We start from the raw sequence: 72089 nt of genomic DNA on the forward strand, positions 1-72089 counted from the left end.
CGATGCAGGGGACGTGGGTTCGTGCCCCGGTCTGGGAAGATCCCACATGCCGCGGAGCGGCTGGGCCCATGAGCCATGGCCGCTGAGCCTGTGCTCCGCAACGGGAGAGGCCACAACAGTGAGAGGCCCGCAAACCAACCCCCCCACAAAAAAGGGGCATGTTTTCAAATATTGAAGGAAAATTTATGTATACATTCCTTATTTTTCTTCAAGTAAGAAAAATAAAATGTTATTGTTATAGTATTAACATCAATAATAATCATAGCCTATATATAAACAACACATTCTGATCCAGATATTCTAATATCTGGATAATATCTAATATCTAAGAATTCCTTGTTTATTTTGTCTCATTAGACCTTACAAGAACTATATGAGATACACATTATTCTCATTTACTTAGATTAACTACAGAACTAACTGTGCATTGAATTACTTAAATTAGTTGATATATAAGTAAATTAACCAAATTATGTAATTTTCAATTCAACAGCCAAGTTGAATATATCATGCTGAGCTAAACATTAAAAATAGTAGGGCACAGTTTGGCTGGATGTGTTCTAGAAGCCTGTCTAATTTTTCCCTCACTCTACAGAATGATTGTCACATAACACATAGCAAATACTCAATAACTGTATGTTGAATTAAAACATTGGACTGTCTTCAGATAAAGAACTTGCCACACCACTACATGACAAAAGTTTCACTGAGAGTGGAACCAAGTTGTGTGGGATCCCAGGTTTTCTCAGGCTTTTATTACTGAGAAACACACCATAAGGCTCATTGTCAGACTTGATTTCAACAACTTTGCTAAGTAAAAAATTATTTCCTTTTAATAACTGCTACATGGCACACCTGTTTTCATATATTTTTACTGGGAATTAATTGTAAAATAATATTTTCTTATTGATAAAGCATAATTCACAGCCCATCAGAGCACTCTTCAAGAAAATTAGAAGGTATTTTAAAAAAATAATTATAATTCAGAATAAAATTATGCCATGATATTAGCAAAGTTATATTGGTAATTAGGCACAGGAGTTTTTTTCTCAGTCTTCTTCAATTATCTGTATTATATATTTTTCTATAATAATCATGTAAGAATGTTTAAATAGAAAATCTATAACAAGCTGTGTTGAAAATATAATTCCAAAAAAGTGAAAAGAATCCATTAGCACAGAGAGTCAAGAAAAGTTAAAATCTTACTTAAATTAAGCCAAGGCTTTTAGGAAATAAAAGAGTATGATATAAAACAACTATTTTCTTAAAATATTTCAATTATTGCTTAAAATATGTCAATAGCTAGAATATATGATTTATACATATAATAAAATTCTTAACTATAATGCAGTAAAGGCTAAAACTTTAAAACAGTACAAATGAAAAATATTTTTCTGGATACTATGGACTGGAAACACATTACATTTAGAAAATGTTTTTCCCTTTTCGACAGAATTGGCTGTCATTTCACTGTCTGGAAATAAAAACCAAACATGACTATTTTCCTATAATGTTTGGAAATATGTACCACATATTTAATCCAAGGAATGAGGCAAAGGTATATTTTTTATTTATATTATCATAGAAGAGTTTATTGACCAAGGTATAATATTTTCTGAATCCATTCGGTAAAACTTCAGCTATTTGGCTGTAAATTATTTATCATGCCAAACATTTAATTATATGTAAAAGTACTGTAAACCAAGAACTTAAAATAAGTCAGTTTAATAACAGAATAGACTGTGAAAGCGCAAACTATATTGTCAAACATTCTATTTGGTAGATGTATAAAATCTGGAAAACAGACTGAAATAAAATAGATTTCTTTGTTGAATTTTAAACAAGACTGTATAATGTAAGTTCTTAAAATGAGAACATTATCATTTTCTTCTTTATCCCACTGGTGATAAACACTGGAAGAGATGACATATTATACATTAGAAAAGAATTATGCATTCCCATGTTATTATTGTTTTTAAAGCTATTTAAGTAAACTCAAATGTTAAGTTTTCATAAGGGTTCATAATTTTAAATCCCAGTTAATAAAGATCTTAGAGGTTTTTTTTTTTTTTGATTTTTGATTAAAACAAAAAAAATTTTTTTTTTTTCGGTACGTGGGCCTCTCACTGTCGTGGCCTCTCCCGTTGCGGAGCACAGGCTCCAGACGCGCAGGCCCAGTGGCCATGGCTCACGGGCCCAGCCGCTCCGTGGCATGTGGGATCTTCCTGGACCAGGGCACGAACCCGTGTCCCCTGCATCGGCAGACGGACTCTCAACCACTGCGCCACCAGGGAAGCCCAAAACAAAATTTTAAAGATAACTTTTTTAGAGCAGTTTTAGGCTCATAGCAAATTTCAGAAGATACAGAGATAACCCAAATACACCCTGCCCCCAAACATGTATATAGACTCTGCCCATTATCAACATCCCCTACCAGGGTGGTACATTTGTTACAAGTGCTGAATCTACATTGAAACATCATTATCACCCAAAGTCATAGTTTACATTAGGGTTCACTCTTGGAGTTGTATTATATTCTATGGGTTTGGACAAATGTATCCACCATTATAGTATCAGTACAGAGTATTTCCACAACCCTAAAAATCCTCTATGTTCCACCTATTCATCTTTCCCTTCCCCCTAACCTCTGGCAGCCACTGATCTTTTTACTGTCTCTATAGTTTTGCCTTTTCTAGAATGTCATATAGTTGGAGTCATACAGTATGTAATCTTTTCATACTGGCTTCCTTCACTTAGTAATATGCATGTAAGCTACCTCCATGTATTTTCATGGCTTGATGGCTCATTTCCTAGTGGGGCTCAATAATATTCCATTGTACCATAGTTTATTTACCTTTTCACCTACTGAAGGACATCTTGGTTGCTTCCAAGATTTGGAAATTATGAATAAAGCTTCTATAAAGCTTACAGATTTTTGTATAGACATAAATTTCCAATTCCTTTGTGCAAGTGCTAAGGTGTTGATTGCTGGATCCTATGGTTGGAGTATGTTTAGTTTTGTAAGCATTCACTAAACTGTCTTCAATAGTGGCTGTATCATTTTCCATTCCCACCAGCAGTCAGTGAGAGTTCCTGTTGCTCTACATCCTTGTCAGCATTTGGTGTTCAGCGTTCTGGATTTTGGCCATTTTAGTAGATGTGTGGTGGTATCCCACTGTTTTTTAAATTTCGTTTCCTGTTGATATATGCTGTGGAGTATCTTTTCATAACCGTTTTTGCTATCTGTATATCTTTTTTGTTGCGGTATCTGTTAAGATCTTTAGCCTATTTTTTAACTGAGTTTTATCTTTTCTTACTATTGAGATTAAAGAGTTCTTTTTATATTTTGGAAACAATTCTTTATCAGATATGCCATTTGAATATGTTTTCTTTTAGTCTGTGGCTTGTCTTTTCATTCTCTTAATAATGTGTTTCACAGAACAAAAATTTTTATTTTTAATGAAGTGCAACTTACCAATTTTCTTTTATGGATTGTGTCTTTGGCATTTTATCTAGGGTCAATGCCAAACCCTAGGTCATCCAGATTTTCTCCTATGTTATCTTCCAGGAATTTTATGGTTTTGCATTTCACATTTAAGTCTGTGATTCATTCTGAGTTAATTTTTGTGAAAGGTATAAGGTCTATGTCTAGATTCAGTATTTTGCATGTGGATGCCCACTTGTTCCAGTACCATTTGTTTAAAAACAATTGTCACTCCATTGTATTTCCATTGTCTTTTGTCAAAGATCAGTTTACTATATTTATGGAAGTCTATTTCTGGGCTCTCTATTCCATTGATCTATTTGTCTATTTTTTTTACAGTATCACACTGTCTTCACTACTGTATCTTTATCATAAGTCTTGAGTCAAATAGTGTAAGGAAGAGCCTAACTTCACTAAGCATCAGTTAGTAAGCACAGATGGCCTAATTACATTGACCAGTCTCTCATTCAGCTTCCTCCAATACTTGTCTACTACCTCATCTCGGCACTTAAAAACCCTCCTGCCTTACCTAATGTATTTTTTCCTTACTAAAATCTGGTGTTCCTGTGAAATGGCTCTGACTAAGATCTCCAGGAACTGCTTAATGCTGAATGCAGTGAAGTCTGTTCAGCCTTTATCTTATTTGACTCGTCTGTGGTATTAGATTCTGCTGACAAAGATTTCACTTTTCTTTTCATTGTCATTGTTCATTTGCATGAATTTCTAATTATAAATTTATACTTATTAAAAATAGCAAAATAAATAAATAAACAAAAGAAAATATAAAATCCTTTGATTATCACTCCTCATTAACCTCATGAGTAACCACCATTAATATTTTTTAATGAACCTCCAGTCTGACTTTTATAAACACATAAATGACAATAGCTATACTCAATTTTGAATCATATTACATTACGGTCAGAGAACATGGCCTTATAATTTTTTTTAAAAAAGTATTAACGTTTTCCTTATGAATTTCATTAATGTTTGTTGAATCCAAAGTTCTATAACTCTATGTAATGAGATGTTAAACTAACATCAGATATGAAAATGAGCTTAAGACAGATCTTATGGGAAGAATTTACAAAGGAAATGTTTAAAAACCCAATTAGATGATGCTAATCTGGAAACCTCAGCTAGGTTGAGAAATGCAAATGGGTCAGAGAGTAGAGAAAGTTACCTTCTACATTCATCTTAAACTTAGAAAATGGGAGTTGGCAAGGGGGAACACAGGAGAGCTTGAAATATGTTCCCTGTGGTGGAGAGACAGCCATGTAGTGCATGTCTGAGAATGCTGATGGAGCTGGAGCAGCAGAGTGAGTGTTGCACTGAGTGGCCAAAGCCTGGAGGCATCAGGGCTTCGGATGCATGACTGTTTCCTATTGACCAGACGTAGAAAGCCCTTGAAGGAAATTGTGCTGACCTGAGGCTGTTTTAGGTTCTAAAGGAAGAGCACTTAGAGTTTTCTCAGGGTATATGCCCAGTAGTGGGATTGCAATAGCCAGGACATGGAAGCAACCTAAGTGTCCATCATCAGATGAATGGATAAAGAAGATGTGGCACATATATACAATGGAATATTACTCAGCCATAAAAGGAAATGAAATTGAGTTATTTGTGGTGAGGTGGAGAGTGAAGTAAGTCAGAAAGAGGAAAACAAATACCGTATGCTAACACATATATATGGAATGTAAGAAAAAAAAAGTCTTGAAGAACCTTGGGGTAAGACGGGAATAATAACACAGACCTACTAGAGAATGGACTTGAGGACACGGGGAGGGGAAGGGTAAGCTGGGACAAAGTGAGAGAGTGACATGGACATATATACACTACCAAATGTAAAATAGATAGCTAGTGGGAAGCAGCCGCATAGCACAAGGAGATCAGCTCAGTGGTTTGTGACCACCTAGAGGGGTGGGATAGGGAGGGTGGGAGGGAGGGAGATGCAAGAGGGAAGAGATATGGGAACATATGTATATGTATAACTGATTCACTTTGTTATAAAGCAGAAAATAACACACCATTGTAAAGCAATTATACTCCAATAAAGATGTTAAAAAAAAAGCGCACTTAGATGAATGGAGAGACTCCAACAGCAAGAGGCTAGAAGCAAATGCCATACTCCTAGTGTCACTAAACCAGCTTTGTTTGCCTGATGTGCAGCAAACCAAATGCTGAGATGCTGAGGTATGCATCAGAGAAATGGTTTATTTACAAAAAAGGAGGTGGGTTATAAAAAAAACAAAAAAATTAAATTTAAAATAAAAAGAAAAGGAGATGGGAGAAGAAGTCTCAAATCCAGTTCCTCAAAGGACTGGGGCTTAAGGTATTTATGAGATAAGGAAGTGGGGTGTTCTGAGGTGTGGAGAAAGACAACTGGAGGTGAGAAAAAGGTGAAGTAATTAGTGTTCTGTATGGTGTATCTGAGTTAAGTGTTCCTTCATGGGATGTACGTTCAGAAAATGACAGCATTAACATGATCTGAGGGTAGAGTTTTTGGCCCTCTTACATCAAAAGGTCATCCATCAGACATTTGTGCAGGCCTGTTGAATGGTCAGTGGTCTGACCAGTTTGATCTGGGCAAGACTAACTCCACGTTCCTAAAAAACTATATAAGCAACCTTTACTAGAGCAACCCGTACATCAGAGGTGTTATTTATTGGGGGCGGGTAAAGGAGTCTTGTGGTATATTGTCTAAGCTATGTGAAGTTGGGAAGGTATGCAATTTGCAAGAATGATTAAGGCAAGCTTGATTTATGAAGACAGGTTACAAGATATTGTTTATTAAGCAAGTTATATTTTAAGGGATCTATCTAACTGATGACTCAGTTTCTCTGGTGACTATAGAAGGAGTTACAGGAGAACACTTAGAATAGTGGTGCATCAGGCTGACCAAGTAAACCAGAGAAGAAAGTATCTCAGTTCTTAGCAATAAAATTCTCTTAAAAATACATAAAAATAACTCTCAAGAGTCAGCTTAACCATCTTCAAGATCCAGAGAGCCTGAAGTCACCTGACCAGCTAAGAACTCACCCATCCCCTGACCTCCTTTAGCATTCTAATTATTTATTAGGATTTTATTTTATTAGATGTTTGTTTATGTCTATTTTTATTTGTCTTTGTCTGGATTATACTCTTTTTCTTTTTCTTTATGAATTTATTTTATTTATTTTTATTTTTGACTGCGTTGGGTCTTTGATGCTGCTCACAGGGATCAAAAAACTAGAAAACTCTAGTTGCAGCGAGCGGGGGCTACCCTTCGTTGCAGGGCGTGGGCTTCTCATTGGGTGACTTCTTTTGTCACAGAGCACGGGCTCTAGGTGCGTGGGCTTCAGTAGTTTTGGCACCCGGGCTCAGCAGTTGTGGCTGGCAGGCTCTAGAGCACAGACTCAGTAGTTGTGGCTCATGGGCTTAGTTGCTTTGTCGCATGTGGGATCTTCCCAGAACAGGGCTTGAACCCGTGTCCCCTGCATTAGCAGGCAGATTCTTAACCACTGCGCCACCAGGGAAGCCCCTGGATTATATTCTTTTTCATTTAAACTTGTGTTCTCTTTTTTTTTTAAGAGTTATTTTATTTTTAAATTTTATTTATTTATTTTAAAATTTTTGGCTGCGCCCCACAGCATGCAGGATCTTAGTTCCCCGACCAGGGATCAAACCAATACCCCTTGCAGTGGAAGCGTGGAGTCTTAACCACTGGACCACCAGGGAAGTCCCTAAGCTTGTGTTCTTTTTATATAATTGATACATATATACGATGTTAGTCATTTGTCTGCCATGTCTGCTGCAAATAGTTTTTCCAAAGTGTTATTTGCCTTTTATTTTTTTGCATTTTGTATTTACCTTTTAAAAAACTGCATTGATACCCAGTTTATTTGGTTCCATAAATGCTGATCACATTTAGTAGTGTTTTGCAGTGTTTTGCAAACCTGAGTATACCATCTTCCATCACCTAGTTTGCAAACTACAACACATGGCCACAGGCCAAATCCATCAGTCACGTCCTGCCACTATCTGGTTTTGTACAGTCCACAAACTAAGAAGGTTTTTACATGCTTATATGGCTTAAATGAAAAAAATGATAATTCTTAACACATGAAAACCATATAAAATTCAAATTTTAGTGTCCAAAATAAAATTTTGTTGGAACATATACTTTTTTTTCTGTACCTTATATTTACGTGATTTTGCTTGAAAAGTAATTCTTTAATATGGGATCCCTTGGCATCAGTATTTCTTTAGACATAGGGGTTAGACTGAGTAACATGAAATGCTGTTGAAAAAAATCAAATTCCTTCAAAGATTTGAATATTCATCTTTCTGATTTTCCTGTATGACATTCTTAGAAAAAAACATGATGTCAATGTTATCTGTATTTCTTTTTCCATTTTCTACCAATTTTTATCCCAGTAAAAAAAAAGAATAAACAGTAATTTTTATTCTGTTTTGATCATAATTTCTGAATTATAGCGATTGGCTTTACTCTGTATGCCACAGGTCAGGAAGTCTAAACAGTGATAGTTTTTAGAGTATTAGAGTGTTTAGTTCACATGATGAGTTCATAATTTGTTACAGACATAACAATGAATACCAACTAGTTTCAAATCAACATACTTTCTCTCCATCCCAGATGCAGAAGTGGTACTAGTAGGAGATGATTTGCCTTCAATTCATGTTTAGTAAATGTAACCAAGCGTCTGGAAGTCAGTAGGTAAATTTCTGAATGGGAGAGGAATTAATTCTAACCATAAGAACAAGACAATGGGCTTTGATGTTCTTTCCTAAATCATTAACTTAAGCTTTGGGGGAATAAACAGTAACAGGTAATGTATACTGAATGTCCACCAAAAGCCATGCTCTAAACCAATTTATATGTTACTTCATTTAATTATCACAGTTATTGTTAACATTTTAAAATGAGGAAATAGTGGTTCAGAAAAGTTAAATAACTTTCTCAGAATCACATAATTATTAAAGGGCAAAGAGAGATGAGTCATTGTCCTTGGATACTGTATCATCACAGGAGAAGGGGTTCTGACTCCAGTTTCTCCAAAAATTTCAACTCTATAAACAATGGTCTTAACTGAGCATACACATTGAGAGTCAGTTCACCTATCTCCTACTGGAAGTCGAAGATGAACTGTACAGTGGGATGGAGAGTGTCCCAGAAACCCACGCCTCCCTTCCTTACAAACCTCACAGCCCTAGCACCATTGTCTATTGTGAGTCACTAGGCTACCCTCACTAGCCCCTATCCTTATTTTTAGTATCCATGATAAGCCCTGCCTCTCAAGGATTCCACGCCCTTTGCTATGTCCTTTCCTTTCTCTCCAGCTTGCATGTTTTCTCAGTGTCTGGATTTCTTTGTCCATCTTATGCAAGAATCCTCAGTTTTTTCAGCTTCTCTAAATTCACCATTCATCTTCTTGCACTCATGAAAACCTGGTTTCTCCAAAGGAAACTGCCACTGCTATAGCTTAAATTAAATTGTGGGGTTTTTTTTGTTTGTTTGTTTTGTTTTTTCCCCTGATAACTCTTGTACTACCAGACTGAAATGTTGGATGGGTGTTTTTGTCATCCTTTCTCTATCCTTCCCAACAACTTACCCAAATCTTCCTATATTTGAATCCGATGTCATCAGACTAATACCCTGCTACTGCCATTTACTTTCAGGGAGTTGCCTCTCCTTTGATTATGGCCTTAATTTCTTACTCACTCTTTACTTCTGAGACTGCTCTTGTTCTTATTATGTAAGTGGATAATTCTTTCTAGCAGACTTCCTCCCCTCAAATACTCCTGTTCTCCACACTTCCTTAGTTATTCAATCCCATGGCCATTCCCCAAACCCTGACATTACTGTTAACTGAACTTCTGCATAATTTTAGCCATGTATCCCAATTACTAACCAATATCTTTTAAGCTCATTTCCGTTAGAACCCCAATGCCAACAACCTAGCAGGCCTACTGGGAATTTCAATCCATTGATTCTCTCAGTGTTCATCATTCTTTACCTCACTTATGTCTTTTTACCCTCACTGCCTAGAATAAACCTTATGGTAAGTTCTTATACAGATACTACCTAGCTGTAGTCTATGAACCTTTTCTGCTTTCTTTTGTTTTAATTAATTAGTTTATTTATTTTTCTTCTTATTAGTTATCCATTTTATACACATCAGTGTAGACATGTCAATCCCAATCTCCTAGTTCGTTCCCCCACCATCACCGCATTCCCCCCTTGGTGTCCATACATTTGTTCTCTACTTCTGTGTCTCAATTTCTGCTCTGCAAACTGGTTCATCTGTAACGTTTTCTAGGTTCCACATATATGCGTTAATATACAATATTTGTTTTCCTCTTTCTGACTTACTTCACTCTGTGTGACAGTCTCTATATCCATCCATGTCTCTACAAAAGACCCAATTTCATTCCTTTTTATGGCTGAGTAATATTCCATTGTATATATGTAACACATCTTCTTTATCCATTCATCTGTCAATGGGCATTTAGGTTGCTTCCATGACCTGGCTATTGTAAATAGTGCTGCAATGAACATTAGGGTGCATGCATCTTTTTGAATTATGGCTTTCTCAGTGTATATGCCCAGTAGTGGGATTGCTGGGTCATATGGTAATTCTATTTTTAGTTCTTTAAGGAAACTCCATAGTGTTCTCCAAAGTGGCTGTATCAATTTACATTCCCACCAATAGTGCAAGAGGGTTCTCTTTTCTCCACACCCTCTCCAGCATTGGTTGTTTGTAGATATTCTGATGATGCCCATTCTAACTGGTGTGAGGTGATACTTCACTGTAGTTTTGATTTGCCTTCCTCTAATAATTAGTAATGTTGAGCAGCTTTTCATGTGCTTCTTGGCCATCTGTATGTCTTCTTTGGAGAAATGTCTATTTAGGTCTTCTGCCCACTTTTGGATTGGGTTTTTTTTTTTTTTAATATTGAGGTGCATGAGCTGTTTATATATTATGGAGATTAATCCTTTGATGATTCATTTGCAAATATTTTCTCCCATTCTGAGGTTTGTCTTTTAATCTTGTTTATGGTTTCCTTTGCTGTGCAAAAGCTTTTCAGTTTCATTAGGTCCCATTTGTTTATTTTTGTTTTTATTTCCTTTACTCTAGGACGTGGATCATAAAATATCTTGCTGTGATTTATGTCAAAAAGTGTTCTTCCTATGTTATCCTCTAAGAGTTTTATAGTGTCTGCTCTTATATTTAGGTCTCTAATCCATTTTGGGTTTATTTTTGTGTATGGTGTTAGGGAGTGTTCTAATTTCTTTCTTTTACATGTAGCTGTCCAGTTTTCCCGGAACCACTAACTGAAGAGACTGCCTTTTCTCCATTGTATATCCTTGCCTCCTTTGTCATAGATGAGTTGACCATAGGTGCGACTTATCACATTAAAAAAAAAGTAAGCAAAAATATTTCAGTGGATAGAAGTAACTATATGGGCATGGAAAACAGGTTAGCCTGCTATAAAAAAGAGAGGTAAAACTACTGTGACTTAAGGTAGACCGAAATGTATTTATTCTTAATTAAGATCTGTTTAGTTAGGCCAAAGCTTTGTTAGTGACTTAATGGTGCCAAAAACTATTTCTTTCATCTTGTTACTGTCTCATTCAAAATTAGGTTTCCATCTTGTAGTACAGGATGGCTCCTCTTCTACAATCATGCTCTCTTTCTAGGAGAAAAGTAAAATAAAGCACAAATCCCATCTGTCTAAAGAAACATCCTGGAAATTTCACACATTTCTTCTACACCCATGTCCAAATATTAGCCAGATGGCTACATTGATGTATAAGGGAGGATAGGAAATGGAATCTTCTGGTAGACCATGTGCCCACCTAAAATTCTGGAGGTTCCATTATTAAAGAAAAGAAAGAAGGTTATGGGAGGAAAGAAGCTGTTGTTGCTAAGAATGGGAGTGGATTTTCCCAAATTATCTCTTCCATTGTATAAATTTTCATAAAATAGAGTTTTCAGTGCTCTGTATCAAGTGAAAGACACATTTTGGACAAAACTGTAGGGAAAATATACTGATATTTTAATCTCTGCTCCAAGTTATTGATTGAAATTCAGAGTTGGCAAATGAACTACTATGACTGAGAGATGTACTTATGAGTGATTCCGTTACAGTTAGTTGTAATTAACACACACTCCCTGTCTTCCTGCTTTTCTTTGGAACTCCTTCTCAGACTCCTTTGATAGTTCTACCCTCTCTGTACCTCCTCTAAATGTTGAATTATTGTGGTTCAATCTTGGGTTCTTTGCAGCCAACATTCTCTAAAGAGACCAAGCACATTTTAATACTGCTTGTGTACTGAGAATTTCCAAACCTAGAGCTCCAGTTTAGACCTGGAATTTTAAGTTCAGATGTGTAGATCCAAGTGCTTACTTGACACCTCCACTGAATGTCTCTCAAAATTTATAAGCACCAAGTCTGGATTCTTGATTTCTCCCTAACTCAATCTGTTACACAGATTACATTATTCCACTGCTAAACGTGTTTAGTTCCCATTCCCTTTAGAATAAAATCCAAAATTCTTATCTTGCTTACAAGGTTCTTTATGCTCAAAATTCACCTCCCTCTCTAACCTCATGTTTCACATTCATAGAGGGAAACCCACTCATTTTGCTCCAACACTTAGCTTCCATGTGCCATGATCTTTCCTACTCCCAAATATCTGCATGTATCTTTTTCTATCTATTTCTGTGTAAGCTCTTCTTACTTTCAGCCTTCTTTCTATTATTTACAATGTTCCTCCTTGTTTCTTCTAAAAAGTATCTGTGTATTTTTTCAATTCAGTCTGATTATTGTTACCTTTTACATGATGAATTTTATCCATTCAGATTTATTATGAACATTAATATATTAGGATTTATTTCCATTATACTATGTCTACTTTTTTTTTTCTATATCCTTCTTGGGTTGCTTTTTCCCCTTTTGCATCCCTTCTATTCTATTACAATATTTTTCTCTCTTATGCTACCAATTTCCCTTTTTTTGTTCAAAATTTATAAATTCTATTTCATTTTTTATTTTAGTGGTTACTTTGAAATTTTAGCTTGCTTGCTAAAGTCTAAATTTGATCTCTTTATTCTTCTACTGGATAATACAAGACCTTATATCATCAACTCCTGACAACACCCAACTTTCCTATGCTAGCTGGCATGAAAATTCTTGAAGAGTATTTTAATTCTATATTTAACTCTCTTATTAGAAGTTATTATTACTGTTTTATACAGTCAATGTTTATTTAGAATTATCTATGTTTGTCTTTTTCTTTCCTCATTTATTTCTTCTTCATTTTTGACCTTCAATTTGAATCATTTTTCTTCTTCTTAAAGGACATATTTAAAATTTTCTTTTAGTGGAAATCTTTTGGTGATAAACTCTCCTTTTTGGTTATCTGAATGTGTCATTTTTCATTCTCATTTGCTAGGTATACAATTATGTGCCAGCATATTTTTTTCTAAAACTTTATGTTATTTCATTCTCTTCTAGCAGTCATTTTTTTTTTATTTTGAGAAGTTGGATGTCTACTGTTACCTTGTAGCTAATCTGTTTTTCTTTTTTAGATGCTTTTAACATTTGTCTTTGGTTCTACAATTTTACCATAAAATGACTAGCTATCTATTTCATTTTGTTTATATTGCAAGAAATGCAAGTCTGTATGTTTGTTCTAAATCTTTTTATCAGTTGATTATCATATCAATTATCATTTTCCTATGAAGGTATTAATTAAAACAATTTGTAGTTCTAGAGATAATAATAGTGGTAATAATAATACAAATTCATATGGAAGTTGAAGAATAGCTGCTGTGCAATTATTTTGGAATTCTCTAATTTTTCTTTTCACTCAGTAACCACTCTTCCCCACCAAGAAAAACCATGGTCATTAGTTCCTTTTCAAACTATTGAATAATATGGCCACAATGTGGTTGAGATCACCATTGTTACCCTCTGATCCTTGGTTGCTTCACAGCATTTTGATCATATTAAGCTTTGGTATTAACTAAACACCACAAGGGCATGAAAGAAAATCATCATGACACCACATTATGCTTTGCAAATGGACATTTAGAGAGCCGGAGGAAAATGTTCAATCTGTATGACTTTTAAGGGGATACTAATGTGTCATATATGTCTTTGGTTTTGAGATTATTACATGACAAAATGCTTTAACTTGTTAATTGTAGGTCATGCTTTATTAGGCATCTGTCATCACTTTTTATCACATAAAAGACCTTCCTAATTGAAATAAACACCTTCTAGCAGCATAGGATTTAATTGTTTAAGATCATTTATATCCTATAATAAGTATCTCATGGTTTTAGGAAATTGGCATTGAATATAAAATAATAGATTTTTTAAGCACTGACATAACCATAGGAATATGCTTCTATGTGTTTATATGGTAACAGAACAATAAACACTTAAAACATTTTCTGGAGAGAAAGCTGGGTGTGTTTGTGTATACGTGCACGTATATGCAGAACCATGTGTACGTACGTGACTCTGCATATTTGAATCAACTTTCCACATTGTATTCTGGCCTCTTAGCATATCATGACGCCGTGTTTTGGAATCTGTTATAAAGTGACATTTTCTAAGAAAACGTTCCATTAAAGAATGTTCAATCCAGGTCCCTCACAATTATATATAAACTTTTGGTCTAGATTGGTTATTATCTATCTGACATTCAGTTGTGGGTTTTCTAGGGTAAAAATTGCCATGAATGGATACAAGTTTAATAAATGTGATTTGGGTAAGGATGGTTCCTGTTCTGTTTAAGGAAAAGTCTTTTTTCTTCAAAACACACAAAATTTAGGGGAAATGACAAGATGTACTTCATTTTAAGTAGCATCATAATATTTATTTTTCACAGAGAAGTTAAAAGCCACTAAACAGAAGAAGATACTTGAGAGAAATGCTGTTCTCCATTGCTTGACATTGTCTTGAGAAGTCTTATCAAGTGACATGAACTCAAGACAACTCTTTGTTTCTCTACCTTTTCCACCTTGTTTATCCTTCTTCTTCCTTTGCATGTCCAAATCCTTTGTTTCTCTCCTCTTCTTCTTCTATTGGCATATTTCAGGTCTGCCCGAATGATGGTCCTCCCAACTCCACCACTTCCCATGGGTGTAACCTCTTTCAGCCTTGGCTTCTTCATCCACAAAGTGAGAGGGCAGGGAGCAGGGAGAGAGGATTAAAGCAGGTCATGCTGAGGCAGTGCTTAGTACAGTGCCTGGAGCACACTCAGTGTTTAAAATAAGCATTATAAGTAAGTAATAAAGGCATAAATACCCCTAATAAATAAAAGTATAGAAATAATAAAACGAGAGGTTATATGAATCACAAATCTTTGACTGGACATGTTCAAAGTCAGATCATGAGAAAATATAGTCCAAGCTTCTATATAATTTGAAACAAAGAAACAAAAAAACTTAAAAAAATTACAAATAGATTGCGGTTTTTACTTTTAATTATTCTTCTTTCTACTTTTCACATTGCTCCTAGCATCTGGTAAATGATAAATCAATTTGACACTAAAATCTACAGATGCAAAATGTTTTTAAGCTTGTGTTGAAGGGTTGCTACATTGAAAGTGAGAATAATCACAGCTGTGCTTTCCATTTCACTAAATACTACTGCACAAATAGACTGGAATAGAATTTAAGGGCCCTTCAAAGAAAGCCCTATTAAAGCTTTCTCCTTCTCAGTGACCCAATTCCATGTCAGGTTTCTACTAAACAAAGAGTTCGTAGCCAGCACTGGTGTCCACTGCAAAGTCTGAAAATAGGTGTAGAACAAACCATTGGATATTTCATTTAAATTTAAGCTTGGCTTTTTAAAATCACTTCTTTAATGGAATAGCATAGACAAACTCCACTCTTTGGCATCTAAGAAAAGTAGATAAAGTGCCGTTCCTCATTAAATGTGGAGAAAAGGTAAATTAATATGATAAATTCTACAAAAATTAAACTATTATTTAACATTTTCCAAAAAAAACCCAAACCTTATTGCTTAGTGAAATTTTATTGTGATTATTTTCTTTCCTAGGTAACTCACTAAACTTATTCACTTCACTTCAATCCCCTAGTTCTCAAATTTATCAACGGCTAAGTGTCAAGAAAATCTCCTTGAAGAAAATGCAGATTCTTGGGCCACCTCTAGAGACTGATTCAGGGATCTAGAGTAAGAATCTGTGATATAGTAAGGCACCTTGATCAGGTTGGGATACCATGCCTCTGACTCATGGGCAAAATCCAAACAGTGGGCAAAATTGTCCTATGGCCTGTCCTTGTAAAGTCTGCCTAAGAGTGGTTTTTACATTTTTAAAGGGTTGCAGAAAGAAAGGAAAGCAAAGACAAGGAAGAGAAGGGAAGGATATACCCCCCACAAAGCCTGAAATATTTATCATCAGACCCTTTCCAGAAAAAGTTTGCCAACCCCTGCCCTAGATGATCCTGGTTCATTCACTTTACAAATATGTAATGACCACTCACTCTGTGTTGGGAGTGCTCCCTGGCTCTGGTGATAAGAGACACAGGGACCAAAAGAGGCAGAAACCAGTGTCTAAGTCTCATGTAGGTTGCATTGCATGTGGGACAGATCACAATTAACTTGTAATTATGGTTTGTGATGTACAAACCATACATTAATGAGGTAACTTTAAATAGTAATTTGTTATGAAGAAAATATAACAATGATATATCTTCACCAAGGTGACATTTGAACTAAGCTCTGAACACCTGGCTTAGCTACAGTGTGTAGATTTGGAGAGAACTCGCCCACTACACGGAAGGAAGGGTGAGGCAAGAGCCTAAAGTCAGAAATGAGTTTGGACTCTTCAAAGAGGCCAGTGTGGGTAGAATAGAAGTTAGAGGAGGAGCTTGAGGAAATGTGGTCAACACAGCAAGTCCTGAAGGCTGGATGGGTTATCAGGAGGACGTTTACATTTTAATCTAAGTGCAATGGTACCATAGCCTGTAAACTCCATTTTCAAACAAATGCCTTAGAAATAAATGAAGAGCGTGTCACTACTCTGAGATATATTAAAACTCAAATTAAAATGATTAAGTTAAGAAAAGACAGACAACTAAAAAACAATATTCTTGCAGATCAAATTTGGTATTTTTCCTCACTTTGTGTTCATGAATAATCTTAGGGGATATAAAATCAGAATTAATTATAGACTAATGTACTAAAGTAAATATATTTAATTCAAACTCAGTTTTGAAGGAAGATAAATGCTTTAAAAGTGCTTTATTTCTTAGGAAACTATATGTACACAAATCTGAGTTCATTAAAGATAAAGATTATGTTTTATTTAAAGTTATAATATCAAAATTTATTCTTTAAGTAAAGTCCTTTGTCCCTGATAATGGGTCTCATAACACATATACTTATGTGAAATATAAAAAAAACTTTAAAGAGAGTAATAATTTTTGGTTTTAGAGACTTAACATTCTCCATGGTAACTATGATATATTATGATGACTTAACCATAAAGGCAAGTGTGAGAACCCAGTGAATAATTCATGCTGTCTGGCCCTCATTTCATGCATTAATTGCATTAGACATCAGCTTCAATGGAAAATCCATTTAAAAATGAACTGGATGGCACTGAACATAATAGTAACAAGGACTCTAAAAGATCATAGGGTAAACTGCAACATTTATTATTTTTAAACATTAACTTTGTTTTGCCAAATAAGAATATAAATAATGCATAATGTAAAACTTATTCACATGCTCCCAACAAATGTCTAAACGGAAACATTCAAATACATTTAAAAAATCATGTCATATCCAGCTGGCACTGAATTTAATGAATTTGAAGAGACAACCTCTGGGACTGGGAGAATATGGTAGCACAAGTTGAGAATATGCAGTGATTTCTCAGTTGCCTCGAAAATCATTAATGATCTTTATATGTTTGTCTCCCTGATGAGACCAAAGCTTTTGATGATAGCATTCATTATTTAGTACTTCATATTTGTAAGCACTCGATAGATGTTTGGTTAAAGAAAGGATTTTCTCTTGCCAAATTCCAAATAAAATATTAATAATGTTATACTATATGCAAAGACATGTCATCAGATACACATGGTAAATAACACAGAGCTGGTATTGGTGCCTTTACACCGCAATGCCCTGGGTGCCAGAGAGAAATTCTGAACCTTGTTTATTTTCCCAGGAATGGAAGAGAGTGGCTCTTCTCTGAGGTTTTGAGGGTGAAGCAGCATTAAAGGCATTTTACTGGATGGCTTTGTACTCTGATGAATGAAGCAAATGAAATGATTAACCTGAAATGACACCTTCAGACCTGGGGACATCCAGTCTCACACTGTCACTGACTTCCCTTGATTATTTCTCTTCCTTTGTTCCTTTATAAGTTTTTCTTAGGATAATGATATTATTATTTTTATAAATATGATGCATGTTTATTACAATGTCAACCAATACAGAAAAAAAAGATGAAGAAAATTTAAAATTATATACTTGGAAAAAAAATAAGTAAAATCACACTACTTGTAAAGAGACATTATTAACATTGGATGAACATAATTCCAACATCTCTGTGCTTATATTTATATCTATAAAAGATATATTTATATATATACAGAAATATAAATACATTTATAAAAATGTATCACACCATGCATACTATTCTTAAAGTATGAACCATTACATTTAAATTTGTATTTAGTAGGAGGGAATTAAAGTAATTGTGGAACTTCAGAGAAGTATTTCTGCACAAAAGATATTTAATCTGCAAAAGACCCTCCAAGTTTAAAGAAATAATAAAAATTACAAATTACAGTTCTATTTTTTAACTACATGTTTTGCTTTTTGAGAATAACAATTGGTTGCCAGCTATTAATATTAGTGTATTCTCTCCTTGACCCATCCCTTGTGCCCTAAATCTAAATTTTGTTATTTAGATATTTTTTAAGTTGATAAAGGGCATAATAATATTTACATTCTTTTTATGCATTGATTATTTTCCATCGTATTTAGTCTTTCTATGGCCTTTCCATTTCTGACCTCAATTTGAATGACCTTTGAGTGACTGAATTTCACCATCAATTGTTGAAAAGAAATTCAGAGCTTCTACATTCCCCGAGTCCTTGCAGGTTTGAGAATATCTGCCTATTGCCTTGATAACAGAATAACATGGCTGTGTACGGAATTTGACAATACTGCTTTTTCTCGGAATTTTAGAGACACTGCTCTGTGGTACGTCCACACTGAATGCCTTTCACTGAGGTTTCTCCATCGATGACTTTATTGGCTTGATTTAATTGCATGGTACTTTCTTCCCCAAGAAGGGCTCAAAAGTGCTTTAGTCCTCGAGGTTTTTCATATTTGAAAGTATCTGTCTCTTGCCGCTATATTTGAACGACAGTGTGACAACAGCGTGCATTCTCCTGGGGGTGCTGCTACACAACTTGCAGACATGGCTTCTCTGTGTCATGGCGTTGAATGTGGCTGGGACCATGTCCGAGGATGGCCTATTTTGCTCACATCTTTCCTTGTGAGTGGCTTGTTTTCCTCCTTGTATGCCTGAAGAATTATTATCTTGAAAGTAACAGTAACTCACCCAGGAGATTCCTGAGAGTTGACTGCTCCATACTCATTTTTCTTGGAAGAGAGTGTGGTCTTTCACTCTGCAGATGCAATCCTTCCTTCGTTTCAGGGATCTTTTCTTCATATATATTATTTTTTCGTCTGCTTTCACTATGGTTATCTTGGTCCTTTCCTCTATTAAAGTAACTCCACTTCAGCTCACTCTATTACGTTCCTTATTATTTCTAATTCATTTAGAAGTTTGTCATCAGGCTTAAGTGATGTCTCAGTTTCGGAGTTTTTCCACTGCAATCCCAGCTCATTTCATTCTGTGGTTTCATTATGTCTTTTTGTGTTATTGTACTCACGTGATTATTATATTTTCTTTTAGTAAAACTACTTGGAGAATTTTCTTCTATTTTTCAGACTGTGTTCCTAGGTTAGGTTATGGGTTGTTTCTAGGTTAGGTTATGGGTGATTTCTATACTGGTGTGGTCCCTTTTTTTACCCATTTAGACATAAAAGTTCTGGCCAAATTAAAAAAATGTCATCAGCTGTTATCATTTTATTATTTTGTCTATTTCAAATGATGATATCATTCATTAATATTATATAAATATATAAACATTTATAATCAATGGCAAGTCTGCTATGTAGTAATTTCCTCATAAATTTCCTAAGACTTTTAAAACAGTTTTCTTAAGAGTTGTAAAGATGTTACTTATGTCTGAGGTTAAATGAGAAAAGAATAGTGACCACATGGAATATTACGAATTCTTCTAGTTTATAACTAGTTTTTCTCAATGGTAATTTTTTTGTGTCTCTCCTGCAAATATCTCTACTACAATTAGGGAAAGTGTGAGAACCCTCGAGTCTTTTGACATAGGAATGAAGGATTTTGCCCAATGTTTCTGTTTCTTTTTTTAGCGGTCACCACATGTGAATTATTCAAATGCTATCTTGGAAGGATCATGCATAAACTATATCAAATACATTAGCTTAAGCTTTCAGTTAATGTCTTACAGAGATGAGAGGACATCTACCAGAGCAAATAATTGGACACAGGCCAGATATTTCATCATAGGGTTTGCCTGCAGTCTGGGGAAGTGTTAAGAAGGAGGTATTTTTCAATAGTTGGCCTGTGACTGGTTTTTACCCACTGTAACAAACCTCCTCTTACCACTGTGGAGGTTTAAAGAGAGATGAGTGATTTGAGATCATCAGAAGACATGTTTTGTATTTATAAAATGTAGTATTTAAAATATCAGCAGTAATAATGTAATCAACTATTCTCCTATAGACAAGGAGAAAACAGGAATTAGAAGGACAATTTCTTCCAGGAGATTTTTTTTCTGACAATTACCCAATCAGAAAACTCTAAGAAATTGCTTTTCTGAATTTACTGGCACAAATATTTGCTCTAGTAAACCTTACTTTTCTTATGACTATCAATACATTCTAATTCTTCCTATGAGACTAACTGCCTTAATAGTTACAGATACCTTTTACTGAGAGTTTACTTTGTGCCAGACACGATTTTATGCATTTTACACTTTGTTTCATGCTTAAAACTTACAAGAGCTATGTACAATGCATCACATTTCTATCTTATAAATGAAGAAATGTACAAAGTGGTTTAAGAAATTTGACAAGATCACAGATATGATAAATCTTGGAGCCAGGATCTAAATCTGGGGCCATCTGAGTCTAAAACACTAAGTTCTACTTCCTCTGTGAGTCAGTCAACAGACACGCACATTGCTTGAGTGTCTTCCACATCCCAGATTCTAGTCTTGATGCTAGGGAGCTGCTGAATAAGAAGAATAAAAACCCTGCACTTATGGAGCTTAAATTCTAGTGAGATCCTTGAAAAAACAAACAGTGAGTGATGTAGTTTCAGTAAGATTTTTGTAAGTGCTTCTTAAGTGAATACATGTCAGCATGCGTGACTGAGACCTCCACAGTTCTATCCAATACACTCTGAAAAGTCATTTCAGGAGCTTACAGACTAACTAGTGGAAAAGAAAAATGTTTTCCTAAGCTTCACACAGAGAAAGAAGCTTCTCCAAATCAGTAAGCATAAATAATATTTTACTAAAAATGTTTTTTAATTGGAATAGGAAGCTAGAGGTAGTTCTTTAAACTATGGGGACAATAGGAAAGTATTTGCAAAAATTAAGTAGAGGAATGGAAGGCATTCTTATATGTCATATATGTATATATATCATGATGGAATGATTTACACTCTTCTCTGGCCTGTAATGATTGCAACTCGCTAGAGATAAGCACTTAAAGAATAATAAGAAAAAGCATTTAGACTGATTTACAACCCTAATAGTGATAAAAGTGCAAAGCTAAAGTTGTCTGTGGTTATGGAATGAATATAGGCTAATATGCCTCATGTTTACTATTTTTATCTAATCACGACATGCAGATAGTTTTAAAAGGTATGTAGAAAACATATATATATATATATAACTATAAAACTTCATATAAAAAGAACAAAACAATTCTCCACTTTCCAATTATTTGAGTTGTTTTAAAATTTTACCATATTTCCAAATTAATATTCATTCATACAGTGTTATTTCTTCAATTACTAATTTTAGATTTGCCATTGATTTTCTCTTTCCATAGAAGAGATTTTTTTTGGTTCTCCTTCACCCTATCCTCTCTTCCTCCCAATTACTCAATATAGTTATATCACATTTTAAAATCTATTACTGTGAATAAATAAATATTATGCATTGATTATTATTGTTGTGTCAGGTAGTATACAATGTATATACTTCCTGGCACATTTACTTCATATTTATGGACATATGGTCCTGGGAAATTTACTTTTATTATTTTTTGAAAATTTATTCTCCTCTATCTTCCATTTACTCTTTTTTCTTTTAACATCTTTATTGGAGTATAATTGCTTTACAATGTTGTATTAGTTTCTGCTGTATAACAAAGTGAATCAGCTATATGTATACATATATCCCCATATACCCTCCCTCTTGCATCTCCCTCCCACCCTCCCTATCCCACCCCTCTAGGTGGTCAAAAGGCACTGAACTGATCTCCCTGTGCTATGCAGTTGCTTCTGACTAGTTATGTCTTTTACATTTGGTAGTGTATAAATGTCAATGCTACTCTCTCACTTCATCACAGCTTATGCTTCCTCCTCCCTGTGTCCTCCCCTTGTCCGTGTCTTTATTCCTGTCGTGTCCCTAGGATCATTAGAACCATTTTTTTTTTAGATTCCATATATATGTGTTAGCATACAGTATTTGTTTTTCTTTTTCTGACTTACTTCACTCTGTATGACAGACACTAGGTCCATCCGCCACACTACAAACAACTCAATTTCATTTCTTTTTATGGCTGAGTAATATTCCATTGTATATATGTGCCACATCTTTATCCATACATCTGTTGATGGACACTTAGGTTAGTTCCATGTCCTGGCTATTGTAAGTAGTGTTGCAATGAACATTGTGGTACATGTCTCTTTTTGAATTATGGTTTTCTCAGGGTATATGCCCAGTAGTGGGATTGCTGAGTCATATGGTAGTTCTATTTTTAATTTTTTAAGGAAGTTCCATACTGTTCTCCATAGTGGCTGTATCAGTTTACATTCCCACCAACAGTGCAAGAGGGTTCCCTTTTCTCCAAACCCTCTCCAGCATTTATTGTTTGTAGATTTTTTGATGATGGCCGTTCTGACTGGTGTGAGGTGATACCTCATTGTAGTTTTGATTTGCATTTCTCTAATGATTACTGATGTTGAGCATCCTTTCATGTGTTTATTGGCAATCTGTATATCTTCTTCGGAGAAATGTCTATTTAGATATTCTGCCCATTTTTGAATTGGGTTGTTCCTTTTTTTTAGATTGAGCTGCATGAGTTGCATGTATATTTTAGAGATTAATCCTTTGTCAGTTGCTTCATTGGCAAATATTTTCTCCCTTTCTAAGGGTTTTCTTTTCATCTTGTTTATGGTTTCCTTTGCTGTGAAAAAGCTTTGAAGTTTCAATAGGTCCCATTTGTTTATTTTTTTTATTTCTATTTCTCTAGGAGGTGGGTCAAAAAGGATCTTGCTGTAATTTATGTCATAGAGTGTTCATCCTCTGTTTTCCTCTAAGAGTTTTATAGTGTCTGGCTTTACATTTAGGTCTTTAATCCATTTTCACTTTCTTTTTGTATATGGTGTTAAGAAGTGTTCTAATTTCATTCTCTTACATGTAGCTGTGCAGTTTTCCCAGCGCCACTTATCAAAGAGGTTGGCTTTTCTCCATTGTATATTCTTGCCTTCTTTATCGAAAATAAGGTGACCATATGTGCGTGGGTGTATCTCTGGGCTTTCTATCTTGTTCCATTTATCTATATGTCTGTTTTTGTGCCAGGAATATACTGTCTTGATTACTGTAGCTTTGTTGTATAGTCTGAAGCCAGGGAGCCTGATTCCTCCAGCTCTGTTTTTGTTTCTCAAGATTGCTTTGGCTATTCAGGGTCTTTTGTGTTTCCATACAAATTGTGAAATTTTTTGTTCTAGTTCTGTGAAAAATGCCATTGGTAGTTTGATAGGGATTGCACTGAATCTGTAGATTGCTTTGTGTATTATAGTCATTTTCACAATGTTGATTCTTCCGATCGAAGAACATGGTATATCTTTCCATCTGTTTGTATCATCTTTAATTCTTTCATCAGTGTCTTATAATTTTCTGCATACAGCTCTTTTGTCTCCTTAGCCAGGTTTATTCCTAGGTATTTTATTCTTTTTGTTGCAGTGGTAAATGGAAGTGTTTCCTTAATTTCTCTTTCAGATTTTTCATCATTAGTGTTTAGGAATGCTAGAAGTTTCTGTGCATTAATTTTGTATCCTGCTACTTTACCAAATTCATTTGTTTAGCTCTTGTAGTTTTCCAGTAGCATATTTAGGATTCTGTGTATAGTATGTCATCTGAAAACAGTGACAGTTTTACTTCTTCTTTTCCAATTTGTATTTCTTTTTCTGCTCTGATTGCCATGGCTAGGACTTCCAAAACTATGTTGAGTAATAGGGGTGAGAGTGGACATTCTTGTCTTGTTCCTGAACATAGAGGAAATGCTTTCAGTTTTTCACCATTGAGAATGATGGTTGCTGTGGGTATGTCATATATGGCCTTTATTATGTTGAGGTAGGTTCCCTCTATGCCCACGTTCTGGCAAGTTTTTTTCATAAATGGGTGTTGAATTTTTTCAAAAGCTTTTTCTGCATGTCTTGAGATGATCATATGGTTTTTATTCTTCAATTTGTTAATATGGCCTATCACATTGATTGATTTACGTATATTGAAGAATCCTTGCACCCCTGGTATAAATCCCACTTCATCATGGTGTATGATCCTTTAAATGTGCTACATAAAATGAAAAACTTGCACAGTGAAGGAATCTATCAATAAAACAAAAACTCTGCCTACTGAAAGGGTGAAGATATTTGCAAACATCTTTGCAAAGAGGTTAATATCCAAAATATGCAAAGAACTCATATAACTCAACATCAAAAAAAACCCAAACAACCAAAACATGGGCAGACTACATGAGTAAACATTTTTCCACAGAAGACATAGAGATGTCCAGCAGGAACATAAAAAGATGCTCAACATCACTAATCATCAGGGAAATGCAAATCAAAACCATAATGATACCTCTTCATACCTGTCAGAATGGCTGTTGTCAAAAAGACCACAAAGAACTAGTGTTGACAAGGATATGGAGAAAAGGGCACATTTGTTCAGTTTTGGTGGGATTGCAAATTGGTGCAGTCACTATGGAAAAAGTACAGAGGTTCCTCAAAAAATTTAACATAGATCAACCAAACAATCCACCAATTCCACTTCTGAGTATTTTTCTAAAGAAACTAAAACACTAATTTGGAAAGATTTATTCACCTCTGTGTTCATTGCAGCATTATTCATAATAGCCAAGATATGGAATATGGAAACAATATAAGTGCCCATAGATAGATAAATGGATAAAGACTATGTGAGATATATATATATATATATATATCATAGTAATATATATGATACTTATTTACTCAAAGACTGAAATCTTTCCATTTGTGACAACATGGATGGTCATAATAATACCATAGAGGGTATTGTGCTATGCAAAATAAGGCAGATGAAGACAAATGCTGTATGATTTCTCTTGTATGTGGAATCTAAAAAAAAACAAAAAACAAAAATGAACAAACATAACAAAGCAGAGTCATAGATATAGAGAACAAATGGGTGGTTTGCCAGAAGGGCGGGGTTGGAGTGAAATATGTAAGTAAGAATAAAAGGTATAAACTTCTGGTTACAAAATAAACGAGTTACAGGAATGAAATGTACTGCTGGGGGAACATAATCATTAATATCTTTGTATGGTGACAAATGGTAGCTAGACTTATAGTGCTGATAATTTTGTAATGTATAGAAATATTGAATCACTACACCATGCATCAGGAACTAAAGATACAGGTCAATTTTTCTTTAAAAAATGAACAAACAAACTCATAGTAAAAGAGGTGAGACTTGTGGTTACCAGAGGTGGTGAGTCAGGGGAGGGGATATTGGATGGTGATCAAAAGGCACAAACTTCCAGTTATAAGATAAATAAGTACTAGGGATGTAATGTAAGGCATAATTAATATAATTAACACCACTCGATTTTATATATGAAAGATTTTAAGAGAGAAAATCCTAAATGCTCTTATCACAAGGGAAACATTTTAAATTTTTCTTTTATTTTGTATCTATATGAGATGAGATGTTTATCAAAATTATTGTGGTCATTTCATAATGTATGTAAGTCAAATCATTGTGCTGTACACCTTAAATTTATAGTGTTGTATGTCAATTATATCTCAATAAAACTGGAAGAAAATAACTAAAAATTATTTTTCTTTAGAAAAGTAACTTAAAGAAAAGAAGGAAGGAAAGCAGAGAGAGAGAAGGAAAGGGAGAGAGAAAGAAAAGTCTTTAAGGTAGTAGCATAAGAATAGATTGATAGACCAATAGAACAGAATAGAACTCAGAGAAGGAATTCATGATTATATGGGAACGTTACCATAAGGGGGCACCACAAATTAGAACATTTTAAAGAGAAAAAAATATAGTTGACAGTAACACAATCATACTAGGGGACTTTAACACCCCACTTTCACCAATGGACAGATCATCTAAAATGAAAATAAATAAGGAAACACAAGCTTTAAATGACACATTAAACAAGATGGACTTAACTGATATTTATTGGATGTTCCATCCAAAAACAAGAAAATACACTTTCTTCTCATGTGCTCATGGAACATTCTCCAGGATAGATCATATTTGGGTCACAAATCAAGCCTTGATAAATTTAAGAAAATTGAAATCATATCAAGTATCTTTTCCGACCACAATGCTATGAGGCTAGATATCAATTACAGGAAACAATCTGTAAAAAATACAAATACATGGAGGCTAAACAATACCCTACTTAATAACCAAGATATCACTGAAGAAATCAAGAGGAAATCAAAAAATACCTACAAACAAATGACAATGAAAACATGAAGAACAAAAACCTATGGGAGGAGACTTCCGGGTAAGATGGCGGAAGAGTAAGACGCGGAGATCAACTTCCTCCCCACGGATACACCAGAAATACAGCTACACGTGGAACAACTCCTACAGAACACCTACTGAACGCTGGCAGAAGGCCCCAGACCTCCCAAAAGGCAAGAAACTCCCCACATACCTGGGTAGGGCAAAGTGGAGAGATCCCCACACAGAGGATCGGTGCCGAGCGGCGCTCGCCGGCCCAAGAGGCTTGTCTGCTCGCCCGCCGGGGTGCGCAGCGCTGGAAGCTGAGGCTCGGGCTTCGGTCAGAGCGCGGGGAGAGGACTGGGGCTGGCGGCGAGAACTCAGCCTGAAGGGGGCTAATGTGCCACAGCTAGCCGGGAGGGAGTCCGGGAGAACTCTGGAGCTGCCGAAGAGGCAAGAGACTTTTTCTTCCCTCTTGGTTTCCTGGTGCGCGAGGAGAGGGGATTAAGAGCGCTGCTTGAAGGGGCTCCACAGACGGGCGCGAGTCGCGACTGAAAGCGCGGAGCCCAGTGACGGGCGTGGGACGCTGGGGCTACTGCTGCCGCCGCCAAGAAGCCTGTGTGCGAGCGCAGGTCACTGCCCACACCGCCCTTCCGGGAGCCTGTGCAGCCCGCCACTGCCGGGGTCCCGGGATCCAGGGGCGGCTTCCCTGGGAGAACGCACGGCACGCCTCGGGCTGGTGCAACGTCACGCCGACTTCTGCCACTGCAGGCTCGCCCCGCACTCCGTGCCCCTCCCTCCCGCCCGGCCTGAGTGAGCCAGAGTCCCCGAAGAGGCTGCTCCTTCAACCCTGTCCTGTCTGAGCGAAGAACAGATGCCCTCCGGCGACCTACACGCAGAGGCGGGGCCAGATCCAAAGCTGAGACCCAGGAGCTGTGAGAACAAAGAAGAGAAAGGGAAACCTCTCCCAGCAGCCTCAGAAGCAGCGGATTAAAGCTCCACAATCAACTTGATGTACCCTGCATCTGTGGAATACATGAATAGACAACACATCATCCCAAATTGAGGATCCCGGAGTCAGTGCTGTGCCTCTGAGGTGGGAGAGCCAACTTCAGGACACTGGTCCACAAGAGACCTCCCAGCTCCACATAATATCAAACGGCAAAAATCTTCCAGAGATCTCCATCTCAACATCAGCACCCAGCTTCACTCAACGACCAGCAAGCTACAGTGCTGGACACCCTAAGCCAAACAACTAGCAAGACAGGAACACAACGCCACCCATTAGCAGAGAGGTGGCCAAAAATCATAAAAAGTCCGCAGACACCCCAAAACACACCACCAGACGTGGACCTGCCCACCAGAAAGACAAGATCCAGCCTCATCCACCAGAACACAGGCACTAGTCCCCTCCACCAGGAAGCCTACACAACCCACTAAACCAACCTTAGCCACTGGGGACAGACACCAAAAACAACGGGAACTACGAACCGGCAGCCTGCAAAAAGGAGACCCCAAACACAGTAACATAAGCAAAATGAGAAGACAGAAAAACACACAGCAGGAGAAGGAGCAAGATAAAAACCCACCAGACCTAACAAATGAAGAGGTAATAGGCAGTCTACCTGAAAAAGAATTCAGAATAATGATGGTAAAGATGATCCAAGATTCTATTTCCCAGATCCAAAATCTTGGAAATAGAATAGACAAAATGCAAGAAACAGTTAACAAGGACCTAGAAGAACTAAAGATGAATCAAGCATCGATTAAAAACACAATACATGAAATAAAAAATACTCTAGATGGGATCAATAGCAGAATAACTGAGGCAGAAGAACGGATAAGTGAGGTGGAAGATAAAATAGTGGAAATAACTGCTGCAGAGCAAAATAAAGAAAAAAGAATGAAAAGAACAGAGGAGAGTCTCAGAGACCTCTGGGACAACATTAAACGCACCAACATTCGAATTATAGGGGTTCCAGAAGAAGAAGAGAAAAAGAAAGGGACTGAGAAAATATTTGAAGAGATTATAGTTGAAAACTTCCCTAATATGGGAAAGGAAATAGTTAATCAAGTCCAGGAGGCACAGAGAGTCCCATACAGAATAAATCCAAGGAGAAATACGCCAAGACACATACTAATCAAACTGTCAAAAATTAAACACAAAGAAATCATATTAAAAGCAGCAAGGCAAAAACAACAAGTAACACACAAGGGAATCCCCATCAGGATAACAGCTGATCTCTCAGCAGAAACTCTACAAGCCAGAAGGGAGTGGCAGGACATACTTAAAGTGATGAAGGAGAAAAACCTGCAACCAAGATTACTCTACCCAGCAAGGATCTCATTCAGATTTGATGGAGAAATTAAAACGTTTACAGACAAGCAAAAGCTGAGAGAGTTCAGCACCACCAAACCAGCTTTACAACAAATGCTAAAGGAACTTCTCTAGGCAAGAAACACAACAGAAGGAAAAGACCTACAATAACGAACCCAAAACAATTAAGAAAATGGGAATAGGAACATACATATCGATAATTACCTTAAATGTAAATGGACTAAATGCTCCCACCAAAAGACACAGATTGGCTGAATGGATACAAAAACAAGACCCATATATATGCTGTCTACAAGAGACCCACTTCAGACCTAGAGACACATACAGACTGAAAGTAAGGGGATGGAAAAAGATATTCCATGCAAATGGAAACCAAAAGAAAGCTGGAGTAGCAATTCTCATATCAGACAAAATAGACTTTAAAATAAAGACTACTAGAAGAGACAAAGAAGGACACTACATAATGATCAAGGGATCGATCCAAGAAGAAGATATAACAATTGTAAATATTTATGCACCCAACATAGGAGCACCTCAATACATAAGGCAAATACTAACAGCCATAAAAGGAGAAATCGACAGTAACACAATCATAGTAGGGGACTTTAACACCCCACTTTCACCAATGGACAGATCATCCAAAATGAAAATAAATAAGGAAACACAAGCTTTAAATGATACATTAAACAAGATGGACTTAATTGATATTTATAGGACATTCCATCCAAAAACAACAGAATACACATTTTTCTCAAGTGCTCATGGAACATTCTCCAGGATAGATCATATCTTGGGTCACAAATCAAGCCTTGGTAAATTTAAGAAAATTGAAATTGTATCAAGTATCTTTTCCGTCCACAATGCTATGAGACTAGATATCAATTACAGGAAAAGAGCTGTAAAAAATACAAACACATGGAGGCTAAACAATACACTACTTAATAACGAAGTGATCACTGAAGAAATCAAAGAGGAAATTAAAAAATACCTAGAAACAAATGACAATGGAGACACGACGACCCAAAACCTATGGGATGCAGCAAAAGCAGTTCTAAGAGGGAAGTTTATAGCAATACAATCCCACCTTAAGAAACAGGAAACATCTCGAATAAACAACCTAACCTTGCATCTAAAGCAATTAGAGAAAGAAGAACAAAAACATCCCAAAGTTAGCAGAAGGAAAGAAATCATAAAAATCAGATCAGAAATAAATGAAAAAGAAATGAAGGAAACGATAGCAAAGATCAATAAAACTAAAAGCTGGTTCTTTGAGAAGATAAACAAAATTGATAAACCATTAGCCAGACTCATCAAGAAAAAAAGGGAGAAGACTCAAATCAATAGAATTAGAAATGAAAAAGGAGAAGTAACAACTGACACTGCAGAAATACAAAAGATCATGAGAGATTACTATAAGCAACTCTATGCCAATAAACTGGACAACCTGGAAGAAATGGACAAATTCTTAGAAATGCACAACCTGCCAAGACTGAATCAGGAAGAAATAGAAAATATGAACAGACCAATCACAAGCACTGAAATTGAAACTGTGATAAAAAATCTTCCAACAAACAAAAGCCCAGGACCAGATGGCTTCACAGGCGAATTCTATCAAGCATTTAGAGAAGAGCTAACACCTATCCTTCTCAAACTCTTCCAAAATATAGCAGAGGGAGGAACACTCCCAAACTCATTCTACGAGGCCACCATCACCTTGATACCAAAACCAGACAAGGATGTCACAAAGAAAGAAAACTACTGGTCAATATCCCTGATGAACATAGATGCAAAAATCCTCAACAAAATACTAGCAAACAGAATCCAACAGCACATTAAAAGGATCATACACCATGATCAAGTGGGGTTTATCCCAGGAATGCAAGGATTCTTCAATATACGCAAATCTATCAACGTGATACACCATATTAACAAATTGAAGGAGAAAAACCATATGATCATCTCAATAGATGCAGAGAAAGCTTTCGACAAAATTCAACACCCATTTATGATAAAAACCCTGCAGAAAGTAGGCATAGAGGGAACTTTCCTCAACATAATAAAGGCCATATATGACAAACCCACAGCCAGCATCGTCCTCAATGGTGAAAAACTGAAACCATTTCCACTAAGATCAGGAACAAGACAAGGTTGCCCACTCTCACCACTCTTATTCAACCTAGTTTTGGAAGTTTTAGCCACAGCAATCAGAGAAGAAAAGGAAATAAAAGGAATCCAAATTGGAAAAGAAGAAGTAAAGCTGTCACTGTTTGCAGATGACATGATACTATACATAGAGAATCCTAAAGATGCTACCAGAAAACTACTAGAGTTAATCAATGAATTTGGTAAAGTTGCAGGATACAAAATTAATGCACAGAAATCTCTGGCATTCCTATATACTAATGATGAAAAATCTGAAAGTGAAATCAAGGAAACACTCCCATTTACCATTGCAACAAAAAGAATAAAATATCTAGGAATAAGCCTACCTAAGGAGACAAAAGACCTGTATGCAGAAAATTATAAGACACTGATGAAAGAAATTAAAGATGATACAAATAGATGGAGAGATGTACCATGTCCTTGGATTGGAAGAATCAACATTGTGAAAATGACTCTACTACCCAAAGCAATCTACAGATTCAATGCAATCCCTATCAAACTACCACTGGCTTTTTTCACAGAACTAGAACAAAAAATTTCACAATTTGTATGGAAACACAAAAGACCCCGAATAGCCAAAGCAATCTTGAGAACGAAAAACGGAGCTGGAGGAATCAGGCTCCCTGACTTCAGACTATACTACAAAGCTACAGTAATCAAGACAGTGTGGTACTGGCACAAAAACAGAAAGATAGATCAATGGAACAGGATAGAAAGCCCAGAGTTAAACCCACGGACATATGGTCACCTTATCTTTGATAAAGGAGGCAGGAATGTACAGTGGAGAAAGGACAGTCTCTTCAATAAGTGGTGCTGGGAAAACTGGATAGGGACATGTAAAAGTATGAGATTAGATCACTCCCTAACACCATACACAAAAATAAGCTCAAAATGGATTAAAGACCTAAATGTAAGGCCAGACACTATCAAACTCTTAGAGGAAAACATAGGCAGAACACTCTATGACATAAATCACAGCAAGATCCTTTTGGACCCACCTCCTAGAGAAATGGAAATAAAGACAAAAATAAACACATGGGACCTAATGAAACTTCAAAGCTTTTGCACAGCAAAGGAAACCATAAACAAGACCAAAAGACAACCCTCAGAATGGGAGAAAATATTTGCAAATGAAGCAACTGACAAAGGATTAATCTCCAAAATTTATAAGCAGCTCATGCAGCTCAATAACAAAAAAACAAACAACCCAATCCAAAAATGGGCAGAAGACCTAAATAGACATTTCTCCACAGAAGATATACAGACTGCCAACAAACACATGAAAGGATGCTCAACATCTTTACTCATTAGAGAAATGCAAATCAAAACTACAATGAGATATCATCTCACACCAGTCAGAATGGCCATCATCAAAAAATCTAGAAACAATAAATGCTGGAGAGGGTGTCGAAAAAAGGGAACACTCTTGCACTGCTGGTGGGAATGTGAATTGGTACAGCCGCTATGGAGAACGGTATGGAGGTTCCTTAAAAAACTACAAATAGAACTACCATATGACCCAGCAATCCCACTACTGGGCATATACCCTGAGAAAACCATAATTCAAAAAGAGACATGTACCAAAATGTTCATAGCAGCCCTATTTACAGTAGCCCGGAGATGGAAACAACCTAAGTGTCCATCATCTGATGAATGGATAAAGAAGATGTGGCACATATATACAATGGAATATTACTCAGCCATAAAAAGAAATGAAATTGAGCTATTTGTAATGAGGTGGATAGACCTAGAGTCTGTCATACAGAGTGAAGTAAGTCAGAAAGAGAAAGACAAATACTGTATGCTAACACATATATATGGAATTTAAGAAAAAAATGTCATGAAGAACATAGGGGTAAGACAGGAATAAAGACACAGACCTACTAGAGAATGGACTTGAGGATATGGGGAGGGGGAAGGGTAAGCTGTGACAAAGTGAAAGAGCGGCATGGACATATATACACTACCAAACGTAAGGTAGATAGCTAGTGGGAAGCAGCCACATAGCACAGGGAGATCAGCTCTGTGCTTTGTGACAGCCTGGAGGGGTGGGATAGGGAGGGTGGGAGGGAGACGCAAAAGGGAGGGGATATGGAAACATATGTATATGTATAACTGATTAAATTTGTTATAAAAAAAAAAAACAACAAACAAACAAAAAAAAAAAACCTATGGGACACAGTAAAAGCAGTTCTAAGAGGGAAGCTTAGAGCAATACAATCCTATCTCAAGAAAGAAGAAACATCTCAAATAAACAGCCTAACCTTACACCTAAAGCAATTAGAGAAAGAAGAACAAAAAAACCCCAAAGTTAGCAGAAGGAAAGAAATCATAAAGATCAGAGCAGAAATAAATGAAAAAGAAATGAAGGAAACGATAGCAAATATCAGTAAAACTAAAAGCTGGTTCTTTGAGAAGATAAACAAAATTGATAAACCATTCACCAGACTCATCAAGAAAAAAAAGGGAGGAGACTCAAATCAGTAGAATTATAAATGAAAAAAGAGACATAACAACTGACACTGCAGAAATACAAAGGATCATGAGAGATTACTACAAGCAGTTATATGCCAATAAAATGGACATATGGGAAGAAATGGACAAATTCTTAGAATAGCACAACCTTCTGAGACTGAACCAGAACGAAATAGAAAATATAAACAGACCAATCACAAACACTGAAAATGAAACTGTGATTAAAAAATCTTCCAACAAACAAAAGCCCAGGACAGGTGAATTCTGTCAAACATTTAGAGAAGAGCTAACAACTATCCTTCTCAAACTCTTCCAAAATATAGCTGAGGGAGGAACACTCCCAAACTCCTTCTACAAGGCCACCATCACCCTGATACCATAAGCAGACAAAGATGTCACAAAGAAAGAAAACTACAGGCCAATATCACTGATGAACATAGATGCAAAATCCTCAACAAAATACTAACAAAAAGAATCCAACAGCACATTAAAAGTATCATACACCATGATCAAGTGGGCTTTATCCCAGGAATGCAAGGATTCTTCAATATACAAAAATCAATCAACGTGATACACCATGTTAACAAATTGAAGAATAAAAACCATATGATAATCTCAATAGATGCAGAAAAAGCTTCTGACAAAATGCAACACCCATTTATGATAAAAACCCTGCAGAAAGTAGGCATACAGGGAACTTACCTCAACATAATAAAGGCCAAATATGACAAACCCACAGCCAACATCGTCCTCAATGATGAAAAACTGAAACCATTCCACTAAGATCAGGAATAAGAAAAGGTTGCTCACTCTCACCACTATTATTCAACATTGGTTTGGAAGTTTAAGCTACATCAATCAGAGAAGAAAAAGAAATAAAAGGAATCTGAATTGGAAAAGAAGAAGTAAAGCTGTCACTGTTTGCAGATGACATGATACTATACATAGAGAATCCTAAAGATGCTACCAGAAAACTACTAGAGCTAATCAATGAATCTGGTAAACTAGCAGGATACAAAATTAATGCACAGAACACTACTGCATACCTATACATTAATGATGAATAACCTGAAAGTGAAATTAAGGAAATACTCCCATTTACCATTGCAACAAAAAGAATAAAATACCTAAGAATGAACCTACCTAAGGAGAAAAAAGACCTGTATGCAGAAAACTATAAGACACTGAAGAAAGAAATTAAAGATGATACAAACAGATAGACGGATATACTATGTTCTTGGAGTGGAAGAATCAGCATTGTGAAAATGACTATAATACCCAAAGCCATCTACACGTTCAATGCAATCCCTATCAAACTACCAATGGCATTTTTCACAGAACTAGAACAGAAAATTTTACAATTTGTATTGAAACACAAAACACCCTGAATAGACAAAGCAATCTTAAGAAAGAAAAACGGTGTTGGAGGAATCAGGCTCCTTGACTTCAGACTATGCTACAAAGCTACAGTAATCAAGATAGTATGGTACTGGCACAAAAACAGACATATAGATCAATGGAACATGATAGAAAGCCCAGAGATAAACCTATGCACATATGGTCACCTTATATTTGATAAAGGACATAAGAATATACAATGGAGAATAGACAGCCTCTTTGATAAGTGGTGCTGGGAAAACTGGACAGCTACATGTAAAACAATAAAATTAGAACACTTCCTAACACCATACACAAAAAGAAACTCAAAATGGATTAAAGACCTAAATGTAAGGACAGACACTATAAAACTTTTAGAGGAAAACATAGGCAGAACACTCTATGACATAGAACACTGCAAGATCCTTTTTGACCCACCTCCTAGAGAAATGGAAATAGAAACAAAAATAAACAAATGGGAACTAATGAAACTTAAAAGCTTTTGCACAGCAAAGGAACAATAAACAAGACAAAAAGACAACCCTCAGAATGGGGAAAATATTTGCAAATGAAGGAAGTGACAAAGGATTAATCTCCAAAATATACAAGCAGCTCATGCAGCTCAATATCAAATATCAAAAATATCAATATCAAGAAAACAAATAACCCAATGTATTTAGGGCAGAAGACTTTAATAGACATTTCGCCAAAGAAGATATACAGATTTCCAACAAACACATGAAAGAATGCTCAACATCATTAATCATTAGAGAAATGCAAATCAAAACTACAGTGAGGTATCACCTCACACCAGTCAGAATGGCCATCATCAAAAAATCTACAAACAATAAATTCTGGGGAGGTGTGGAGAAAAGGGAGCCCTCTTGCACTGTTGGTGGAAATGTTAATTAATACAGCCACTATGGAGAACAGTATGGAGGTTCCTTAAAAAACTACAAATAGAACTACCATATGACCCAGTAATCCCACTACTGGGCATATACCCTGAGAAAACCATAATTCAAAAAGAGTCATGTACCACAATGTTCACTGTGGCTCTATTTACAATAACCAGGACATGGAAGCAACCTATGTGTCCATCAACAGATGAATGGATAAAGAACATGTGGCACTTATATACAATGGAATATTACTCAGCCATAAAAAGAAACGGAATTGAGTTATTTGTAGTGAGGTGGATGGACCTAGAATCAGTCATACAGAGTGAAGTAAGTCAGAAAGAGAAAAACAAATACCGTATGCTAAAACCTATATATGGAATCTAAAAAAAAAAAAAAAGAAAAAAAAGAGGTTGTGAAGAACCTAGGGGCAGGATGGGAATAAAGACGCAGACCTACTAGAGAATGGACTTGAGGACACCCGAAGTTTGAAGGGTAAGGTGGGACAAAGTGAGAGAGTGGCATGGACATATATACACTACCAAATGTAAAATAGATAGCTAGTGGGAAACAACCGCATAGCACAGGGAGATCAGCTCAGTGCTTTGTGACCACGTAGAGGGGTGGGATAGGGAGGGTGGGAGGGAGGCAGATGCAAGAGGGAGGAGATATGGGGATATATGTATATGTATAGCTAATTCACTTTGTTATAAAGCAGAAAGTAACACACCGTTGTAAAGCAATTATAGTCCAATAAAGATATTGAAAGAAAAAAAAAAGCACAGGTACACATAAAGCAGCCTATAGAATTTACTGGGATGCATACATATCTAAGAACATATATTAAACGCATTAAAGTGAATCTCTGTGATGGAGACGGACAGTAAGAATGGGAACTGGGAAGAAGGGAGAAACCAAAAATAGTCCAGAAGAGAGCCTTGCACTGAAGTGGGCCATAATCAGAGACGTATAAGGATCTCAACCCTGGGCACCAAACTTTCTACCAAAAAAAAAAAAAAAAAAGTAAATTCTTGGACAGCACCCAAATCTACCAAAGCAGAATCTTTGGCCATGCAGCACAAGAATTTGCATTTTTAACAAGTTCCCAAGGCCATTCTTATGCTGCTGAAATTTGAGCTTAGAATTTGGGATTTGAGCTGAGAATTTGGGACGCAAGATTTCAGATTCACTGCTTGTTCTGCCAGCAATATACTCTGACCCACACAGTTTCCTAGGTTTCCTTTTTTCTCTAGGTTTCCTTTACTTCCTCATTCATTACCTAAACCTTATCTGACCTGACTCTTCAGGGAGAATATGTTTTCTTATATGTGCAAGCATTTTGAAAACTTAGTGAAATGATCATTAGATTTAAGTAAAATTTATGGATAAACTAAGGAGTCCACAACTCAGTTATACTCTGTCCAATTTCTAAAATAAAACAAAACAGAGGCATATCTTGCAGAATTTGTTAAATGGGAATAGTTAATTAAAAAATTGTGAGATGTGTGCTAAAAATAAGCCAAGCATAGAAGAGAAAAGAAAGCAGTGTTAGGCAATTCCAACAGATGTGAGAATGTTTATCTTATAGAAGGAAACTACACGGAGAGCCCATGCTTTGGAACACTAGGATTTTGGACATCAGAGGCTTATTTTCACTTTATAGCTTGGAAATACGCAATTTACCAGAATAAATGACATTGCTTGAAACAATTTTTTTCGGGAAGAAAAAGATTGCTTCTTATCTTTCCTAATCTAGGTAGGGAAATGGCATTACTATTCCCTTTATTTCCCAACCCAGTTATGTATTCACTTTCTAAAATATCATACAAATGCATCATACCATCCTGAAATCACACACTATATAGCAGCATTTCTCCACTGAAGGTGATTTTCCCCTCCCTCTCTCAGGGACAGCTGGCACTGTCTGGGGGCGTTTTTGGTTGTCAGAGCTGGGGAGGTGGGTGTTGCTATTGGCATCTACTTGGTAGGGACCAGGGATGCTGCTAAACATCTTGCAATTCATCGGACAGCACCTGCAACAAAACATTAACTTGCCTAAATGTCTGCATTGCCACTGTTGTGAAGCCCTGTTGTACAGTATTACATCATCATTCTATTTAGATCATGCCTAATCCTAAAGAGCTCTCTAGGAAAAATCGAGTAAATTCTCCTACATTTGTTTTACAGACAAGATTATAGTATCAAATATATGTGTCTGACTGTCCATATATCCAATCATCTATCTGACTGTTTTTCATTTACTCAACCACTGTACATTTCACTGTCTAGTCTCTACCAAGGATCGTGCAAAGTACTTCAAAATCAAGGAAGGCTAAGACCCAGTCTTTGCTTTGGAGATAATATCAGTTTACTCAGAAAGGCATGTCGAAGAGTGTTATAATATAATATGATAAATGCTATAAAAAAGCGTGGTACAAGTAACTGACATAGAGAAGAGAATAATTATATGTTGCTATAGCATATAAATAAAATATGACAAAGCATCATAGCATTTTATGTTAGATAAATTTAACATATATAGATATAAATATAAATGACAAAAATTTCATCATCTTAATTAATTTTGCATTTTCTTAAGAACTGATTACTCTCTTCTGGAAGTTCTCCAAATAGTTTCTGAACATGTGTGGTGTCCTGTCTGTTAACATGCTACAGGGGATGATCAGCACAATGATACATGTCACATATAAGGTAAGATTAAAGAGACTTCCTCTGGAAAAGCAGCAGGAGGAGAACAAGTTTTTGTGTCCATGAGCATCCAAAGAATGAACCATCAGTATGTTAAAGGATTCAAAGACTCAAAGGAAGGAAAAGTATCATCTTACATTTCAAAAGAGGGGAAAAGACTGAGAATATGGCCCATAATATATTCAATATGTGACTCTGTGGATTTGGAAAGTCTCTGTAAAAAGGATAGACTCTTTCCTACTTACTTCAAAAGCCACTCATCAAAGTTTTATTACTGCAAATCTCCATTCCATTTTTTTCCCAAATTTGTAAAAATTGAGTTGAAAGTTGCCACTCAAATCTATGAGTAATGTTCTCCATTAGTTTGTGTTTTTTTGTAAATAACTTGGAGATAAAGTTGCCATATGGGAAGAAGGACTCCAACGTCTTGTGGTATAATAAGTTTCAAGTAAGGAATCTCTGAGGAGGAAGTGGTACAGGAAGCCGAGAGGGTCGGAGCTGACCAGGAGCACAGGGAGAGACTCTGTGCTTTCAGGATTTCCAGAGAAGAGATGATGGAAACCCCTTTACCCAGAAATCCCACAGTGGCTCTGCCACAAGTCATAAAAGTGCGAACTTCAAAAGAGTTTTCTGAGTCTGAAAAATATGCTCCTTTTTTTCTAAGCCCGTGTGATGAGATGGTTCCCGTGTTTACTGATAGTATACTCATTGTCTTTAATGCCAGGCTTATTGAAACTTTAATATTCTTGCCTCACAAAGAAAAGTGAGTTCAAAGCAGTATAAGAAAATGGATTCAAGGATTGAACGTGTGTGTCATAAGCTGATGTGTTTCCTGAGATATCTGATCAGAGTCAATAAAATGTTAAAGACTTTGACATAAAGCAGGCATATGGAACAACTGATGTATGTAATTTCCTTTTTTCTCACTGGGAAAAGTCATAACTGTACTGTCACAGTTTCTTCAAAGGGATAGACGTGAATTTAGATACTTTTCAAGGAAGAAAAATGTGTCCTGTACCAGAGAAATTGCTACTCTAAGTTGATTTCTAAAGATATATTTATAAATTTTACTTTTGTATGTTACTTTCAGAAAGTGCTTTTAGTATTAGCTCTTATTCATTGTGTAAATTGATGTGCCATTCTACTGAAACATACTCCCACGTGAACATGAGAAGTTGATCTGGCATACTGAAGGTAAAAAGCTAAAGCATGTAACATTCTAGAACGTCATATGCTGAGAAGGAAAAGTCAATGTGTGAGGAAACCTCTGAGGCCAAAAGGCGGATAAAGATAGCAAATAATTTTCACACGTGCAATCTAATTTATAAGCTGTACAAACCCCAGGAAGGAAAAAAAATATATGTTTTGTGTCAATGTACTTCATAGACTTTTTTATCTCCCAGGAAACAGAAATGTCATGATGAAAGTCAAGAACAATAAAATAGATAACCAAGTTATCCAAGTCATACACCCCAAATCCTTAGGAATTGTGGTAGAAGAAGTAGAAAGGGAACAAATGATTCCTGGCCTGAATCTGCACTCTCTAAATCATGCTATCAATTTCTTTCTTTATTTTTCTTAAACACTTTTTTTCTGATTGAAAGAAAGAAAAAGAAAAAAACAAAAGAAAATGAAGAAAATAAAAACGTATTGCTACCACCTAGAGCTTAAAGTCTATTCCTCCAAAAATATTTTCATCTTAATGTTAACTAAAGAATAATTGCAGATGGTAACGCCAACTTTTCAGACATGCTCAGTGAATCTTGACCCTGGACAGCTGGTGCCAGCTTCCTACCATTTATAGCAACGTTGAGAAGCCCGCTAAGGCATCCCAGATAGGGGATGAGAAAAGGTGAGGGAGAGGGAAAAGAAGAGGAAGAGAGAAAGAAGGGGAGGATTTGTTCAAACTTAAATTTAAACATACTATGAAATGAAATTAAATAAGATGAAGCTGATAGTTTTTGGAGCATCAGCCCTCAGCATGTGAGGAGGGGTCTTCCAGGAACATTGAAACCACATTCTATAGATGGTCCCTTACTTCATCTGGTTAGTATTATGTTAATTTCATCTAAGAAGAAGAATGTTACAGGCCCTTATGCTAAAGAAGTACATGGAGACTCTAGTACTGATGGCCGGACAAAGGACAATGTGTGTGTGTACCTGCTGATTTGCTTATTTTTAAGATAATAATAATTGGTAACTTTTGTTAACTGTTTCCTATATCCCATGCTGAGAGCTGAAAGTATTATTTCATTAATTTTTTTCCCACCCATTTAATAGACAAGGAAACTGTGGAGTAGAAATGGAAAGGTATAGCCAATAGTTGCAAAATGGCAGAGCTTGGGTCCAAACACAGGTTCATCTGCAGTGACCCCAAACCCAGGGCCACTACACTCAAGCACACTTCCCCAGCCCCTACCACTCTCCCCCCAAAACTGTGTGGACCCAATGATTTGAAGAATATCTTTCAAAGCATAAAATTTCCAAAACAATATATACTTAATATTAATGAATTGTTAACAAATTCTGGGATATTATTGAAAATACGTACTCTTTGGAAAGGGAAGTGAAGACTCTGATAGAGCCAGGTGGCATTGATTAATAGTCTCCTCATAAAGTAAAACAGCTTCAACCCTTTGGTGGGGATGGGTAATGGCATATCTGCTTTACAAGTTTATTATATTTTATTGCATCCTCTCTATATCATATTTTGAATAGACATAATGTCACGGAATCTAAATTATGGTAATTCCTGGTCCAATAGTCTTTCAAATATAGCAATGTGGTTCTAAAGACATTGATAATACATAAACAGAAAATGCAGTGCTTGGACTTACAAGTTATAAGTATCTTAACCTCTTCAAATAATTTGAAGCCCTTGTTAGTAGCAAAAGGCCTTTTACTGCGCCTATACAGATCTTACTGGGTTAAAAAATAAATTGCTCTGTTCTGTACTCACTGACAATAATTTCTGAGATATAACATTGATTTGAAAAAAGAATAGCAAGTCGTTGCTGTCTCATGGGTATAGAATTTCAGTTTTTCAAGATGAAAAGAGTTTTGGAGATCGGTTGCGAACAGTGTGAATGTATTTAATACTACTGACCTGTACACTTAAAAATAGTTAAGGTGGTAAATTTTATGTTATGTGTCTTTTACCACAGTTAAAAATAAAATAAAATAAAATTTTAAAATGAAAAAAAGGAAAACATCGGCCTCAGGTCAGATTGTTCTCTCACGGCCTCGTCACCTGCCCCACTCTCGGCCCTCCCTTAACATCATAAACTCAGCATGGGGGAGGAACAAGTTTCCAACATAATTATTAGTACTTTTAACAAGTGTCAGTGATCCAGCTGCTTATTATCAAGTTGCTGGGATTTCCATAGTTACTATAAATACTGCAGAATTATTTGTTTTCAGAGCTGGTGGATAAAAAAAAGGATCTCCTCTCACTCTAGTTTTACTTTTCTTACTAGAATTTTATCTGCATTTCTCTAGGACTTCTCCTAGTAGATGTCAGTCTTGATCATCACTCCCAAGAATTTTCTCCAATATTTTTTTAACATAGTTGCCAAAGAGGGGAAGACATCAAATTGAATGCCTATTGCTTGGCACATTCCAAGAAAGAGATGTGAACAGATTCTTTTTGTTTCATGAGGAGCTGAGAGGCAGATTAGTTGTTTCTTTGTAGACACTTGGGCTGTTTCTCGCTAAGCAGCAGTTCTCTGGCTAAGCACACCGTGCACCTTCTGGTCAGAAGCCAGTTTTGGCAGATCAAAGGAGGAGTCCCTTGACAAACCAATCTTTAGTCAGTTGACCACAGAGGACATGGGGTAGTCTAGTCTCCAGAGCCCAGGCTACCCCTTTCCAGTGGAGATTAAGACTAATATAAAATTCCAAGTGCAACAGTGCTGCTCAGAAAATGTATACTTTCTAACTTAATCAAAACCCAGCTTTATTATGGTTCCTCCTACTGGGAAATATTTCTTTTGGCTTTACTCTAAGAAACAATTGCCTAGAATGGGATTCCCATTCTGCTAGAGTCAAACTCAACTGTACTGTTGATCCTAGAGTTTGACCTGTTTAGAGAGCCAGAGCTGGAAATAGACGATCAGGGAAAAGCAGCAGTTTTCTCGAGCTACACACTGGAACACACATGCTTCATCAGCAGCTTCACTGACCTAACTTCTCCTTCGAGAATCTTGCCTGACTTTGAGGGGTCTGTTTTCAGGAGGTGACTGAAGACTTGGCAGGCTGGTTCTCACTTACTGTAATCGAGTCAGACAATTAAATTGCCTCCCAGTTACTGAAAATGTAAACCACATACACTGTATGTAGGTCACAGCATTCCAGTGGTGCGTGTCCGGTATAGTGACTTAATGCCTGGATATGGACCGCTCTTTGAGTCAAAGCAGCATAGCCTGCTGGCTCAGCTGTGCAAATGCATGCAGCAAGGGCAACACCAAAGGTCTGTAGCTTTGGAAGATGTCCTAGAATCGGCGCTCCAACACATGGATTTATTTAGACAAAACAATGTGTCAGCTTATCATCATGCTGCAATTTTTGGATAGCTTTCCTTAAAATCCTAAAGTGAAATGTGTTTATTAATGAGCCCCTTCCTTTACACACAACCCTTATAAACCCCCATGTTTTCCCCAAACCAAAGTTGTACTCAGAGATGTAAAATAAAACACTTTTACACCAGTAGAGAATCTAAAGTAAAACTAACAAAGATGTCAGCCTCAGTGTGTGATGTTAGTTAGACTTTGGAGAAAGTGGACTTCGTTACATTATTGCAACTGGGGAAAAGGATTGTGTATATGTTCAACCTGACAATATGAACGCCAGTACAGTCAGCTGATTACTGTTAATACAGTGGTGATGAAAAAATAGGTTTTATAATCAATCTTACTCTCAGAAGAATGACTGTTTTCACTGTATTAGGATATCTTATCTCCGAAACAGACTACAAACAATAGGCTGTTAAAAGTTTTCCTTAAAAAAATTCCTTGATCCGTTTTTGGATTTTCCATGGCAAACCTTCAATCTTCAGATTCTATCCTTCTCCAACTCCTCATGCTTTTTGACATCTGGCTCCATCATCAAGTGTTGCATGTTTAAAGAATGCAATTTTCCTAGTCTAACAAAAGCAGAATTACCAAGATATGTGTGTGTGCGTGTGCACACATGTGTGTGTGTGCATGTGCTCCAGGAATGTTCCCTGCAAAAGCATCCTAATGGATCCTTATTTAAATCCTTTTCCCCATGCTTAGCAAACCATGCTTTTAGAATTATATTAACTGTTTAATGAGGAAATCCAGTGTTTTCCTGGTGAGCTTGCTCTTAGGTAGCCCTACTTCTATTTGGGGTATTCTGGTTATGAGATTATCTTGGGCAGCACCAGTCTTTCTCCAATAGAGGAAGGTTAAGAGAAAAGGTATGTGGACACCCATATGTAAAACACTGAGATGAGGGCATTCCTTCACACCAGATAAAAAAAAAATAAACTCAAATGGTTTAAAGATCTAAATGTGAGGGCGGAAACCATAAAATTAGAAGAGAACATAGGAGGAGCACTCTGACATAAATCGTGGCAATATTTTTTTGGATCAGTCTCCTAAGGAAAAGGAAATAAAAGCAAAAATAAACAAAAGGGACCTAATTAAAATTAAAGGCTTTTGCACAGCAAAGGAAACTATTGACAAAATGAGAAGACAACCTACTAAATGGGAGAAAATATTTGCAAATGATATGACCATGACTGACAAGGGGTTAATGTCCAAAATATACAAACAGCTCATACAACTCAGTATCAAAAAGACCAAACAACCCAATCAAAAAATTGGCAGAAGACCTGAATAGACATTTTCCAAAGAAGGAATACAGATGGCCAATAGGCACATGAAAAGATGCTCAGTATTGGTAATTATTAGAGAAATGCAAATCAAAACAACAATGAGATATCGCCTCACATGGGTCAGAAGAGCAGTCATCAAAAAACCTGCAAATAACAAATGCTGGAGGGGATGTGGAGAAAAGGGAACGCTCTTGCACTGTTGGTGGGAATGTAAATTGGTGCAGCCACTATGGAGAACAGTATGGAGGTTCCTCACAAAAGTAAAATTAGAACTACCATGTGATCCAGCAATTTTGCTCCTGGATACATATATGCAAAAAATGAAAACACTAATCTGAAAAGACATATTTACTCCAATGTTCATAGCACCCAATATTTACAGTAGTCAACATGGAAGCAGCCCATCAACAGATGACTGGTTAAGATGTGGTATATACAATGAAATATTACTCAGCCATAAAAAAGAATAAAATTCTGCCATTTGCAGGAACATGGATGGACCTAGAGGGTACTGTGCTTAGTGAAATAAGTCAGACAAAGACAAACACTGCATGATATCACTTATATGTGGAATCTAAAAAGTAATACAAATGAATGTGTATGCAAAACAGAAACAAAGTCACAGACATCCAAAACAAACTTGTGGTTACCAAAGGGGAGAGGGAAGGGGGAGGGACAAATTAGGGGTATGGTATTAACAGATACAAACTACTATTTATAAAATAGATAAGCAATAAGGATTTACTATAGAGCACAGGGAATTATAGCCATTATCTTGTAAAAACCTATAATGGAATATAATCTTCAAAACTACTGAGTCACTATGCTGTATACCTGAGACTAATATAATATTGTAAATAAATTATACTTCAGTTTAAATAAAGAGAGTGAGAGACGGTATAAACATGTGAGACTGGCTATTTTTCTGCCACCAACTTTTATTGCTTCCATTTTGAGTGTCTCAAAAGGGTATAAAATTTCTTAACTCTGAAGCAGTAGATGCACGCCAGTTCCACCTCTTTAGAGCTAGCTCAAAGCCTCTTGAGGCTTCCTTCACTCAGACTGTGCAGCCAAGCGCTCCATGAAAAAGTTGCACATTGGATTATTTCCAAGTATATTTCTTGACACAATGATAGGAGAAAGTGCAACACTGATGTAAAAATCTAGTTATTATTCCAGGTCCATTTCCACTGAATCATTTAAATTTTTAAATTTCTATTTTAAAATATTCATTGTTTATAGAGGCAGTATGTGGTGTTTGAGGCAGTGATGGAGTAACATGGGTAATATGTGAATGTCCTACAATTTAGATCAACTGACAAATATACACAAAGAGCTCATAAAATCTTAGAATACATATCATTAAAATCAAGGTTCTTCTTTCTATGAAACCTCAACAAGATTCTATGTTATTCTTGTTATACAGAATTTTTTGTTATTCAGTTCTTTGTTATAAAGAAGCTCTTATATATCAAACTTGAATAAAGGCATAAATAGTCAAAGTTATTACATACATTATAATACTGAAAATTAGTTTAAAATGCTTTTATGATGAAGAATTTTAAAAGATGCCAGGATGTCAAATATTTTACTCCCTCCTCCAAAATCCCCCAAACACAGAGCATACTGTCTCATATATTACCCATAAACTCAATGAAAAAAGTTCTTATTCACAATAGGAATGAATATGTAAATACCCAATCTTACCCTTAATGAGACACATTACCAATTTTTAAAAAACTATACGTTAGTCAACTATTTACAGGAAAATTTGAATAAGAAATAAAATGTTCTTATTTGAAAAGATGTTAACAACTCTTCCCAACTTATAAAGTGCTCTAATATTAACAAAATCCCAGTGAAACACTTTAAGCAAAAATGACAAAACTATACAATTCATCTGGAAGAACCAGATTTGCACCCATTCCTGAAAAGCATGTCCAGAGGCTGGCGCCATTGCTCTTTGTTGGGGGCATGGCTCTGTTCATGCAGAGGAAGGTCTCACCTGAGCGGATGGCAGACTCCAAAGACAGATGATCAAACAGAATTGGAAACTGTGTGATAAAATAAACTTCAATTCCAGGAAGGCAAGCAGAATTGGTGGTAAAGGAAAGAGAAGGAGACATCAAGTCCATCCCAAGAGGCATGGCAGAAACCTCCAAATCCTAGAAGTGGAGAGAAAATGTAAGTGGGAAATAGTAAATAGAAAATGATCTGTGGAAACTGTCTAAACTAGATCCTGCTTCTTGTCACTCAGCTAATCAGGATGGAGCATGTGAGTGGCTTGGCAGAGATATCTAACTAAGAACGAGCAGGGGAAAAGGAGAAATTTAGGACTGAGAAGAGAGGGTGACTATGATTTGTTAAAACACTTTAACAAAGCCATGTTAATTCCAGCAGCATGAAACAAGTGCAAGGACAGACAGATTCCAGTAATGATAAATATAAAACAGAATAAGCATCACAATTTAGCCTCACCCACAAGTGTTGAAAGAACTGGTTAGTGATTTCTATCTCACAATTCATCATAAGATAAAATACATTTCAAAGGGCAAGAAGAATTAACTATGTTTAAAAACAAATGAAACAAACAAGAAAAGGAAATAGAAGTTTACTAATTCTAACACCTATTAATGGAGTGCTTACTGTGCAGCATTGCTATTCTGGGTGTCTGGGATACGACAGCAAACAAAACTGATGAAAGTGCTTGCCTTGGTGGAGCTTATATTGTGATGGAGAGAGACATGCTATGAATGAATAGACAAGTAGAATCAACGCTATGTCCAGAGGGGCGAGGGTGAAAGAGCTTTACAGGCAGAGGGCATAGCAGTACAAAGGCCCTGTGATGAGAGCATTCCTGGTGGGCAGGGGACAGAAAGGTGCTCAGTGTGGCTGGAGTGAATGAGTAAGGGGCAGGATGGTGGGAGATGAGATCACAGGCACAGAATGACAGGGTATCAGGACAGACTGTAGGACACAGGAGGTCACTGTGAGGACACGTGCCTTTATTCTGACTGAAACAGGAAATCACTGAAGGGTTTAAAGCAGAAGAGTGGGATCATCTGACCTACATTTTAAAAATATCTCTCTGTCTACTGAAGTGAGAATAGACCAGAAGGAAGCAAGAATGGGCATTATTTAGAGAAATTTATGTGAGAGATGATGGTGAGAAGTATTCAGATTATGAGTGCATTTTAAAGGAAGAGCCAACAGGATTTGAGGACAAACTCAATGTGACAAAAAGAGAGAACCCAAGATTATTCCACGTTTTTGGCCAGAGCAACTGGAAAGATGAGATGTCATTTACTGAGATGGGAACTCTGTGGGAGGACCACTTGGGACATGATTAGCAGTTCAATTTGGACACTTTAGTTTGAGATTCTGATTAGATGTCCGGTAGAGATATCAAGTGGACCCTTGGCTATAATCTGCAGTTTGGGAAAGAGGTCTGGATTGGAGATATAAGTATTAGAGTTTTCAGAATACAGATACAGATATAGAAAATGGTTTAAAAATCTTGAAATGTGAGTAACTAAACATGAGAAAAGAACCAACGACTGAGCCTTGGAGCAGAGGTTGAGGAAATGAGAATAAATCAACAAAGGAGACTGAAAAAAAGCCACTACTGAAGTAGGAGGATAATCAGGAAAGTGTAATGCTTTTGAAGCCAAGAAGAGAAAAAAATAAGTGTTTCAAGGAGGAGGGGTCAGTTGAGCCCAAGTTTCCAGAGAGGTCAAGTGAGATGAGAACAGAGAATTGTACGTTGCATTCTGAAGACTGGAAGATATGGTTATAGAGGGAAGGGCTGTTTTGGTGGAACAAAACCTGATTGGAGTGGTTCAAGAGAGATTGAAAACAATGGGGAGTTTTGCTATATAGGGTAACAGAAAAGAATAATATCTGCAGGGAGATATGGATTCAGAAGAGAAATTTTGGTTTCCTTGGTTGTTTTTTAGGAGGAGAGAAATTACATGTGTTTGCCAACAGGAATTACATAGTGGAGAAGAAAAAAAGTTGACGCTGCAGGGGAAAGAAGAAAAGTTACTGAAACAGTGACCGTGAGTAGGTGAAAGTGGATTCTGTTGTAAAAGTGGAGGGTATTGGCCTTCGTTAAGTTTGGGAGCATTCATCAGCAGTCACGTGAGGGAGTGTGGATGCGTGGACACAGATATGGGTAAGGTGCTGGATGTGGTGTAGGGCATGGTAACTAATATTTGATTAGTCGTAGTAGATAGTTTTTAAATGATGTCTACCCACTGTTCCTCCCAACCCTGTATTCACATGCAGATTCTCACATCAAAAAGTTGAATCTCTTTTCCTTCTCTTGAATCCTCCTGACCTCGTGCCTTGCTTTGACTAATAGAATAATGTGGGAGTGACATTCTGGGCTTTCCAAGCCTGAGCCTTAAGAAGTCATCCTCTTCTGCTGCCTCCTTCTTCGAACCCACTGCCACACTCTAAGAAATGCCCGGCACCGGATGCTCAGTGTTCAAACGCAGAACCATGGAAGTTGAGAGGCCACTGTGGCTTTCAACTGAATCCCCCTAAGCTGCTGCCCGTGGAGGAGAAGAATTGCCCAGCCGACTCCTGCCCAAGTTCCTGACCACCAATTGTGAGAAATAACAAATCATTTTTTTTTTAAATAAATTTATTTATTTATTTTTGGCTGTGTTGGATCTTCGTTTCTGTGCTAGGGCTTTCTCTAGTTTCAGCGAGCGGGGGCCACTCTTCATCGCGGTGCGTGGGCCTCTCACTATCTCGGCCTCTCTTGTTGCGGAGCACAGGCTCCAGACGCGCAAGCTCAGTAGTTGTGGCTCACGGGCTCAGTCGCTCCGAGTCATGTGGGATCTTCCCAGACCAGGGCCCGAACCCGTGTCCCCTGCATTGGCAGGCAGATTCTCAACCACTGCGCCACCAGGGAAGCCCAACAAATCATTTTTAAGCCATTAATTTTGGGGACTTTGTAAGGCAGAAATAATTCATCGAAATACCTGTGAAATTTTTTAAAAATTTCACTTGAAAGTGAGGATGGAAAAGGTGTAGGAGTTTGAGGGGGAGAGAAAAAGATTTGAAAAAGTCGGAGAGGAGGAGATTTCGGAGAGAAACAGTGTGACCGTTGGGAAGCACGAAGGTGAATTTAAAGGGAAAAGAATCAGTGTGTGAGTTGTTCTCCAGCCACCTTCAGCTGCTCCGGTGCAGGCTGGGACCTGGGGAGGGTTGGATTTCAGCTGGGCTGGATTTGTGACAGGTGAGTTTGGAAGGATGTTGAAGGGATGTAAGAGACCTGTTGTAACGAATGGTCACGGGATTCCATTTCATGGGCTAATAAATCATTTTCAAACTACCTTTCTGCTGATTTAAAAGAAACAACACACTTTATCAATCTGCATAGAGCTCCTGGGAAAGAACTTGTACTTGTATTGCTTTGACTCCTCTCACAACAGTCCTTCTCTTTCTTATAAGGAAGCCAGGAAGCTGAAAGTAAAGCATTTATTTTCTGCTGTCATTTGTACCAGTTATGGATTGTAAACTGTTAGAAGCCCTGTACAGAACTTTAAATAATCCTTAATAGAACATGGCATAGTGTTAAACAAGATTGTCAAGAAAAAAATATTTAAATAAATGAGTGAATAAATATGTCACTTCTATTCAAGTTTTGTAAATAATTGTTTAGTGGGCAGGAAAGATGTAATTAAATGTGAATAACTCCAGTTGTGTGTGCAGGCTACTCAGGGTGCCTGACCCATCACCGGCACAGTATGAATGAAAGTTCACATTCTCATGAGTTGAAGAAAAAGTAACTCCTGCTAAAGACTTTTTTCCAGTCATTTTTCATGTACATTTATAAAACTCCAAATTGAGCAGTGTTTTTCTGATACAGAAAAACTGTCTGGCATTCGAGCTTCTCCCCAAATTCCATTATCTTGACATCAAGAAACTGGGTAAAAGCCTCACCTTTAGATTCACACCTTTGTATTTGCTGCAATTTATTTGCACCTTTAGATTTACACCTTTATATTTGCTAGAATTTATTTGCTTACCTTTACATTCACCCCCCTAAAAATATGGGTGCTTGGGAGAATCATGGCAAGGCATGAGCTACTGCAGGTCATTAAACTTCTTTGGAAGTGTTTTCTGTTGTGCAGTAGAAACGTCTCCCTATTTTGAAGTGTTAAGACGTGTTGACTTAAAGAGAACATTTTTTTTCTGGTGTGAATGGATACAGACTTTTCCATTTCATTCCAGAAAGTGAGTAAAAGTCTACTAATGTACCTTTACTTCGGGAAGATTCCAATTCCAGGACCCAGCCAAAAGGGCAATTAAGATTCCACAGATAAAATGTCTTTAATCTGCAGAAGATAGGCAATTGATGCCCCAGTCAGAACTGCGCTTCATGGTCCCTTAATGCTTGCTTTCTACAGAGAATTGCTGTTATCAAGCTTTTCAGTTATTTTCTCAGAAAAGAGTATTACATACAATATCATGGTGAGGGGAGAGTTCATTGTACAGCTACTAACACATGAAATATGACTTAGTTCACTGGTTCCAAAACCTGGTCAAATGAATTACCACCAAAGCTGTTTTAAAATAAAGATTCCTGGACGTCCCCCACCCACCCTGCCCCCAGATTCTAATCCAGGAGGACTGGAAAGAGACTCAGGTGGGTTGATTTATAACACGCTCCTTGCGTGCTTCTTCGCTCGTTAGTCTGGCACCAGTTCACTGACAGCTCTTTAAAAATCACTGATTTATTTAACTGGAATATATGTCAGATGCCTGTTTGTGTGACTCTATAAAGGGTGACATAGTAGTAAAATATGTTCCTTTCTCCTCAAGCAGGTGGATGCATTTATGACCCTGGCTGTCACCTATAAAACAACTGACACTTTCAGTCCAGTATTCACTTTACAAATATGTATGACCACCCTGTGCAGTCAGTGGATTTGTGTTCATCTCATCTGAGATGAACTCTTCAATAACTCAAGGATTTTACTCAGAAATAATTCTAAATCATATGTAGCTCTGCTTCATTTCCTTTTCCGGTTGTCATGCTGCTTCTTCAACACCCAACCCATCCATGATTCTAAATTGGAGGACCAAATCCTCCAAAGAAGTATATTTCTCATAGTTATAGGAAGACCACATGTATATGTTGAAAGCCAGATTCAGTGTTTTACTGTAATTTTTAATTTGGGAAAAATATTGTTTTTATAATATAACCTACAGAAAATAAGGCTCAACAAAACTTGTATAGTGAAGATCTACAGAAGTTAATGGATTCCTCTGGGCATCACCCCCCATAATGTATCTTAATTGGCAGGGGTTGCAAAAGCATTCCCATCCTGTAGGTACCAAAAGGGACATATCACAAAACACTGATCAGCACTGTTTACGCGATAAGATCGCTCAAACTGATAAATCTCAAGGCAACAAGGGCTTTCTCTTCTTTCAGCTGCTCTCTGTGATTCACTGCTTGGCTTCCTACTATCGCTTTCCAATTCCAAGAGCCCCTTTTTTACTTTTTTGCCACTTCCACCCAGATTCTAATGTTACGCTGCTTTGCCCATATTCCAAAATCCTCGGGATGATTAAGATTAAGACAATGTTGCCCAGAAGGAGTTGGCACTTGAGTTCTGTATATTGACTTTCAAATTAATGAGATAATTGTACCAATCCCCATTTCCCAGTCCCAGAACAGTCACAGACTGTATTTTGAAGCCATTTACCCTGAAGCTCAATCCATAAATTTGTAGTAAAAATGAAATAAGGATCCAGTGAATTATGTGCAATGGCAAACACCTATTACATTTGGCATTTGGAAAATGTTAGACCACTGTAAAATAACCGAATTTTACTTGCCAAGCGTTTTCATGACCATGATCATTTGGTAGATAAACTTCTTAAAGCTGTTCAAGGAAATTTAATATTAGGAAGGCAACATACACACTCACACACACATTTCATGTGTATTTAGGTCTCAACCACCAAAATGTCCCTTCCCGTTTTCTTTTCTATTTCAGCAGCAAAGATAGAAGATTCTGAATTTAGGTGAGAAAAAACGTATGGCATATTTGCAAGTCTAAATGTTCTTCTTTATGGATTGGCTAATTCAACTTCTATTTTTCTAGCAGGAAATTGGGATATAGATGGAGTGACATGTTCAAGGTCCCAAGGCAAATAAGAAGCACATCCAACACTAGAAGCCAGAGTTCATTTCATTCAGCAAATATATGTCGGGTGTAACATGTGCCAGGCACACAGGTGAGGGGTACACATGCTCTGTCCTCCAAGTCCTCATTATCTACTTGAGGGAGTTGAATGACTAACAAGGTTACTGCAAGGGAGAACATAGGAACAAACAAAGATTCCCCTAAGGTTGAGTAAAACGGGCTTCCTAGAGGAAGCCTAATGTGACCTCTGAGCTGCATGTAGGAGAAGAGGTGCAGAAGGATGTTTCAGGCATGAGGAGTATTTCCTCGGACTCAGAGGCAAGAAAGCACATGCTGTTCGGGGAGCTGTAGGTACCTCCACACACTGGAGCACAGGTGGGGCTGGCAGGGAGCATGGAGACTGGGCAGGTGAGGGGCCCAGCATCTTGTCAAGTTTAGACATTTGGACATTACTCTGAAGGCAATGGAAGAGTCATTGTAGGGATTTTGGCAGAGTGATAGTACTAAAATTTGCATTTTAGCAGCAATTATCAGATCGTAGTGTGAATGTTGGATTGGAGAAAGGGAAAGAAAGGAAGCCAAGACCATGCTTCCTCTATCACTGTATAAAGGGTCGTTGTGAGAGTTTTAAAAAGGCACCTCTTCCTGTTGGAACATTGTCGTGACACACAGAGTTTATCAGAACAAGACTTTCTTTAGTCCCATTTGCCAGAAAATTATTGACAGAGATATAGAAATCGACATGATATGTTCTGACACCCTTGTGCAATGTACAGCCTGACCAACTGGCCCTGACCACACATTGCTTCTAGGAAACCCAAACAGGAAGTATCATTAACTTTGTCTAGCAGTTGAAAATGGGCAAGCCACTTTCATAAAAGTTATTTTGTTTACTCTTCCTGATAAGCCTGTGAGGTAGTTAGAAAAGGTGATATTTTCACCCTCATATTTAGCTGATATGTTAAAAATTGGGCTGAGGAAGCTTGGGTGATTGTTTTCAATTCTCTTTCTCTCTCACATCTTCATCAGGGAAAAAAAAAAAACATTCTACAATGTTATGTTCCCTTTCTGTGGTCAAGTGCTGTTACCTTCCTTTTCTAACTATTCCCAAGGGAAAGAGCACAGAATAGTGGAATTGAAATCCTTGTGGTTGCTCCAAAACCATAACAAGTAAGACTACGTAAGTTATACTTGCATGGGAGGGAAATTCTGGGTTAGGCAGGCATCAGTGTATTTACTCATGTCTGAAACTCTGATTATGTCTAATACGGAATTTCCAAGCTGATTCTGAATGATGCCCAGGTACTGTACAAAGAAATTCCTCAGAATACTCAATCAGTGTCATCATTGCTTCCAGATGAAAGACATTGCAATGTACAATGCTTAAAACATAAAGATTAAGGCAAAGTATGCACTGATTTCAGTGCATTTAGTGGTTTATGTGTTTACCTTCTCCACTGAAATGGGAGATTTTCCAAAATAATTTTTTTTAATTTATTTAATTTTTAAAAATATTTTATCTAAAGATAAAAAGTAAACTTTAGTCATTTTTCAGTAAAATAGTTACTCAGTAACATTCTTGCTACCTCAAAAGAGGTATAAATGTAGGTTTGTAATGGCCTAAATACCAGACTTCTCTGAGCTCTGGTAATTGAAGAACATACAGCTGCGAACTTTATACCATAATTCAAAACAGACTGGAAGATACTATAACTTTCCTTAGATCGTCATTTAATTATTTCTACGGAAATACCATCCTTCTTAGATTTCAAATGTTTTAAATTTTGTAATACACCATAGTTTTGCAATAAAATGTTCAGAGACAAGTAATTTTAAAACTTTTTGCCATCTGGGGAAAAGAAGGACAGGACATTTTTTTAGAGCTGAGTTGTAATGGTTAGACTTTCTTTTTTGATTACAAGTGAATGAAAATCCAAACCAAACTGGTTTGAACTAAAATAGAATTTATTGCCTCACCTAACCCAAAAGTTCAAGAATAAATCTAGCTTCGGTCAGAACTTGACCAGATTCAAATGACATCATCAGGACATGGTTTTCCTCTGCAACTCTTGGCTCTGCTTTCTTCTTACTGTAGACAAGGTTGACTCCATGGTTGGTGGCCACGGCTCTGGTTCTTCATACTTCCAGGAACCCACCATGTAAGGGAGACAGTCTGCTTCTCTGAGATCGGAAACAAAAGGCTCAGAATGAAATTTCTGCAGCTACGTTCGGCCCCCGTGGATCCTACCTATCCATGGACATTCACTGTGGCCAGAGGGAGGAAGGCACACTCCCTTCCTCCCATGGGTCTGGGCTTAGTGCAAATACACCATTTCAGGTCTGGGGGAGGGTTCGGTTTACCTAAGGCACACAGGCTAACAAAGGCAGAGGGGTGGTTCTCCCAGAGCAAAAAGGAGGTGCCATTTTTGCTTTCGATTCGATGCTCTCTCTGGTAGATTTTAAGTTACGTGATAGGAAGGACCTTACCGATTTTGTTCACCATTTTATCAACAGCACATAGCACAGTGTCTGGGCACAGTGGGAATTCAATAAGCAGGTACTGATTGGACAAAGGTAATAATGACATGTTCTCATTTCCACTAGGATGAATAAAGATGGTCTAGTGTAAGGATTCTGTTAGTCTGTAGCATTTTACATTCTTGATGTCCCCTCCTTCTTGGGCCTAATCCTTCCTTGGCTTGGATGGTTCTAACCGTTCAGGATTATCTCCTGACAATTGTTCATCTCCCTAGCATCCCCACTGGTAGTTGTCAGCATGCCACTTCCCTTACCACTGTGGTTGTCTTGACCTTGATTATCTATCACCTGTGAGAGATAATAGCCTCCTAATTAGTTGCTCCACCTCTAGTCCTTCTTCTCTCATCTACATGGATTTTAGAAGAATTTGCTTAAAGAGCAATTTGAATATTGCTAATTACCTGCAGTCAATTTCTTGCCCCAAGTGAAGTCCAAACTCCTTAGTACTCAAGTAAGGTCCCAAACCTATTATTTATTTTCCTCTCCTGTTTCTTCTCAGAAACACTCTAAATGCCTTAAGAGGAAAAATTATGGCTAATTCGTTGTCTTATTTTATTTGGTTACTTGCCTTTCTAGATCCTATATTGATGGTTTTGTACATAATAAACCATCAATAACTAAAAGTTAATGAATAAATAAAATAAAAGACACATACCACAATGAATGTACAATGCTATCTCTGGAATTTCATCTTTTGAGGATAACAGCAAAGATATATCCAGTGAGTAGAAGGTGCCATTTTCTGTAGTTCATTGCAGCTGCTTCAGGAGAAAAATCCACATTTTATTTCTTGGTAGCTTTCAGAGAGTGTTCTCTAAAATTGGCTTGAACTGCATAATACTTGTACAATGGGAAGAAAAGAGTATTTCCATCTTGGCATTGGAAATGTCTTTCTTCTCAGTTACGATATCTGATCACACATACAGCACAGGTTGTCATCTGATATCTTAAAAAAAATCATTTCTGGTCAATTCAAAAGGAAAGAAACAAAGTTGGTCAATAAATATAAAATGCTCAACCTGAATAATTATGATAGAAATTCAAATTAAGATAACAATGAATTAATATTTGTTTTTACTTCTCAGATTAGCTAAGATTAAAAGTTTGTTACCGCAGTTTGACAAAGATGCAGAAAAACGAGTGCTCTCATAGACTGTGGTGGAATGGCAATTTAGCAGTAACTATCCAAATTAAAAATGCATATTCCTTTGATACACCTATTTCAGTTCTAGTAAATTATTCTACATATATTCTGACATAGTTGCATAAAAATATATGTGCATGTATATTCAGTTCATCATTATTTGTAGCTATTAATTTAAAAAAAGAATTGGAAGCAACACTATTGCCTATCTTCTAGGAACTGGAAATTAATTATTGTTTAGCCATGTAGTAGACTAGAATATTTAGAGTCAAATTTTTAAAGAATTAAATAAGTATATGTGTGTAAAGGTGGTAATCTGGGTAAATGTGGAAAAATCTCCAAAAAATAGTAGATGGAATAAAACTATGTGCAAAATAGTACATAAAACATGATCCAGTTTGTTAAAAATGAACACAATTTTAGTAGCAATGCTAGAGAAAGAAAGATGGGAATGGGGCCATTAGGTAGGGGGAAAGACTTTTGTATACTTCTGCTTGAATTTTCGTCATATACAGTCACTGTTTTTATAATACATACCTAGAGTGAGGGGGAAAAAATGAAAAACACACACATTCAAATGCAAAAAAAATGAATGATTTAGTATTGTACACAATTCATGTTTTCATGTTCATTTATACATTAACATGTTCAAAAGCTATTTCTTGAGGTTTATTGTGGTACAGACACCATACACGCAAGATGAACTTGCAAGGTTCTTGTTTCTTTTTTCAGAAGATGCACACATTCTTGGAACTCAAAAGTGCTTTTGCACATAGGTCTCTGCCCACAAATACAGGTATTTTGCTTTTCATAATCATGTTAAAATACTATGTTAAATGGCCAGCCTGCTCATGTAGTTACCTGTACATTTCTACTCACATGTACAGAAAGCATGTTAATTCAATTGACCATTTTCAGCTTTGAGCCCCGGGCTTGTAACTTCCTTTTGGTTTGCATGAATGGCACTTTGTTTTTCTTGAAACATAATAATTAAAAACAGATTCTGAGCATAGGTTAGCTCTGTAAAAAATACCAGCAGCCTGAGAAAGCAGAGCTGTGCTGCCCTCTAACTGATCACACTGCCGTGGACTGTGCTCTGCCTGAAGGGGACAGGGGGCAATTTCCCGCCATGCTCAGGTAAGCGGAAAACAAGAGTGGCTCATATGCATCGGACTTAGCTTTGAGAGCCAAACTCCACTCTTTCTGCAATGTAAAGTCAACCATGACATTGTGGGGCCTCCTCACACATTCCAGTATTCATCAAAAGAACATTAGAGATTGTCAACATTCGTGGTCCAAAAGAAATTTTATTAGGGTAGACCTGGCCAGGACTTTTAAGAAATAATTAATTCTTTTCTTTAATAAATATGTCTTCAAGATGATGCTTATATTGTCCTGACTGAAAGAAGGATATATGCTTTATTCCTTCAAAGAACAAAACACTTAAAGTATGAATCAGATGTTAATTTACTCAAACCAGAATTGGAACTTCTCCTTACACAGTGTTCATTCAATGTATTTTTGCCAGAATGAAGGAGCCAGGGACACTTAGTCCAGGCCGTAGGCTAATGATAGCTCTTGTACAATGTTGTAAGCACTGGGGCCTTTAACAAAACCATATTAAGAAAAAGGAGGTTTAGATCATAATGAACGTTTAATGTTTATACTTTATGTATCAATATCACTATGTAACCAGAAAGCATCAGAGAATTGCCTTATGCCAAAGGCTCACCCAAAATGTTCCCTATTTCCTGGCTTTAAGTGTGTCTGTGGCTCATGGTATCTTCCTCACACTGGCAGGGGTAGACCAGTGTGGATGGCTAATACAAGCTCTCTTGCCTGCGAGCAATGCATGATCTAATGAAAAACAACAATCCAATTTGTGCAAACTCAGGTACTGTGTTGTAGAATTTTGAGTAGTTTGTCTTCTTCAGATGCTTGGGTCACAGATATTAAAGACCATTACCTATTTCTAATACCTTGTACCATTTTGTAGTTAGGAATGCAATTTTTTTTTAATCTAAAGTGGATATGTCCTGATCCTGCAGAGTGGTTTATATTAAAGTTTCCTATGTGGGCACCATTTCAAATACTCTCTTCTTTTCCCCATAAACATATTTCTATTTCTGTTAGGGAATGTGTACTAATTTGTGCTCAGAAAATATAGCTTAACCAAAAAGAAGAGGAATTATTGAAAATCTTAGCTTATTTTATTTTGTAGAAAAATCTGTTGATCATATAGCCTCTTCAGATTGACAGAAATGTGCAAAAATACTGTGTACTCTAAGGCATACCTCAACTCTATGTCTTTGAGCAGCTAAGATGTTTTTCTGTCCACTTATTTTTGAATAAAAATTCCCTGATATCTCTGCTTGTAACGGCTGATACCCACCCCCTCCTCAAATCTTAAAGTTCTAAGTTACTAAGTTCAAACTTACAGTGAATCAATATTTTGTATATGAAGAATGTTCTTCGTTTGAATTGGATCTTCATCAGTCAGTGAAAGATTAAACAGTTCTAAAAATATCATGTTCCCCTTGAACTACTAGAATCTCCGCTTGAGGAAAATAGGACATTTGAATGAAATATATTTAAGTGCAACTTCCACAGTGATGTGAAGAAAAATAATTGGAAATAAAGTTGTATTCATTCCTTTATAGGTAGTTTGCTTCTCTGGTTGTGAAGCATGTTATTCTAAATAAAAGTATCCCAAAATACGAAGGAATAATATTACTGACGCCAACTATTACAGGATATATAAATACTTGAGTAAATCCTTATGAGAAGGAAAAACCTTTCAAATCCTGAGCTTTTCGGAACAGAAGGAATGTTGATTCTGGCGTTGAGTGTAAACCACCTACGTATCACTTTTCACGAGCTACTAAAAGATGAAGCCAAAGGGCAAAAATGTACACTGAAATTCCCTGTTGAGAAGATGGAAAAAAAAAAAAGAGAAGAAAACCCAAAATAATGGAAACATTGTCTATATATTTAATAATTTTGGGTTATGCCAACTAAGAAGTGAGAATTATAAATACCTGGTCATATTCACTTCTTATATTTCATTTATTGTCTATTTTGAAAAACACTTGGCAGCCTGGCCTACATTTTATCCATGTGATTGACAGTGTGGATTTGCCTAAGGCCAGCTTTGGTGAAATGAAAATTTTTTTCATCTGCAGATTTCGTACCTCTGCACCATATTACTAGAGAGAAGAGGAAAAAGATTAATGACAAATCTCACTCTGTTTGTGCTTGACTATATATCCCTTTCACTGCAAGGCCATATTTTAACCAGAATACAAGGTTGTTACTATGTTAGTATAAGTGACCAATTTTGATCTTTTAAATAAAATAATTAGAAGAATGTTCATATTTTTATCTTAAGATATTGTATTTGATTGACTCCTATGAACTCACTACTTGTTTCTAAAAAATATTGTCTCATTTCCTGTAGAACATTTTATAAGTACTTCACTCTAACCAAATCTTTAGGTTGCATCCATTTAGTTGTCATATGTGGTTTACAGATAAAAGTGTTTTATTTCATAGGTGTTTAATACTAAGAAATACTATGCAGTTATTGAAAAGTATGTTCAAAAAGAATTTTTAATATTATGAAATAATACTTCTTTTTCCAAGAAATGATTCTTTTGTCAAATAGAAAGCAGAATAAATTATTTTAAATGTAGTATGAACTTAATTATGTACAAAATATATGAAGAATAAAGACTGAAGGAAATATTTCAAAATATGAATATTGGTTGCTATGCATGTAGAACTATGAAAAATTTCTTTCATCTTTTTATCCATGCATCCTCAAACCCTCTCCTCTCCCTCTATTATTATTTTTTGCCTATGACCCAACTATCCAACTTGTTCTCCTGTCAGAAGCATGCCCTAGACTTCCTGTCTTAGGTGATCATGTCAAATCCAATCACTCTACCCCAGGAACTTTATTTCCTACATATTTCTCCCATCTTCTTCTTTCTATCTCCATCCTTGCTGTCACTTTCCCAGATCAGGCTCCCACTATCTCTGGTCTGTGCTGCGAAACAGCCTCCTACCTTGTCTCCTTACCTCTAGTCTTGGGTCCTTTAGAACGACTCTCTACAGTATAATTTAAGAAATTTATTTCGAGTGAAGATATGACTATATAACTGTCCTTAAGTGGTGTTCCATTGCCTATGGAATCAAGCCCCTTAGTGTGGCATAAAATAACCCTTATGTGACCCACCCCTGACCTCCCTCCTCAGCCTCATCTTTCTCTCCCCATATTTTACTGTGTACTATAGAATGTGTACATTATGTAATTTCACTCTTTAAGGGTTTGCTCAGGCTATTTCTCCTGCATAATATGCCCTGAATAAAGCTCACTCCTACTATGACACAAACTAAGGTAGCTTCCCCTTCCTGGAGCCACCTTCTTGTTGGGATGAAATTGACTAAATATCTCTCCCATAACCCCTGGTGTTTCTCAGTTAACTTGTACATTTAATACTGAATTAATTTACTTAGAAATTTGTTTCTTCCACTAGATTATAAGCTTTTAGACAGCAGAGGCTGTGAATAATTCATAATTCATTTATCCCGGTGTTTAGTATGGATCTGAAATACAGCAGGCACTCAATAAACATGTGAGGAATCAAACTGAACTTACAGTCACTTAAAATTAGGTTTAGATTCAACGGCTTGCTCTAGGAAAGTAATGCTCAAGTATATTAAGGACAAGTCAAATCAGCGTTGCATACTGCAGGGGACAGTGTTGTCATTTATTTGGTGCAAGTTCTAAAATCTCAAGGAATTAGTTAATCTTTTGATGCCTCTGTCTTTTATTCCATCCTAGAGAAATTGTATATTAAAGTTCCATAGAGATGTGAGTGCAAATGAGTTGTGTTCTTCTTTAAAGCTGTGGAATAAAATAGTAGGCAACAATAATATTTCACAAATTAAGTGGGCACAAGGTCAAACATCGTCTCAGTTCTATGTAGTTTCTGTGGCTTGGAAACTTCTTTTACAGGCATCGTATTTTTCTTTACACTTACCTAAGAGGACATACCTAAGGTTTGGAAATCAGTAGAGAACATCCATTCCTGAGACATTTCCAGTACTTTGTGGTTCTGGTCAAGATGGTCAAAAGCAGTGTGTTGTGTATTCTCTTGGTCTGGTCCCAGGCTTAGCAAAAGAAGATCCCCAAGATCCAGATTCAGATACTGCTTAACCACAGGCTCTAAGCAACACCCCTAAGTGCTAGGGTTTCCATTTCTATCTCTGGGACATGTCAGAGCCAATTCTTCTCCATGAAGAAGAGGTCAGCTGTCTCACGGAGCACGTCTGCCAGACTGCTGCTTCATTGCCCACTTCAGTCTCAGAAACTAACTGGCAGAAGCATGGATCAAAAAGCTCTACCTTTTAGCAGTAGACATTGGTTTTCTAGGGTACTTGTCAGAAATTAGATTGAGCATTTCACTTTTTTCAAGAATGGCTAATATTTGAGGCAGAGATTCCACATGAATTTCACCTAGTCCCCGCTGTCTATACTGCAAAAGTTACCAAGGCCTGTAACTTTTCTTCTTTCATCTTTTGAGGAACAATTTTACAGCTTTTTTCCCCTTTTCTCATAAGCCAAATACTAGCCACCTGTTTCTCACACATATTATTTAAATATACAATTGCATTCAATGTTAACAATTGTAGAAGTGTCTTTGAAAGGTAGTGAAAGGAATTGGATACTCTTCAAAGAATTTGGTTAAACATAATAATTTTCTCTTGGCCCCAAACTGTAGTATTTCACAATCAAAAGTTATTTGTCAGAAGTAAGAATCTAACAAAAATGGCTTAAATGTATTTCACTTGCTGCAATATTATCTGGGGTTAAGAGAATCAAATGAAATTTTCATTATATTTTAAAGTAAGCATTTAACTGGCATGTGATTATGAAATGAGGAAAATATTGCCTATGATTATCTGTGAGGAAAGTATGAAACTGGAAATATTAGATGGTTATAATCAGTCATGCATAGTTTACGGAGACAAATATAGAAGATGAAGAAATTTATTCTAAATGGTAAAATGCACTCCCATGGATCAATTATCACTGGGGAGTTCCAGTATGTACTTAATATAACTAGATAACTAAATAAGTGCTTACTAGGGCTAGCTAATTGCCAACTTTGCCATTTGGAGAATATATCAGGTCTTCAGGAATTCCTGATTACAGAAGTTGTTAGAAATTTTAGAGGAGAATAACTATTATAAAGTAAAGCTAGTGACCAAATGTATTTAAAATTCTGTAACTTAACCCTTGATAAGTTTAGAAAATTAAGAAACCAAAATGTCTTGTTAATCTATATTATAGAATCAGTCTATTCAAATAGTGGCATAGAAAAGCTATTTAGAGGAATGCAGTTTTTGTCCTAAAAATTGAAACACCTTAAGCATAGATGCATGAATTATGTCATGCTATGAGGCTCAAAAACTCAGGTCAGATTCATAGGATGGTATGCCTCTGGCTTGCTAGAAGCCTATCATCTCTCCTCCCTGTTTTGAATAATGAGTTATGGAGTTTTTATAAGGTGAGGTTGTCATGCACTTATTAGAGGAGAGATTCAGGAACTAGGATAGAGGAGGAGATGACATATAATAAGGCCCACATTGTACAGTGAATAAATGGGTGGGAAAAATCCAGAAAGAGATAATATGGAAGCTTTGATCAGGAGTTGGCAAACATTTCTGTAAAGGGCCAGATAGAGAATACTTCTGGTTTTATGGGCCGTTATTCTCTCTTGTAACTACTCAACTCTGCTATTGTAACAAGAAAGCAGACATAGACAATCTGTAAATGAATAAACATGGCTGTATTCTAATATTTCTTTACTTATGGGCACTGACATTTGATTTTCATACAATTTTCATGTGTCATGAAATATTCTTCTTTCAATTTGCTTTCAACTATTTAAAAACATAAAATCATTCTTAGCCTGTGGACCATACTACAACAGGCAGCAGACCAGACTTGGCCTGCAGACCATGGTTTGCCAACCCCTGGATGGCTTTTTGTCTGGATGGAAAAAGAAGGCTAGGAACCAGAGTTATTGCCTGGGGGGCCTCCACAGGCCACATCGCGGTGCAGGTGGTGACTGCAGCCAGAGCGGATCACACCCAGTTCTCTTCTGACCAGCACCCAAGGACACTGTGGGTACAGAAGAGGGACGGGCAGTAAAAAAACAACTCTTTTGAACTGTAAAGACTGTTTTAGTTTTTAAGTCTTCATAGTTAATGTCTGTCTTCTCTGAAACTCAGGAAAGCAAGGGCTCTTTCAATCATTTCCCTGCTCTAGGTCAGTGCTTATCACGATGTCTGGCACATTGCAACAACCCTTACGTATTAGATGACCCAAAATGAATAGACCAGAAAGCTCAAAGGGGCCCTGGGAGACATATACTCAGTCTATTCCAAATGAATCAATTCAGCTGCTTTATGATAAAGATTCTGATGTGGAAAGAAAAAGTAAAATAATATAAAATAAGAGCTGTAGCAGAAACTCTTGTTTGTTTAACTAGCTAAAAAGTCCCATAAGAGCTTTGAGTGAACTTGACAGCTAAGCAGTCAAAAATGCATTTCTTGATTGCAGCTCTATGTATTTTTAACAGGACTTCATAAAGTTGCTGAGTCTATATAAATCTTTCTGTAAACTTTAGCTGATCTATAGAGAACAACAGCAGAATGAGGCTAATGAAGTGTGTCTGCTTCAGCTGCAGGACAGAAGCTCAGCTCGTTCTCTGCCACTGGATCAAACTAGGAGCAGACGGTAATTGGGGCCAGATGAAATTTCAGAGGGAAGAGACGCGGGACATTCCAAAGTGCACACTGAACTTTTTTCCAAAAGATTAATGTCAATTATAAAGACATCATATTCACTGAACTTACACACGGCAACTGAATTACCTCGAAAGTGAAGCAATTCATTTTTATAGACTGACATCATTCAGTATTTGGGGGAAATTAATAGCAATCAGCAACTTCATAGGTACCTTTTTTGGTTGTGTTTTTACATGCTCCATTCTACAAGAATGGATAGTTCTTTCGTATTTATTTTTTCTTTGCTCCAATTAATCTTTCTAGTGTTAGGAGAAACTAGTTAAGCCAGCAAAATAAACTTTCTGAAACGTGTAAACAATGAAGCTTACTTAAAATTTTCTGTTATATATTCTATTTTCCCTGCTATACAATCCCAATACATTCTTTAAACAAATAAACAAGGCTCAGATATTTAAGTTCTAGTGCTCTCAATTTTAGTATGACCCAGAAACAAATTTTTTGATTTTAGAGCAGCAGTGTTTGACAGCTATTTATCAGAAGGGCTTACGGGAGTAGACATATGAAAATGTATTATTACTTTATTGGTCCCCTGTAGTAGTGGCTATTCCCATACTAATCTGGTAGTGGCTGTGACCACCAGCCATCAGCCACATCAGGGAGATCATACCTGCCACGGACAAATCACACTGCATGGAAATCACTCAGGACTACACTTTTAAGGCGATGCAGACTGGCAGGAAAAGCAAGTCCTGACTGGGAAGTAGTCAAATTGTAATTATTTAGGGGCAAGTTTGATTAGGTAAAAGAGAATGCCATTGCCACTATCCTCCTCAAGAAGGTTTGGGTTCTACCCTTAATATTGTGATCTAGACAACCGATTCCCTGTTTCTCACAAAACACACTGTCTGCTTTCTGGTCTTGGTGCTTTTGTTCGCGCCATCCTCTTTTCTCTCCCCTGAGTATGTCTCGCATACTTATCTTCTTTGAACTTAGAACCTGAGCCTGTGGAATCTCTGTCTTCCAAATGTCCACAGCGGTGATTAGTTTAAAAGAGGTTGCAAATTTAGCTGCAGAGAGAGGACAGGATCTGAATGAATAAGCTGGGCTAGGTGTAACAGGATAGCCTCTTACACTGAGCCCCAGGGTTGCACAAATTTGCTTCGTCTAAATAAAGCTGCCTTCTCTCTAACTGATACATGGGTGGGATTGTGGTCCCAATGTTGCCATGAGTTCCAATTTTTCAAAGATTTTGCAATGTCAGTGTGAAAATTTCTAATTTCTAAGTGTTGGCCCTTATTAATTCAAATGATTAAATATCTGCCTTGCACATCCTCGGACTGAGGGCAATCAGACTGAAACTTCTTTAACCGTCATTTGACAATCACTACATGAGCATTGTAAACTTTTATTTAAATAGGTTATAGTTTTATAATATTTAGTGTTTTAAGATTTATCCAAATAGAATCAGAAATCAGACTCCTCTAGATGAGACTATCTTGTACATTTTCACTTCAGAACCAACAAGATGATTTAAACATAAAAGTGTTTAATAAATGATAATTTGATTGAGTCTAATAATCTTAAAACAAAAGTGAAAATTAAGTTATCACAGAAAGGCAGAAGGAGAAAACTTGAAACGGAATAATAGAAATTTCTTAATAAAGGTAGACCTTGAGAGAGACATGTGCTTTGGGCCCAAAAGGAGTCTTTGTTATAAGGCTCAGATGAACTATGGGATCTGAAAACCCTTTGTAAATTACAAAGGCCTATAGAGATATTAACTGTGTTATTGTGATGGTAGAATACACAGAAACTTTTCTACTTTTATAACATAGTAAATGATGTCTGACATTTGTACTTACTCAACTATTACTAATGGTGGATCATTGTGTCTATTTCTGATTTATAGTTTGTAGTTTGATACACAGAAATCTCTGAGTAAAATTATCTTCATTCCTTTAAAATGTCCTCCCTGTGTGTAAAATTCTTTTCAAAACAATCCTATTTTTTAGATTTGAGGAAGTCCATATGTTTGAGCAGGACGAAGATAAATAATCTGATAATTCCTAAGAACTTTCAAAGCAGAGTTATTTTACTTCCCTTTGCTTGCTCTGGTAGTGTATCTCTCTTGGGATAAATGTTTTCAAGTAAAAAGTTGTTGCAAATGAATAATTCCGAAAGAAATAAAGTCATCTGAACAAAAATCAAAGTTTTATACTATAATAAAGATAGGAATAATACAGAAAATATGCTTTCTCTTAATGAGAAGTTTTATATACACATATTAGAAAAAGAAAAGAGAAAATAAAATGTTCTTTTTATCTCAAGGAAAGAGAATTCTTTCTGACATGTTTGAGATGTCAAAGAGGAAATTCTGTTTGCAGCAATAAGTATCAAATTTATAAGATCAGTTTCCAGTGCACATTACATTTTTAGAGGACATAATTATGCTCCAACTTTTTGGAGCATAAATTTTCCCCAAAAAGGGACCTTCCTATGTTTGAAAGGGGTGCACTTAGAGTGACCTGAGGCTAACCCAAGCCTCACTTTTCACATTCCTACTTGGGTCCCAAATGAAGGGCTTGCCTCTGCCATTAGCATCCAGGCACACCCAAGCAGACTGTCAAATCCTAGTGAGAAATGGCAAGCAGATTAAAAGGAAAGTGGCATGAAACCCTCCCATTGATAACCAGGAGTAGCGTCAACAGTGAAAGGAAGTGTGGCTGGGAGCAGCCCAGTGGTTGGCCAAGAAAAGAAGGGACTGAGAGACTCGGGGCCCCTTTGATATGTGGTCAGTCATAGAGCTTAGTCTGTGAGCCTCTTTCTCTCTCTTTATCTCTCTCTCTCTCTCTCTCTCTCTCTCTCTCTCTCTCTCTCTCGGCATTTTTCAGTGGACTTAAAATGTGAAAAATATTTATGCAAACGAAAATGGTGTTTAGTGTCAATATTTTTCCTTTGATACACCAGCTTGTTTTAACTGTATGGGTTACTTGCATTTCATGTCTGAAATAAAGAGGTTAAGAAAAGAATGCTTTTAATTCAAGAAAAAATTCAGGAGGGAGAGACCCCTTCAGTTGAGGATTCTTCTGATGAAGACTATCTTAATTGAAAATTTTGATGTTTATTGGCATGCTGATGACATTGATGAGCTGCCAATTTCTGAGGAATAGTTTGCCATAACTTTGAGAATGTGACGACTTTTGGTCACCTATGCTTTCTGTAACTAATCATCTGGCTCTGAGGCTTCCATTCTGGCCTCTGCTCTCACCTCAGCTGCCTTCTAAGGCTCCTACTGGGAGCCCATGAAACTTCTAAAGGTTGGGAAAGACTGAGCAAGGGATAGGGTCATTCGGAGTATTCTAGGCAGAGGCAGTAAGAGAAAGTAGTGGGTTCAAAAGTCTGAAGGAAGCTGCTGATGACTGGAGCCTAGAGATGGGAGGGGGCCAAGTCATGAAGGATTTTGCAAAGGAGTTAAAAGATTTGGACTTTATCCCCAGGGCCATGGGAAGGGTGTTAATCAGGGGAGTACATGACTGAATTTTCCTAGGCCAAGTCTTGGATCTTCTAGAAAGCCAATTAATCTCAAATGAGTCTTAACTATAAAATGAGGTGTAAAAAATGTTAAATTGCCACCACAGAATAGAGTGGCACAAATGTACATGAATGTCATGAAGGGGCTCATTCTGGTCCTCTGATGCCATCTCCCCACACACATCTCATGTGTCCTCATATGGCAATCTGCTTTGGAAGAGGTGAACACAAATCCAGTACTCATTTGTCCCTCAGAACCACCAGGGCTCAGGTGGCAAATCTGAAGAGCAGGGGAGTTGAGTAAACTGCTCACAACAGGGAGAGCAGAATGATGGTAAAAGAGTGCCGAAGCACATTTAATTTGATGCAATGCAGCAAAAAATTTATTGGGCACCTATTTTGTTCTTGACACAGTGAAAATGCTAAGGTTGACAAAAATTAAAAAATCAATCTCAGTGTAATGTGGACATATCGCTACACAATTACTATTCAATATGATGAGGGTTATAAACATGCCAAGAAAAGTTATGAAGTGTAAAACTATGTTTAAAGTTATTTTCCAAAATAGTTTGAAAATACAAATGATGGTACTGTTAACTATTAAGAAAAAGAAAAACAAATGTTTATAAAAATGGCCAAGAATAAAGTGGAGGAAAGAAAATGTTTTTTGTAGTTATTTACTAAACACCCTTCCATTCGTGATTCAATCAATGATTCAATCAATCATTCACACATTTATTAATTTAACTCCCCAATCAATCAGTTGAACAGTTAAGATTTATTTAACACCTAATATGCCAGGCAATCTGTTAGGTGCTATTAATTCTGGGGAAGTATAGCAAAGTCCTTGCTCTCATGGAAGCACAGGTAAATAAGACCAGTCCTTGCATTTATGGGGTGTGGTAGTTAATTTTATATGTCAACTTGACTGGGCCACAGGTGCACAGATATTTGGTTAAACAGTATTCAGGGAGCGTCCGTGAGATTGTTTCTAGATGAGATTAGCATTTGAATCTGTAGACTGGGTAAAATAGATTGCCTTCCCAGTGTAGGTGGACCTCATCCAAGCCACTACAGGTCTGAGTAGAACAAAAAGGAGAAGTAAGAGAGAATTCATTCTATCTGCCTCACTGTCTTCAAGCTGGGACATCAGCCTCTGCCTGGGACTCAGACTCAGACCAGAACTTACACCATCAACTGTCCTGGTTCTCAGGTTGTTGGATTCAGAATGCAACTATCCCACTGGCTCTCCTGGGTCTCCAGCTTGCCAACTGCAACTTGTATATGTGTATATATGTGTGTGTGTGTGTGCGTGTGTGTGTGTGTGTGTGTAGAGCTTCTTGTACTACAAAGTATTTTAATTCACAACACCTAATTCTGTTTTTGCAGCCACATTTTATGAAGTTTGCATAATCTTTTGAGATTTGCAGATTTTATACTCAGAACTGTCTCTTAAATGTAGATCTTCACACCACAGTCCATCTTCTGTGTACCAAACAAGATTGAATGGAGTGACTACTCAGAGAGAGAAAGGAGGGAGAAATTCAAAGATGTGTCACATTCAAGATAAACACCCAAACAAAAACCACACAGGAAAACATGGGCTATAAATTGACAGGGAAGATGAAATATGGTAGGACTTGAATGACTACAGATCAGAGGCAAGGACACTCCAGGATGAGAGAGTGATACAAGGAAGAAGTGGGATGTTGAGGATTACATCCAGGTAATGTCATGTCTTCCCATTTGGTAGGACCACAAGTTATTTATAGGGCAGAGGAGACATGGATGGAAAATATGCAGGAAAATCAAATTATACACTGTCATAGAAATCACAGTCTATATGGGTGTTATAAAGAGATCTCTTCAAATACTTTAATAGAACAAGGAATATGGGAGGGGAGAGATCACGATGGTGGAGGAGGGGCATCTGAGCTCACCCCCCTTCTGTGAACACATCAAAAATACAATTGCATGTGGAGCAACTCTCACTGAAATCACCCTGGAGACTGGTAGAATGGCTCTTCTACAACCAAGACTATAAAGGAAGATCCATATGGAGTCGGGTAGGAAGGGAGGAGAAGGGATCTGGTTGGATCCCACACCCCTAGCAGGGGACTGAGAAAAGGAAGGAGATATCATAGTCTCTGGGATGCTCCCTGGGGAAGGGGTTCAAGCCACATATATTATTCACCTTAGCCTGGGGTCTGACACCAGGAAGATGAGTCCCCTTAGCTGGATGGAAAACCAGTGGGGCCTACTGGAGAACTGTTAGAAACTGGACTCTGCTCTTGAAGAGAGCATCTACAGATTTGCTTACTCATGGTCAGAGCACAGAGGCAGCAGAATGAAAACTGCCTGGGGCTCCGACCAGCTTGGCAGGGCTGCCTCACTGCGCTCCCTAGCCCTCACAATCAGCATCCCCCCCAGAGTCGTGCGTTTGTTACAATCAGTGAACCTACACTAACACCACATTATCACCCAAAGTCCACAATTTACATTAGGATTCGATCTTGTTATTGTACATTCTGAGTTTGCATGGCAATTAGATAGTATGGGGGCATTTTCCATAATTGAATGAAGTATATCTGTAGTCCCAATTCTTTTTATTAAAAAAAAATAAGCATGTATTATATGCATGACATTATACTAAGGGTTTGAGATACCTTAGTTAAAAAAAAGATGACTGAGGTTACAGTCCTCAGGTTCTAGGGAAGGCAGACAATAAACCATAAATATACTAAAAAAGTAAACTATGTAGTTTGGTAGAAGGTGATGAGGGGTGGAAAAACAAAACATAAAAGGCAAGTTGAGTAAAAGTGGACTGAGAGGGCAAGCAGAGAGAGATGGGAATAAAAATAAGTTACAGGCCTCATTCAGAAGATTTGACATATAAAAGTATTTCTTTAAAATGTTATTTTGGCAAAAATATATTTACTTATAGTAATAACATTTACTTTTTCCCAACTGTTCCTGAACATATTGTCTTGGATGAGATGCCTCTAAGTTAGAGTGTGGTCATAATTAACAGTCATTTCCAAAGTCATATTAAGGATTTTGTTCATATACTTCCCAGAAGACAAACACCTCTACCATGTAATGAAACCTTTTGAATGTTTTCCAATTTCAAAAAATTTGAAGGAAAATCTAATTGAACAGAGACATGATGAAGCATTAATAGATGTTTTGATTTTCAAGTAAATTAGGTCAATTTACCAAAATTATAAAATTGATGAGTATGAGTCAACTGTGAGGTGAGTGCTGCCAGATTTACAGGTTCACTTTGTATTAGTCCTTTCAATTCATGTCACGCTCCACATTTTGTGCAAGTTTTGTTTTCATTTAGTGTAAAATACTTTAAATCAGATGAAAATGTCTACATAAAATACAATTTAATTATGTTAATTTAAATTACAAAGTTCAATTTTTCATGGTAGAATATTTTATAGAATTTAGAACAATAGTTAATCCAAAGAAAAGCTTTTTTCGGAGGAGATGGGTTACATCAGAAGTTCCAACAAATAGAGTCAATGTTAACATGCTAAAATAGATATCCGTATGAAAAGAACAATTGTATAAAAATTACAGTCCTGGAAAGCATACAATTTTACAAGTTAACCTGAGAATTTTTTGAGCTCTGTGGAATGTATTTGGGTAGTACTTAGATAAATAACAGCAATAAAATGTTCTATAATAGTTCTTTCTTAAAACAGGGTTCACGGCGTAAAAGTCAGGAAAGGGAAAAAATTGATATGGTATACCATTTTTAAGCTGCTGCCATAAAACTTTCTAGAGCTCTCTGACAGTTAAAACTTTGTTAGTAGTGGTGTGTTTAATAGGCCAAAGAAAGCCAAATAGCTAATAAGCCAGTCTTAACTTGTCTTTTCTGACATATAGTGTAAATTACATACATTCTGTCCCTTAAGTTAATTTTTAGTCAAAATCCCAAGAGAAATCTTTTAGAGATAGTATACAATCTTTCCATTTCAGTAAGATCTCCGGTGATGAAAATAGTTCCCATACCAAGGGAATATATAAGCTCTGTGTAACCGACAAGAAAACAATAAAATTTCTTAATTTTAAACATTACTTTTAGTTTTTTTTAATGGTATGAATTAGCCCAAAGCAAGGGCTACTTGATAATTAATGAATTGACAATTTAATTTACAAATCTGAAGAGACCGTATAAAATGTCTTGGCATATCACAAGTTTCTTATATTTCAAAAGTTGAAGTATGTTGATTTTTAACTATAACGTATGACCCACTAAACAGGAACAAAAATCTATTAAGGCAGAATTCTGTAAAGAGAGCTGTTTTCATGCCATGTGCAATCAAATCTCTGTTCAATAATGGTTTGGATCATTCTGGATTCCTATAACACAACTTTTATTTTTTTAACATCTTTATTGGAGTAAAATTGCTTTACAATGGTGTGTTAGTTTCTG

At 36.7% G+C, this 72089-nt stretch overlaps 1 long non-coding RNA gene across 1 annotated transcript; it reads left to right on the top strand.

Annotated features, from left to right (window-relative positions):
• Window positions 1–20843: 20843 nt before the first annotated feature.
• On the top strand, window positions 20844–48495 carry LOC308626072. Its single transcript, XR_014017195.1, has 3 exons — window positions 20844–21148; window positions 46521–46621; window positions 48394–48495. It is a non-coding gene; the product is annotated as an uncharacterized lncRNA (long non-coding RNA).
• Window positions 48496–72089: the final 23594 nt, after the last annotated feature.

This window comes from Mesoplodon bidens, assembly GCF_964165515.1.
Source record: "Mesoplodon bidens genome assembly, chromosome: 12".
NCBI classification, from domain to species: Eukaryota; Metazoa; Chordata; class Mammalia; order Artiodactyla; family Ziphiidae; genus Mesoplodon; species Mesoplodon bidens.